Below are 55,390 nucleotides of genomic sequence, written 5' to 3'. Positions count from 1 at the left end.
ACCAAAATTGAAATTTTCTCAAAAATATTATATGTAATCCTATTTTCTACTCTCACATTTAAAATATTGATATTGATATAAACACTTTTATAGGGGTCCATATAAAGAAAATAGAGCTCGTCACATCAGGGAGTAAATTTGGGAGAGAAAGATTTGCGAGTATATATAGTATAACTCAACTTCAAAAATACTCTATCGATAATAATTACTCATTCTGTCTCATTTTATATGTCCTATTTACTATTTATTGGTCAAATCATCTCTTTATTCTTTGTTTATTTCTTTAATATTATTTACTTATTTTTAAATTTGAATTTGTTGTTTAATAGTACATTTAATGTAGTTTCTAAATATATAAATTTTGTATACTAATATTAAACTTAATATTGTGAAAAATTGGATTTAAAATAATTTCAGTCAAGTCTCGTTAATCGAACCAGACACATAAAATGATATGAAGGGAGTAATATTTAGAGCATCCACACTAGTTTAGTTTTTTTACTGTTTTTCATGATCCAATTAGGAGAGAGAGGAGAGAGGAAAAATGTAAGAAAAAAGAAAAGTCATATGACACGAAAACTATGGAAAAAAATTAAAATAAAACTACCCAGCTAACGCGCCTGGTTGAGCACCGTTATACGCGAGACACGCACGAATTGCCAACAATTCCTCTCTCTCCTTACAAAAAATCTTACATTGCAGGAGATCAAATTTGTTTCTATCTCATTCTTCTCTATCATCCATCTCACCCTGGGGCTCACAAAAAGTCACTAGTGTGGATACACATAGGAAAGAGAGAAGGGAGTAAGAAAAAGAAAAAAGCAAAAAAAAAAAAAAAAAACCTTAACGCGCTAGTAGGTGGTGCGTGCACTGCATATGCCCCGCTGGGCGGTTGCTGTGTGCAAACGCGCACAACAACTCCTTCCTCTATTTTTTTCTCTCCTTAGGACCCACAAAAAACAATTCATTTGCAGGAAAAAAACACACCCTCTCTCATTCTTCTCTCACCTCCACATCACACTGGATCCCACAAAAAAACCACAAAAAATCCATTGATATGGATGCTCTTACGCATACTCCCATTTTTTACTCAATATCTTACTCCCCACTTAGGTGTTATATTGCTTTCTTTCTCTTCTATAAATCAAATCATGACAAATGACGAAAATTTTATTCCATGAGAGTACATGTATCATTTTCCTCTCTCTCTCTCTCTCTCTCTCTCTCTCTCTCTCTCTCTCTCTCTCTCTCTCTCTCTCTCTCTCTCTCTCTCTCTCTCTCTCTCTCTCTCTCTCTCTCTCTCTCTCTATATATATATATATATATATATATATATATATATATATATATATATATATATATATAAAGTCCCAACTTTAATTTCGAATTTTTTTTTTTAGTTTAAAAAATGAAACTTTTTATTTCTTATGACATCATAAAGGGAAAAAAGCATATGTCTTTTTTTTGGCCATTTTCATTTTGATTATGTGTAATTTGGATAATAAGAAAAATTCACATTCATCAGTGGTGTAAACTAGATTAACCTATGTAATAGTCATTAAATAATTCATCAAAAAAAATATGTGTGACAAGTATTTACAAGTACTAGACAAACCTATGTGATATAGTTATTATATGGCTCACTAAAAAAACTCTCAACTTTAATTTCAATTTTTTTTTTAAGTTGAAAAATGAAACTTTGTATTTCTTATGACATCATAAAGGGAAAAAAGCATATGCCTTTTTTCTTTTTGCCATTTTCATTTTAATTATGTGTAATTTGGATAATAAAAAAAATGTACAATCATTAGCGGTGTACACTAGATAAACCTATGTAATAGTCATTATATAACTCACCTAAAACATTATGTGTGACGAGTTTGTAAACACAAAAAAGTAAACTTTGTATATATTCACAAAATTTCGTGTACAGCGTGTGTATAATTCAATGTGCAGGTACGCAATCTCTGTCTAGTCCTCTGATTCTTCACTAATATTATTTACTGAAGTGCCCCCGGGATTCAAGTAGCGTAGCCTCCGGGATTCAAATGGCGTAGCTTCCGGGGTTCAAGTGGCGTGATCTTCAACAACAAACGTCAAGAATTTAGAAACAATCAACCCTGCAAAGTTTCAAAACACATGCAATGGATTCAAGTTGCCTTAAGATCCTCAAATGCCTTTCAAAAGACTTCAAGACCTCCGAGACAGTCAATTCTGCCAAGCTCAAAATCTATTGAAGTGCCTCCAGGATTCAAGTAGCGTAGCTTCCGGGATTCAATTGGCGCGTGCCTCCGAGATTCAAACGGCGTAGCTTCCGGGGTTCAAGTGGCGTGATCTTCAACAACAAATGTCAAGCTTCGAAGCAATCAACTCTGCAAAACATCAAATTAAAGCGCCTGCAATGGCTTCAAGTTGCCTTCAAAAGGCTCAAAGATCTTCAAAGTATCTACAAAAAGGCTTCAAGTTGCTTCAAGATCTTTAAAACCTGCAAAAAATGCCTTCAATGCCTTTAATTCTTCAAGATTTTCAAATGCCTTCAAAAGAGCTCTCAAATCTTCAAGCCTTCAAGTCTTCAAGAGTTCTTCAATGCCTTAAAGCTCTCAAGCCTTCAAGTTGTTCTCAATGTATTTAAGGTGTGATTTAAAGAATGAAATTGAGGCTCTATTTATAGTGAAGTTTGTAACTAAAATCCCTCAACAAACTCCACTAATATTTATTTAATTAAATTAATTAATTATCTACTAAAAGAGAAAATTTCAATTTTGGTCACACGACTATAGGGGCCTTGTTAATTTCAGCACCTAACTTTTAAAAGTATCAATTTAGTACCTTGAGTATGTAATTTTTCTCAATTTTGGTCACTCCGGTCAATTTACCGGTCAAATTCGACCGGAAAAATTAAAAGGCACAAATCTGAGGGGCAAAAAAGTCTTTTCCTGATCTGCTCCTAATTGACCGGACTGCCTTCCAAAAACTGGCTTCTGAAGAAGACGATGGAATTGGAATCAGCAGGAGGCGGACAAAAATCGAGGCATTCTCGGCTTATATATGGAAGGTTATGGTGAATGCCGTCGACAAAAGCCATAACAAGTGCAAGATGGGATGGTTGGTTGACGGCCGGACAAGAATTCCAGGAATTATGTCAGATTACATAGGCATGGATGAACTGAAACACGGGACCATATCTGAAATCGCAAGCCATGTTCACGCGACAATCTCTACAGCAACAAACGCGGAGCATTTCTTGGATTTGATTGACTGGATAGAGTGCCATAGGCCAGGGCTGATGCTGTCGAAGATGGTGTTAGGGCGAGATGGCCCCGGCGCGGCGCTTGTAGTGTCATCAGGACGGCGGTTTCCGGTGGGCGAACTGGAGTTTTCCGGTCGAATTTGATGAACCGGCTCAAGAAGGCGGTCCGGTCAATTAGGAGCAGATCAGGAAAAGACTTTTCTGCCCCTCAGATTTGTGCCTTTTAATTTTTCCTGTCGAATTTGACCGGAGTGATCAAAATTGAGAAAAATTACATACTCAAGGTACTAAATTGATACTTTTGAAAGTTAGGTGCTGAAATTAACAAGGCCCCTATAGTCGTGTGACCAAAATTGAAATTTTCTCTTCTTAATTATATTCAGTTCGTAACCGCGTTTTGTGCCTAACTCAAACCGAAACTCTTAAGTCTTAATATTTGTGATAATAATTAAACCGCGTAGCTGAAAATTGCATCTATTGCACTTTCTATATTTAATTGGAGATATAGGAAATAACAACTTTAGATTATTCTTGAAAAATCTGGAATAGCCTAATACCAGGGCCCCCCAAGGAATAGCCTATTACTGGAAATGTTATTCCATTCGAAGCCTATTCCGCGAACTAAACGTGCCATTACAGGGCGTTTGGTTGGAGGGGGGAATTATGTGAGAAAGGAATTGTAATTCCATAGGAGTTGAATTACTAGGAATAAAGTGAGAATTTAAATTCCAGTGCTTGGTTGACAGGAATATAATTACTGAGAATTTCAATTACAATGTTTGGTATACATGGGAATTGAAAGGGAATAAGTAGTATAAAGTCCAAAATGCCAATTGTTGTTGTTAAAAGGAAAGACCAGACATTCATTTTAGGTTAAAAAAGAGAAAGGTAATTTTGTCTCATCAGTATTTTTTTTCTTCCTAAAATCCCAGGGGAGGCATGAAATTTCAATTCCTTGAAAATGGGAGAATTGCAATTCCCTCCAACCAAACTACGGAATTTAATGGCATTTGGAATTAGATGGAAATTAAGTGAGAAGGGAATTTAAAATCCCTCCAACCAAACGCCCTGTTAGAGTTTTACTACATGAATTCCTAAATTTTACTCCCACGAACCAAACGTGCCATTAGAGTTTTACTACATGGATTCCTAAATTTTACTTCCTAACAAATACTAATAAGCTACTTTTTTCACATGAGTCCCAATACAAGTGTCTACACCTAAATTTTGTATGTGAAAACAAAATTTGAAAGTAAAAAATGAGAGTATCCTTTAGTTTAATACCATCTTAGATTGGCATAAAGTAATATATTAGACTTGCTTCTTTATTCTTCTTTTTACACAATAAATATAAATCTCTTGAGCTCAAGAAAGAATAATAGGTATATTGAAATCAGAGACAAGAATGGTCTTTGAGAGAAACCAACTACATTTAACATGACAGAATATGAAATGAAGAGTTATAACATTAGGTGCACTGTATTGCATATTGGAGGACAGAACAATACTAAATTGAGTGCAACCATAGCACATTTGTAAAGAAATATGTTGCACAAAGCAAAAGACAGCAAAAACTTTGCTCCAAAATCATAGTGACCACTGGAAAACTAGCACATAAGGTCTAATACTCGGAATATTTCCCCGCCTTATCCACGACGATATCTTGCAGTTGGTTGATATGAACGTGCAGGATTGATTATACTGTGTAACGATTCTTGGCACCCCTGTCAAGTCTCTTTGCATCGTCCTACAAAAACGATACAATTACTTTACCAGCAACTAATACTAACAAGACCTTGGCATTTTGGCATGATTAAAGATAAGTAACTTACGTGAAATATGAAGCCAATTGCGTCTTTGTAATCCAGAAACTCCTTCCATTGCTTCCCAATACTAACCTGCAAATAGGAAAAGATAACAGTATGATATCTTGGCATTGTTGGATTGGCCAAAAAAGGAAGAAAATCAGAACCCCAATGGTAAAAACCCGTGAGGATAGAAGTAGCAACTTTACCATTAACAGCCAAAAGGACCTACCACAGAAATAGCAAGTTTGGAAGGAATAAAGATTTGGACATTAGTATGACAAGGATAACCACTTAAAAGCTTACGGGGATTCAAGTTGTTCAAAAGAAGGGGTCATAGTAGCAGGACAATTATAGAATAGCAGAGGAAGGGTGTACATAAAATGATAGAACCTTATTCTGGTCCAGATTCAGGATTTTATATATTTCAAAGGTATCAATTAACCCATAAGCATTTTATTTCCATTACTTATATTTGGTCACCGTAATATTTTGTTATTAAAGCTTTTAAAAAATCAACCATCCAACTTAATTTCTCAAAACAGGCATCTTAATTGCGAGTAGGATACTTCTCAAAAAAAAATAAAAAATAAAAAATTGCGAGTAGGATAATTTCATTCTAGCAAAATACCTGAGCTGCTTCATTTGCAGCATTTTTGGTCCATATAGCTATTTTTTCCTGTCTAGCACGGACATTGACCACAGCTCCACATATTTCATCTCCATGGTCAAATTGTTCTCCAATCATTGCCAACAGCTAATTGAAACGCATAATCAAAAAATTAGGGAATAAAGAAACTTAGAAATCATTCCAGAGATGTATTAACTAAATAAGCTTAACATACCGTATACAGCCAGCAGGTGTCAGATTTCCCCTTCGGAAAGGTCATTGTCCACTTTCCTCCATTAGCACAGACTGGATCTTCCCATTTTGGCTCGATTTTATTCTTGAAACAATGGAAGTCTGCCCCTACAGACAACTTGCTCGGATGGTGTATATTATTGTAAACACTGTAAGCAAAGTTATATAGGGAAACCAATTCTCAGTGGATATAGAAGCACGATTCAAAATAATCCAACCCAAAAAATCTGAAATCATCTATATTCAAATACATAAACCATCACATCTTACCTATAAGGCATTCAAATCGTTGTATCAATGTTGCGTGGCAAAGTGGTAAACACTACATATTAATCTCATGAAGGCTATTATCCGGACACCAAACAAAAACACAAAATTGAACATAAATAGTCAATTTCCTGTTTTTGCTTTTGTTTCCAATGTCCAGCCATTATAGCACCCACCCAGAGGGGGTTAAGTGACGACAAATTCCTCAAGAACTAACCAAAATTCTCCCATATGAATGCTATATTTTGAATTCTATAAATCACACCGAACAATTGATAGATCTACTCCATTTCTTTAGTTTTACAACACATAAAGTATGATCAAACCGAATAGAAATATAGGTATACAGCATACACAAACCCTAGATAATCAGTTTTCTCTGGCAATCCATATAACTATTATATTGAAAATCAAGGGCGAAAAATCGCGCATCAAAATTAAACAAAAATACAAACTAAAGAGTACCTCCAAAAATCTTCAACGGTGGAGAAAGTATAGATGGGTTGAATATTGCTGCCCCAAGTGGTCTGTTTGGACTTGGCAGAGGGGTTATCAAACCAGAAGGTCCAAGAGTTCTCTAATGGGTGCTTCAAAACCAAGCCCTTGTCGGGGTTGGGCATTTCGTTGGAATCGCCCACAATCTCCCCTTCCTCCGGCCCATCTCCCGCCTCTCCTCCGTCGCCGGGCCTGGCTGATGATGAGGACTTCTCCGGTTCCTCAGGTTTGGTTGATTTCTCGAGTTCTTCCACCATTTTCAGGGCTTGTGCCTTTTGATCCTCAGAGATTTTTGAAGTGAACGGAAAATCGCACACTGATTTCTTTCTTCGGCCTTCGAAAATGAAACTTCGCCGAGTAAAAATTATCGCCGCCTTCGTAGAGGTACTATATCAACCTAGTCTCTCAGGCTCTCAGCCCTCTATTCTTTGCCACTTTGGTCCTCATGACTGGGGGCAATTTTGTCAATTCAAACATAATTTCCATTTTCCACTTCTATCCTCAAATTTAAAAGTACCTATAATTTTTTTTAGTCAGCACCCAAAATGGTCATCGACTAAACGACGATCATCAAAACACCAAACCATCCAATGTAAAGACGATTTTCCGCGCTGATTATCCAGTTACAGAAACGACCCAATAGGCTTTAGCTTTCGCGTCTCTCTAAAATTGCAGTCATGGTAAATTCTTGGTTTATTTAATCATCATAGACTCTCAAGCACACGAATTTACTAAAAAAAATGGAAGGCTTTTTATTCAACAGTATAACATGACTTATATGCTCGTGTCAACCAATATCTATCTAGATCTATTCTAATTTTTTGAAAACGAATAAAGCGGATTGCAAAAATAAAAACAGAATTCTATCCACAAAATTCAAATATGACAGTGGATTGTCCGGGATTCGAACCCGAAACTAGTCGGATGGAGTAGATAATGTTTTTGTGAAAGTAAAAAATGGAATAAATTTACTTTCTTTAATTCAAAACCCCTCCCCAAACCGTGCTTGCATTTTGACAATTCAGTAATCCCAAAGATTGGACCTTTGACCTTTTGTTAAGGATAAATGAGTCTATTACACTCAACTACACCCCATATTAACTTACTTATAAGTTGAACAAAAGCAACTATAAACCAAAATTGAAATTAACTTGTTTTTTTTTTTTTTATTTATAAATAATAGCATAGTCCAAATGTTGTGACTCTACTTCAAAAATTCAATACTTTATATTTACAAATTTTAAAGTTTAAAACTTTACTATAAGTTCTAAAATCTGCATCATTCAAGTAAAAAAAGTTGTCTAATTAGCTGAGGTTGTCTGAAGTGCAACCAAAGATGCATACACCCCATCAGTCCTTGTCATGAGCATATCATGTGTCCCATTCTCAACAATACCTCCATTTTTCACTACTGCAATCAGATCAGCATCTCGGATCGTGGTTAGCCGATGAGCAACAACGATGGTCGTTCTGCAAACCATCACTCGGTCCAACGCGTCTTGCACTGTGCGCTCAGACTGCACGTCCAACGCGCTTGTCGCCTCGTCCAGAAGAAGGATTCTCGGGTCTTTTAGTATTGCCCTTGCAATGGCTATTCGTTGCTTCTGGCCACCCGATAACTGAACCCCTCGTTCTCCAACCGGGGTGTCATAGCCCTCGGGCAACGATGAAATGAAGCTGTGTGCATTAGCAGCCTTTGCCACTGTGATGATCTCGTCCTCGGATACTTCTTCTTGCCTGCCATAGGCGATGTTTGAACGAATCGTTTCGTTGAACAAAACGGGCTCTTGGCTAACCAGTCCCATTTGTTTCCTTAACCATCTTAGGTTGAGGTTTTGGATTTCAACCCCATCTAGGTATATGCAGCCACTGTTGGGATCATAAAACCTCTCTGTTAGGCTTATCACAGTGGACTTCCCACTGCCACTTTCTCCAACAAGGGCAACAGTCTGCAATGGGTCCAAAAGAGTAAAGGTAAAAAATTTAAGTGAGATTTGTACACTTAGGAGTAAATTGATGCATATATATGTACCTTTCCTGCAGGAATAGTCAAGCACAGATCTTTAAAGATTTCAATATCTGGCCTCGATGGATATCTAAAGCTGACGTGACGAAACTCAATGTCACCTTTGACAGTGCCCAACACAATACCTTCATTGCTTCTCGAATCTATGGCGGGTTTGTTTTCAAACATTTCAAATATAGAAGCAGCCGACTCCTTGGATTTCTTGAAGTCGGAAAAGAAAGTGCTGAACTGGGAAAATCCGGTGGATGAAAGAACTAGAGAGAAGACAACCTGCATGCAGCTTGCTCTTGTTAAGAGTCCACATTGATAAAATAAGAGAGAACATATGGATTTATAAGGCCATGGTTAGATAAGCTAATTGGTTGAATTCAATCTTTTAGTCGAGTTGAAATGAGAAACTATACACGCGAGCAACTACTCACCTTGAACACTTCATAGACCGTTGCGTTGCCATGGTTTACAAAAACCGCTCCAAGGTAGAAAGCTAAGGCATATGTGGAGTATATTATAAGATTACCAAAGCCTAAACCAGTCCCACTCAGAAGTCCAAGCTTGAAACCGTGTTTCCTTGGGGCTTTACATTTTCTTCTGTACATTTCCATTACCTCATCTTCAGCACAAAATGATGCAACAGTTCTAATACTCCCAATAGCATCGTTTGCAACCTGACTGGCATCTTCATACATCACCTGTAATGAGTTAGTTAGACATCAGATTTTGCCCAAACGTCCTTGTTGAAAAATAAAGAGTTAGGTTTATCTATAGGGTTGTGTCTGTTTATGAATAGGTGTCAGTTTATGGATAGTTACTTACAGTTATGTGTTTGTATATATATATATGTACTATGTTTCTTTGTTAGAAACAAACAGATAATATAGAATCATACTAATATATTCTATATCTTTCAGTCTTATATACATTTTCTATTCCTTGATTATCATCTTTGCTTCCGCCTAACTGGCGGGTGGTTGTTCTCCACCCGCTAGGCCATTCCATCTTCCAAATTCAACAATCCTTAATATGTAATGGATACAAAGGTAAAAACAAAATTACCTTGTCGTCAACAATGGATTTATTGAAGACCTTTGTTGTTATAAATTTATATATATGTACTATGTTTCTTTGTTAGAAACAAACAGATAATATAGAATCATACTAATATATTCTATATCTTTCAGTCTTATATACATTTTCTATTCCTTGATTATCATCTTTGCTTCCGCCTAACTGGCGGGTGGTTGTTCTCCACCCGCTAGGCCATTCCATCTTCCAAATTCAACAATCCTTAATATGCAATGGATACAAAGGTAAAAACAAAATTACCTTGTCGTCAACAATGGATTTATTGAAGACCTTTGTTGTTATAAATTCTTGAAAAGCTATTAGCGGTATAGTAGCCAAAATAATGAGAGTTAGCCTCCAATTCGCATAAAAGGCTATCGTCAAACCGGATACCAGAGTTGCTAAATTTTGAACAACCAAAGCTAATGCGTCTCCCACTATATTTCTCACGATTGAAGCATCAGTAGATAGCCTTGCACCGACTGCCCCACTGCAATAACGAAAGATTCAGAGAAGCTGGAACTTCAATTCGGAAGTATATAAATTATAACCATTATTATGCTTACCTTGTATTAGCAGGATCGTCGAACCAGCTGATATCTTGGTGAACCACCTTTGCAAAAGTCATGGAACGAATCCGCTGTATTAGTTTCGAGCCTGCAACTCCAAACAAGTAATGTTGTGCCGGTCCAGTTATCAGTGCAACGACTCCAAGAACTACGGACATAAGTGCCCAAAACCTGGAACCCTTCTTTAGCTCTTCTGGAGGTTCGAAAAAGATTTTAATAATTGTTGACATCAATAGTCCAAGCAGAGGGAAAAATACACCATGTATGGCTGCAGCAATCGACCCAACTAGCAATACTGGAATTTCGGGTTTATTTAGCGAGGCTAGAGATGTCAATGGACTAGTGTGTTCCTTGTTCTTGTCCCCTCCGATTTCTATACTTCCCTCCGATCCCAACCTGTCGTGGATGTCAACCACCCCCGTAACTCCAAAGCTAAGCGTAAGGGATGATAGATTACTTAATGACCTTATGCTCGTCGATCTCTTTAGAGACAATCTTCTGCTCGAGACAGACAGCCTCCTACTTGAACTATCCATATATTTATCGTTTCCTTTTTGTATTTCCTTCTGAGTAGTGCTGTCAACCTCTTTACTCCTTTCTTGCATCTGAACTAGCTGGGAATAAGCTCCATCGGGGTTTTTCATCAGTTCATCATGAGTTCCTGTTATTCAGTTTCAACGGGAGTATAAACAAATAAAAGAAACGATTAACATTGAAACTATTTACGAGGGTTCATGAGTAATAATGGTATTGGCTCTTTGTGATTCAATAGGTTGAGAAAGTAGTTATGAACAGATACTGCATTGTAACAGAGTCAGTATGTAGAAGCTACCTTGCTCTATGAGTTTACCGAGATGGACAACTGCGATGAGGTCAGCATTTCTAATAGTACTTAGGCGATGGGCTACAACCACGGTTGTCCTGCTTTTCATAACATTCGTAAGGGCACCTTGAACAATGCGTTCAGATTCGACATCCAAAGCACTCGTTGCTTCATCAAGAAGAAGGATTTTCGGGTTTTTCAAAATCGCCCTGGCAATGGCAATTCTTTGCTTTTGTCCTCCGGATATCTGAGTACCGTGTTGGCCTACCATTGTGTCAACCCCCTAACATAGAATCGAAGTTAGATACAGGTTAAAAGAGTTGTATAAGTGAAGATCAATTTTACCTTGGGAAGCATGTCGATAAATTTTGCAGCATTAGCAAGCTCAATCGCGTTTCTAATCTCTTCTTTAGACGCATACCCTTTTCCACATATTATGTTCTCTCGTATGCTAGTTGCAAACAAAGCAGGTTCTTGACTTACAAGCCCCATTTGTGCCCTAAACCACTTGATTTGAAATTTCCTTACATCAATGCCATCCAAATATACACCTCCACCTTGAGGGTCATAAAATCTTTCTAATAAACTAATAACCGTCGATTTCCCACTCCCGCTTGGTCCAACTAAAGCTACGGTTTTTCCACTCGGAACATATAGAGAGAATCCAGAAAAAATTTGAACGTCCGGTCTGGCTGGGTACTTGAAGAACACATCTTTCAGTTCGATTTCTCCCTTGATATCTTCCAACACAATCCCGTTAGGGTCATATGCATCGATTTGTGGTATACGCTTAATAGTTTCAAACACCTTATATGCTGCAGCTTGGCCTGCTGCAAATGCACTCAGGCAAGGAGATACCTGACCTAATGAACTGATTCACGAAAGAACTAATAGCAGTTAGGTCATAAAGAAATGAATTCGATCATTCGATTCAAATTAAAGTGATCCCCCGTGCTTACCCTCCACCCATCATAACAGCTACAAGGACACTCATGACGTCTCCACCTTCATATCCTTTCTTCAAGATCAATATAGCTCCATACCAAATGGCAAATCCATACGAAGAAAAGACAATGCACAATATAATACCAATTCCAAATCCCGAAGCCATCCCTTGCTTGACACTAGCAGCATAGGCTTCTTGAAGCTTTGTATTGTATCTTTGAATTGCTTGTTCCTCCCCGGTGTAAGACACAACCTATTGGCATCATAAAACACCACAAGGGGAGATTGATAAAACATCGGGAAAACATATGTTTTTTTTAGTACTGCTGACTCTATTACAATGCAATATATGTTCATAACTACTTTCTCAACCTACTGAAGCACAAAGAGTCAATACAACCCCCACTGAGGCTCGAATCCATGACCTCCCATATGGGAAAGCCACTTCGTGCCACTAAACCACAAGGTCATTGGTTGTATCATTGATCTTAATAGCTTACCGTTCTAATTCCCCCTACAGTTTGTTCCACCACATTTCCGGCTTCAGTATATGCAACTTGAACATTGCTAGACATTTTCGACATGGTATATATCGAAAATGCTATGCCAATTCCAAGTGCAGGCAGGCATGCAAGCATGACAAGAGTGAGAAGCCATCCTTTCACCATTGCTGCCACAAAGCTTCCAATGAATGTTGTTGCAAATTGAATAAACTTCCCAACCTGCAACATTCAACTTATTAGAAGTAATATCTAACTCAACCAACAACCACCTCCACTTCCCTTCCCGCCTTTTTTCCCCATAAGAAATTAAGATAAAAATTTAAAAAAATAAAAATAAAAAAAATCTCAGGTATACCCGAGGTATGCATAGAGTAAACCCCGCTGACCGGCTTAAACCATGAAGGCCAATGGCCCGCTCCAACCTAGGGGTATGGTTGAGTAGAAGGGACTCATCCATCCTTAACCAAAGATCAAGGGATCGATCACTGGCTTTGCGAATGGAGCACCTTTAAATCTCCAGGTCAGCTGTTCTACCCAAAAGAGGTGCCCACAATCCCCACTAGGAGTGAACTTGTAAGTTGTAACCTTATGATTGACTCAAAAAGGAAATCCCAACTTGTAATCTTGTGGTTACCAAATCAACAATCTGACTAACTTGGCTGGGTTGTCTCATTTCGTTTCTGTTTTAACAATAAAGAAAGCATCCACACAAGCATTGTTCACAAGTTCTAAAGATTGAAAAACAAATGGCATTGTTTTACCATGCAATCAGTAAATTATATTAGCAATTTCTCAAAATGAATGTAATTTCCTTTCCAAATTGGAATTATCAACTAAATTGAGGGAAAAAAAAAAAAAACAAGTACCCCATTCTACATTCAAAGTGCCACCAACTGCACCCATAAATAAAAATAAAAAACTGAAATTTCCAAATTAGTCTTTCGCTAAAGAAATGTCTGGAAGAGAAAAAGGAGTGATAAAATGAAGCTTCAGAACACAAAATGGAGAAAAGATCATTCATTTCAAGACAAAAGTCATAGCAAAAGGATATTAGTTCAGAGTTGGAACCTTATCACCAATGGCTTCTCGAATAAGTAGAATGTCATCAGACAATCTTCCAACAATCTCTCCAGTTTTAGCCTCAGTGTCAAAGAAGCCAATGTCTTGTCTTAATATGGTATGCAAATACAATTCTCGGATCCGGGCTGCCTGCCTTTCTGCTGTAGCCGTCCAGCATGCCATCTCTGTAATTCACGTCCATCTTAATTTCATAACATATTGTATAAATAATAAAAGATTAATGTTATATATATAATCCTCATGATGGGTTTTTTTTTTCATATTTAATTAATAAGTTTTTTTTTTAAGATAGATGGGATAAGCTAATTCAAGTTAGGTTTTTTATTGCCATAACAAGAAGAGAAATTGGGAGAGAGAAAATGAAATTAGTCATCATAACTAAATAGCAATTTTACATTTCATTATGAATTTACCTATGGGTTCTTTTTATATTTCATTCATAAGTAAATTCTTAAAAGAAAAAAAAAAATTGTTCATTATTTTAGTGCACTCTAACTTTTCCTATAAGAGCAACATTATTGAAAGTTTTTGTTTTTTTCATTATAAGGAAGGGAGATACCCTACATATACACACTATTGCCTCAACTAAGATTCGAACCTTACACCTCCCACTTAGGGGAGCAACCCGATACCAATGGACTACAAGCCACTTGGTTTATTGAAAGTTTTTGTTGATGTGGAAAAAAGAAGATTTGGATTCTTTTGCTAAATCAAAATTCTTGTCGTAGTAATAATAACAATAATAATAATAATTATTATTATTATTTTTATTATTATTATTATTACTCCGTATTATTATTGTTATTATATTACTCCGTATTATATAAGGCAAGTCACGCATGTACATGACTTGTGCAGCCAATGAGCGCGTCAATAGTGACCACCCTAAATTTTCCTCATCCCCTTCTCATAACAAAATCCAAAAAAATAATAATAATAATAATAAAAATAGTGTTGTAAAACTCGACCTATGTTCTCTTAGGCTAAAACAATTTAGACATTAGTTGTCATTTTAGTTTATAAATTTATTAGATAGCCTACTTGCCTAATTTTGTTTAGTGTTATTTCACTCAAAACGACATTGTTTTGAGCAAAACAACTCTAAAATTTGTTAGGTAATAGGCACACAGGGACCAAATCGTAAAATCAAACATAAACATAGAAAAACTTGAGATTTGGAGACGTCATCACCCAATACCATCATTGCCCAACTTGCGAGTTGCAATGACGATATTGATAACGACAACAACCCATTGCCGCAGTTTGAGAGACTGTCGAAGATGTCATCACCTATCGTAGTGTCGTAATTCTCGCAGTCTTGCCATCACCGCTCACTGAGTCCTCACCTCCACAGTTAGCTCGGTCAACTATCGTCTAGGATTTTGAGACTTTTAACTTGTACCTTTTTCACTTTGGAAGTTTTTACCTTTTTCATTTCCTACTTCGGAGTTTTCAATCTTCTAGCACTATTATTATTATTATTATTATTATTATTATTATTATTATTATTATTATTATTATTATTATTTGACTTTTTGGATTATTAATAATTATTACGGAGTATAATATTATTTAGGAATAAGGGTCAAATAGGCCATCGAACTGCACTCAATAATACAATTAGGGCACCGAACTTCAAAAAGTTACAATTGGGTCCCTGAACTAACGAATTCTATTCAATTAGTCTAATTTGTAGGTTTCCAAGTTGTTAGCAGGTTACCCCTTTTCAATTTTTTTTTAATTATTATTTAAAATAATTATTTAATATTAATAATTAAAAAAAAAAAAAAAAAACAGATTGACACGCCAGAGACGAAGAGTTTCTTCGTCTCCGGCCATGGAGACGGAGTTAACTTCTTCGTCTCTGGCCGGAGACGAAGGAACCTTCTTCGTCTCCGGCCAGAGACGAAGAAATTAACTCCGTCTCCATGGCCGGAGACGAAGAAGGTTTCTTCGTCTCCGGCAGAGACGGTATCTTTTTTTTTTTTTTTTAATTTTAATTTTAAATAATAATTTTTTAAAAATATTATAAATTAGGGGTGACCTCCTAACAACCTCCAAAACCTACAAATTGGACTAATTGAATAGAATTAGTTAGTTCAGGGAGTTAATTGTTGCTTTTTAAAGTTCGATGGCCTAATTGCATTATTAGGTGCAGTTTGATGGTCTATTTGAACTTTATTCCTATTATTTAATTGCTACCTATCTAACTGAAGGTATACAATAAAATACAAAAAATATTGTTGTTTTACTTTAACGCCTAAGTACTAGGCGCCCATCCACGGCGCTTAAAGCATCCTTATCAGTTGTGATTTTTTATGAGTTATTTGTGGGCCTCAACATCCACCTCATTCTCCACTATCTCACTCAATCATAAATAACTCTTCTTCACATTAATTTTAAGTTTTTTTATGAGTTATTTGTGGACTCACCGCTATCTCACTCAATCATTCAATCTGACATTATTTTTTCATTTGCAGGAAGATTCTTTTTGAATTATCTCATTCCCACATCAGCTTTGCTTTTCACTTGAGAGAATTAATTCTGACATTAACTCCCAGATTTTCTCTATAGTGGATGCTCTTAGTGACTCATACAATATTAAAGAAAAACTGATTACCATTAGCCTTGCTTTAATTGATCAAGATAAGGAACAAACTTATATAATTAATCAAGATAAGGACGTTACGGCACTTACGTGTACTCTCTCTCGTCTCTATCTAATTAATTACCCCTATTAACCAAGTTTAGTGTTTAAGAATATGGAAGCATTTGAAGTCAAACTTTAATTATGAAACCATTCTGTATTGCGGACACTTGTACTGCTAAGTGCATGTACAAATTTGACTTAAATTTTAGGTATTAATTACCTAATACTGTCTTAATTTAAACTTGTTTAACTTATCTTCTGTATTGTATTTAAAGCAAATCGGAATGGTATCAATTAATACCTTAAAATTTTTTATAATTGCTTTCAAAAAAGTTTTTTTTTTTAATTATAATTTTGTAATAAGATATTAATGTTTTATCGGAAACATGAGTACGCGACATGAAAAAATAATAATAAATAAATAAATAAATAAATATATATATATATATATATATATATATATATATATATGTGTGTGTGTGTGTGTGTGTGTGTGTGTGTGTGTGTGTGAGAGAAGAGCAAAAGCCAATGAACTTACGTGTAAAAGAACCAATACCACCACCAACAGCAACGTAAAAGAATTTAAGGGATACCTGCATTTCAATTTAACATATATATATGATTATTGAGTAAGTCTTATGTGAAATCGGCTCACATGATACATTTAATATTTTTAAATTAAAATATAATATTTATGTATAAACTTATGAAAATATTACATTTTAACTAAAAAAGAATTATTATACAGCTCACATAAAATAACCTACTAATAGTTATTTCATTTGCAGTTAAAAAAAAAGAGTATGTAGTAAATTATCAATTACTCAAATAAACAACCTAAAATTCATAAATAATAATAAGAGAAAATTTTATTTGTAGCCTCTTTTTTTTTTTTTTTTTTTGAAAGCAAACACAAAAACAACTGCAACTCAAGAAAGCATGAACAAAAGTCAGAGGTTAACCCTCCCACGAATAAGGACCAACATGAGGACCAGTTGTTTTAGCAAGAACGTGAGCAAGCTGGTTCACTAATCGACAAATATTTCAACACGACATGCACCTAAAGTGTTCATAATAACAGGACAATCATTAACAATAGAACCAACCTAAGAAAGACATGTCCAATTTTATTTGTAGTCTCTTAATTATTCTCTTATAGTACTCCATAGTTTTTAGTTTTAGTGATTTTTTTTTTTTTTTGGTCATTGTAATACACTCCTTAACTTATAAATAAGTTGTAGTTTTAGTTCAAAGAGCAACAAAATCAGTAAAAATACGTTACAATTTACTTAGTACATGTATATTTGAATAATTTCTTATTTTTCTTCTTTATGACATTCAATTTTGATATTTCATCTCAAAACTGAGAATTAACAACCAACATCCCTAAATTTTTCCTTTTCAATTGCAATATATCTTCCTTAAAACTTTTTTTCTTACACAAACCTATTAAATTTGAATTTACTATTTTGCATATAAAATACAAAAATTGAAGAATTATAACGGAAAAAAAATCATAATAAATTACAAAATAGCTATGTACTAAGTAAAACAATAATGTATTTTAAGGATTAAAATTGCAATTTATTTGAAAGGTTAGGGAGACATTGCAACGAAAAAAGGTAATGACTATAATGACAAGTAAATAATAATTGAAAGACTAAAATGTATTTATTTCCCTAATAGCAATAACACAATAAAATTCTTGTCGTCATCATTTAGATTTTGATCAAATAAACAGAGACTTTTTTTTTTTTAATTGTTCATAAAAAAATTATTAGATATGCAGGTTAAATGTAAGTATGCAAATTAATATCGATAAAAATACTTTCAATTTTTTTGAGAAAAATGGTCAAATGCCCATCTAAGTTAAAGGAATATTGCAATTGAACCCTTAGTGGAAAAAATTATATATATTCAAACTCACTAAATATGATTCAACTTGTTTAGCCATGTGTTTTTTTTTCCCTTTTAGTGTATGTTTTTTAATTTTTTTTTTGTTTAAATTTTAATTTTTAAAAAATATAGTCACTAACTATTTGAAAACAACCACGACTATTTAAAAATGGCAATCATGATCGAATGAGACAGCCATGATTATCTTCCCGATCTAAAACAAGGGATCGAAGACAATCATGATTGCTACCTTAGTTTTAGACTATTGAAATAGATGACAATTATGGCTATTAGAAGCATTCATCGGTATTCTCATTCGACAACTGGGGGCTGTATTTAGAAATTTTAAATAAAAACACAAATTCATTAAAAAAAAAAAACGATGTTAGTAAGTATTAGCAATTTAAACATACATATTTATTTCATATAACATCTAATCCTATATATATATATATATATATATATATATATATATATATATATATATATATATAAAGGGGTGGGGTGTGGGAGTGGGGGGAGCTGTCACACTGCCCCCACACTAGCTAGGTCTCTGGTTACATTAGAACTCAATTAAACATTTTTGTCGATTTAAAAAATTTAAATGATTATTTTTTCATTTGGGAGCTCAATTACACTATTCATTTGAATTAGAAGACGAATTTGACATTTTATGTAATGTATAGTTTTGATCAATTTAGTTTCAATAGTAAGGAGAAAATCTCCCATACATGCGTCTATGAACAGTACAGTTTTGCATACTGAACTTTAATTTGATATACCTTGGAAACGTTAGCAAGAACGTCATCGCTACCAATCGATTTGGCGAAAGCGTTAATGACATCGCCGAAGAGAAACGAGACGAGAGGTTGCGCCGCCCCAATGGCGACGGCGCCTAATGCTCCGACGATCATCAACGCTACATCAACCCTATCCGCAAACCCAAACACCTTGTAGAAAGCCACTTTCTCATCTTCCGATGGTTTCCTCCTCGCCGGCATCTCTCCACTCTCCGCCATTTTCACCTAATAGTTAGTACAGTCTTTCTCCAAGCTAAAGCTAGTTTCGAACTAATCTTTTGGTCTGAAGCACAAACGAAAATATACTGCGTATATATATACACACACATGCATGCACGGCTATTGCACGCCAACTGTTTGATATTTGCTTTCTTTAAGTAAATAGGTTTTAGTACTCCTAGTTGGGTGCCAAACTTGTAGATGGTACGAATTACGATCGAGTGAGGTTACACCGGCGAGCTATGGTATAGTAGACACTAGGATAGATGGTCCATTTTTCATTCATTCCATCGCCTAACTTCTATCAAACATTCAAACAGCCAGTTGTTTAGTATTGACCACACGGACAGTTCAATTAATACACGAAATAAAATATCGACTACACAGACAGTTTAATTAATACAGGTGTCAAATTGTGTAAAGACTGAAAAACCTAACAGTCACAGAGTAAAGATTACATTGAATGTGGTGGGCTCTGTAATTTATTTCTACACATTGTAAGTCACAAGATAGAGATTATGTTGAATATAATGACGTCTGTAATTTATCTCTGTACTATCTTATCAGGTCAGCAAGAATGGGTAATTGACCTTTTTTGGTGCTTATAATTAGGGGAATTGAGTCCACTATAGTGAATAATTTCATGAAATGCAATTCTAATTTAAGAATGTACTTTTTTCCCCAAAAGATTGTAATAAGACAATTAATAATAATCCTCCAACACAAATACAATCAAATGCTAGGATTCCCAAAATAGTAACTGGTGTTTCTATGGATGTTATTCCAAGAATATAGTTGTTCAAAGGTGTTTGAAGAGATCTTAGAAAGCAAGAGAGACATATTTTGCTTAAGTTGCACCTATATGATGGGAGACCAAGGAAGCATAAACTCCATTCTCAATATTCATTAGCACCTCATGACTTCCCTCTTCAGCAATCACTCCGTTCTTGATAACCGCAATTGAATGGGCCCGCCTGACCGTGGCTAAGCGATGCGCGACCATAACAGTGGTTCGGTTCATTATCACCCGGTCCAACGCCTCTTGCACCATTTGTTCACACACGGTTTCCAGTCCGCTTGTAACATCATCCAGTAAAAGGATTTCTGGGTTTTTCAAGATTGCCCTTGCAATGGCAATTCTTTGCCTTTGGCTGTCCGAGAGTTGTGTTCCTCTTTCTCCTACACGAGTGTCATAGCTTCGAGGCAACGAGCAAATGAATCTGTGGGCATTTGCCATTTTCGCTGCCTTAACAATCTCGTCTTCGGTTACAGTCCCCTGTTTGCCATACGCAATATTGTCACGAACTGTCTCGTTGAAGAGTATTGATTCTCGGCTCACTAGCCCCATCTGTTGCCTTAGCCAACTTAGCTTTAGTTCCCCGAGAGGAACCCCGTCCAATAATACTGCTCCAGACTCGGGATCATAGAACCTTTCAATTAAGCTAATCACCGTTGATTTACCACTTCCACTCTCTCCAACGAGAGCACATACCTTTAATAAAATCACGTAATTAAACCCTTACTTAGTACGTCGGGCATAATGTAGACGAAGAATATGCAGTAAATTGAAATTTATTGAAAGTACCTTTCCAGCAGGAATTTTCAGGTTTAAGTCCTTGAAGATTTGGATATCTGGGCGAGTTGGATACTTGAAGCTCACATGATCAAACTCGATCTCTCCCCAAACAATAGGTAAAATCTTGCCTTGTTTGCTACTAGAGTCAATCTTGGGTCTTCTATCAATCATGGCAAATATAGAAGCAGCAGATTCCTTAGCTTTGTTTACATCTGGAGCCATTGCATATGCTTGAGAAATTCCGACACTTAACATTGTCATTGCATAGAAAACCTGAACACAGTACTATCTTTAGTTTTTGGATCAAAGAAGATACATGGAAATAGACCATAATTGCAACCACTTTTTTCGAACAAAAATCTCATATTTGGGTTAGATTTTGCTTCTTCCACCCCCCCCCCCCCCCCCTGGTAGTTTTGATACCTTTAAGACTTCGGAGAATGTTGCTTTGTCATGTTGAACCAGAACAGCTCCAATGTAGAAAAAGAAAGCATTTGCAAGATATAATGCCAGAGAACCAAAAGCAAAGCATACACCATTGATAATGCCAACATGAACTCCCTGTGTCACCGGGACTTCACATTTCTTCAGATACATTGCCACCACTTTCTCTTCCGCACAAAAAGATGCCACAGTTCTTATACCACCAATCGCTTCACTTGCAATTTGACTTGCTTCTTCATACATAACCTATAAAGTACTTATGAATATCAATAACCTACTAAACATTTTATATATGTGCATATGGTTTATAATCAAGATGTAATTATGCACAATCATGGCTCTTGTTTACCCCATGCCTCCAGAATCTATCTAATCAAATATTTACCAAAAGTACAATTGTATTGGCCATTAATGAAAATAATAAGTAGGATTTTGAAGGAAACCTTAGGATCCACACGGAATCCATTGGATAACCATATTTGCACTAGCAAATCTGCAGACATTAATGGCAAAACACAAACAATTATGAGTGCTAAAGCCCAATTGGCATGAAAGGCTATAATCAGGCCTGATAGCACAGTAGCAATGTTTTGGACAAGTAGTGCTAAGGCGTCGCCTACAAGGCACCGAACAGTGGAAGCATCAGCAGATAATCTAGCCCAAACTGCATCGCTGCATTAAAAACAATATAATATATTTGAGATTGAGTTGACAAAAGTAGTTAGTTTTGTTTAATATATATATATATATATATATATATATATATATATATATATATATATATATATATATATATATAATTAAATGGGTTATAAAGATCAGGAGTTATTACCACATGGGGTCCTCCGAGTATATTGGTTTTGCCACGTTTAGTCCTAAACTTTCAAATTGACCATAAGTGGTCTCCAACTTTCAAATTTAACCATTTGTGGTCAAAGTTAACCACCCATGTTCCTTTAACTTTGAAAATTTAACCAGCCATAGTCCTTTTGAAAGGACCATGGTTGGTTAAAATTTAATAGTTGAAGGACCATGGGTGGTTAAATTGGACCACGAATGGTTAAATTTGAAAGTCGAAGGACCACAGATGGTCAATTTGAAAGTTTAGGACTAAACGTGGCAAAACCACTATACTCGGAGGACCTCAGATGGTATTTACTCTAAAGATCAGGGTACCTTGAGTTTGTAGGATCGTCAAACCAGCTGATGTCTTGGTAGATTACCTTCTTGAATGCCAAGGACCGAATTCTTTGAATTAATTTCCCTCCCACAATTCCAAAAAAGAAATTCTGGATAGGTAAAACTAGGAAAGTAACTAGACCTAGGGAAAGACACATGAGTGCCCAAAATCTGGAATCTTTAATCATCTTTGATGGTGGTTCAAACAAAGCTTTAATAGCCATGGAGATAATGAATCCAAATACAGGTAAAATTGCCCCTTGAATACATGCAACTATTACTCCCAGCACCAAACATGGAAGTTCTGGTCTGTTTAGAGCAACAAGCCGCTTAATAGAAGTAATTTTCTGTTTCTCCATATTTTTTTCATATGCTTCTTCTTCTTCATTTTCATAATCATTTCTGGTTTCAGGTTCCCAAATGTTAATTAGACCAGGTATCACATAGCCAAATGTGATAGAATGTCTTGACGACGAAAAGCTCACTGATCTTCTCATTGCTGCAGATATTCTCTGGCTCGATGACCAAGTAAACTCATCTGAATCCATCATAGTCCTTCGCCTCTCGAGTGAAACCACTTGTTGTGTATTGTGTTTTTGCTTACTTTCTTGTTGCATTTGGACTAGTTTGGTATATGCCCCATTAGGATCTTGCATCAATTCATCATGAGTTCCTAGGTTCCATTTAGAAATATATATGTAAACCATTATGACATATGCTTTCCATATTAAACATACTTACAACGAGATATTGCTATTATATATATGCACTTTGTTAATTCCATACCTTGCTCCACAAGTTTTCCAGATTGCAGGACAGCTATGAGGTCAGCATTACGTATAGTTGTCAAACGATGAGCGATAACCACAGTTGTTCTGTTTGATATAAGATTGTTGAGTGCATCTTGCACCATTCGTTCTGATTCTGCATCCAAAGCACTTGTGGCTTCATCAAGGAGGAGAATCTTTGGATTCTTTAGAATTGCCCTCGCAATTGCTACTCTTTGTTTTTGTTCATCTGATAACTGCATTCCATGCTCGCCAACCATGGTATCAAGCCCCTAGATAAAACGGAATTTCCAATATTATTTTTGCAGCACTGATTAAAAATATCACTCCATAAAAGAAACAACAATGTCTGTACCTCGGGAAGTTCATCAATGAAGTTGGCAGCATTAGCAATTTCTAACGCTGTTCTTATCTCCAAATCGGTAGCATTTTCCTTGCCATAGGCTATATTCTCTTTAAGGGTAGTTGCAAATAGGATAGGTTCCTGACTCACTAATCCCATTTTTTCTCTTAACCATTTGAGCTTGAATTTCTTTATATCGATGCCATCTATCAGTACTTCTCCTGCATCAGGATCGTAAAACCTTTCCAGTAAACTTATGACACTCGACTTGCCACTTCCACTTTGACCTACCAGAGCTACAGTTTGGCAATTTGGGATGTGCATTGATAATCCAGAAAAGATTTGCACATCTGGCCTTGCCGGATACCTAAAATACACATCTCTTAGTTCAATTTCACCTATCATGTCATCCAACTCAATACCTCCCATATCAGATGCATCAATTTGCGGTGTGCGATTTATTGTCTCAAATATTTTATAAGCCGCAACTTGCCCTGCTGCAAATGCACTTAGATACGAGGATATTTGGCGTAGTGCCCTGAGAACATTAAAATCCAAATATTTATGTTCTGGGGTTATATATAAGTGATGAGAAAGTTATAAATAACAGATTATGGCACTTACATTCCTCCAATCATAATGGCTGCAAGGGCACTGACTACATCTCCCCCATTGTATCCTTTATCTATTATCAGCCTGCTCCCGTACAGAAAGGCAATTCCATAAGTACTGAACACTACAAGTAAAAGAGCACCAGCTCCTCCACCAGAAGCCAGACCTTGTAGAATTTTATATCTGTAAGCAATTCTAATGTTGTTGTTGTACTTATCTATTGCTTGTTTTTCTCCAGTGAAGGAAGCAACCTATTAAAAGCATATAACCCAAATCGAGAAACTTTTCAGAATCTTATAAATATATTATTATAACAAGTTTTAACATCTATATCACAGCAATGCTTTTACCATTCTAATTGCTCCTATCGTCTGTCCTACCACGTTTGCAGCTTGTGAATAAACAACTCGCATGTGACTTGACACCTTAGAGTTGATCAACGCCATGATTCCTCCAGGAATGGCATACGCAGAAAGACAAGAAGACAGAACTAATGAAAGAAGCCGTCCTTTTATGAAAGCAATTGTGAAGCTTCCAAGGAAAGTTGAGATATATTGGATGAATTTCCCAACCTATTATAACCAGTAATTAAGGGGTAAAATTTTCTTTAGCCTTTTTATTTCTTCCATTCTTGTGTAGAAATAGGTAAGAAATTTACCTTTACACCCATTACTTGTTGAATGATATCGCCAGACATTCTACCAATCACCTCTGCAGTTGACATTTCAGTGTCAAAGAAGGCAATATCCTGTCTTAGAATTGCTCTCAAATACAATCCCCTCATACGGGCAGCTTGCCTTTCTCCAGTAATTGTCCAACACAACATTTCTGTAATGTATAAAAGATGTGAATTATTCAAGAACCATATCTGAAAGCATAAAAGTATGAAAATAGGTATTTTCAGAAATCTAGTTTACGGAATTTCTTTTCCTCTCTAGTTTTTGTTTCTCTCTATCTGTTAGTTCAAATATATCATTCCTTTTAGTTCTGCAAGAGCATCTCCCATTACTTTTCTAAGCTCCAAAACCTATAACATTGTTGTTTCAACTTTGAGCTCGAGAAGCTTCTCCAACTTACAGTTGCAGCCCTTTTAAGTAAATTATCTAAATTTAGAACGCCAGGAATTAGCATTAACAGTGCACCATAAATCAGCATTAATAGAAAAAATGCACTTACGTAAAACTGAAGCAATGCCCGCATAAATAGCAAGGCACACAAAATCAAAGCAGACCTGAAAATGTAATGACATTGCAAGATGTTATGCTTCTGGTTCACATACAACAACAGATTTTCATGCTTTGAAAAAAAAAAATCCATGAATTCCATGAAAAAAAAAAATCCATGAATTCCAACCAATCCTCAAATAACAAGGGAACATCAAAAGTCATCGCTGACAAGTGACACTGCACATTAATATTCATCTTCATTTCAAAACTTACACTATTGTTTACCAGATATATTAGCTACCTCATCGTATAAAGAAAATAATTAGTTGTGGTTGACAATAACAATATTCTCAAAAGTATGGATGGAAAAGTTGTTTAAATCACTATGCAACAAGTCAACAACAAAAGGAAAATTCATTTTACCAGGAATTGTGGAGATTAAATAAACACAGAAGCATGCTGTTGGGAGTGGGATGGTTAGAAGTTGAGCTCCAACCACCACCCAGCATACTTTAATATCCGTTACACACTTTACACACTTTAATATCCATTACATATCCTAACCAATCAAGGGTGTGATTTTTAAAATCCATATCCAACCAGCAAGAAATACATACATTTGTTTAACGAACAATAAAGGTGAAGAATCACTAATATAATAATAAAAATTAATAGAACTATATACCAACTAATATGAAAACAATATTAAAAACCACAACTACTAAAATATTAATATAAATTTATGCACAATCAAATATTTACTCTATCTCAAACTCTTAATTAGAGATACTTTTACTCTATCTCAAACTCCTAATTTTTCTCATCCACCACCAACCAATCATTATACTATTATAGTAACCCTAATGTCGTGCAAGTCGAGTGTGAGAAGTCAAGCAGATGTGTCTGATGGAAATTGCCAATCCCATATAGCATGATTATATAAGATCAAGAAAAAGAATGGATTTCTAAAACATGAAGTAAATAAAATCAAAGAAACTTGATATACGCATATAATACCTTTGAGACTGTATGAACAAGATGTGATTGATCCACCTTGGCAAAAGAATTTATTAGCTCACCAAAGATGATGGACATGAATGGTTGTGTCAACCCATTGGCCATGGCAGCTCCTGCTCCAATGATCATCAAAGCAAGATCAAACCTATCTGCAAATGAGAAAAGTTTGAACAACGGGACACTTTGATCTTCAGCTCCTTTCTGATCAAAGGTTTTCCTTGATTTTTCTCCATCCTCAGTGCTCATCTTGTTTGTAAGACTACTTGTTTTCCTACAATCCTTTCGTTCTTGAACTTAATAGCAATAGAAAATAACTACACTAATATTTATAGGCAAAACCGCAAAAGGAGTATTGGGTGGGAATGGGGGGGTGGGGGGGGATACCGATTGGACACTAATCACCGCTATCAGCAGCAGTCTGCAACACATCGTCTTCCTTCAAGAAGACACAAATTCCCTCCGGTGGATAATGGTACTGGATCCATTCGCAATAGTTTCTCGGGTGCTTCTCTTGCAAGCCAATTGGCAGCGCCGTTACACTAATATTTAAGCACAATATTAAAGTAGGGAAACATTAACAATGCATTTAATTCACCGTCATTGTGCAATGTGCATTACTTTCAATTGAATACTCCCGTAATTCACAAGATTATCAATCATAAATATTGTTGAAAATTAATGTATAGAAACCATTCAATTGATCATATATAGAAAATTTTTAAAACACATCCAAAAACGGAAATTTAGAGGAAAAATATAGTACTAAACCTGACAGTTGCAACTCAGATTTAATGCCAGGAAAGGAAAATCAATTTATATAGCAATTTAATTACGAGTAGTAACTTGAATAAAATTTGAACCAATTGTAGCTTGCTTATATTTAAGTACAAAAATTACACACAAATCATAATCAAGAAAGGTAAATAGGTAATTCTAACTACGGTACATGAAGTCTAATATTATGACTCACTTCTTTTCGATTAAGAGAAGAGTAAGAAAGGGATATAGATACAAATTTGATATCTATCTACTGTATTAGAATAATTATTAGTTTGATTGCCTGTTTTGGTATTTAAGGCAAATATTATTCTACTTACTATAATACTGTAATTACTATATATGCAGATACTGAGTACTTGAGAAAATAATTTACTTACTATAATGCTTTCCTATATAGAAAAATGCCACCATCCGTACAATACTTATTATTATACTTGTGGGGCATGATAGAATTTCCCTCCTTTCATATTGTGCTTAAATTTTTTTTACCTTTCCAGTAAACATTCATTGGAGGCTTAAATTTCTTAAAATTGATACCATTTATCAGTACGCCTCCCACATCATGGCAATTAAACATTTCCACATTCCAGTGAACCATAATAGGGATGGCAACGGGGCGGGGGCGAGGAATGGGGTCCCCGTCCCCGTCCCCGAAATAGGTCCCCGTTCCCTGTCCCCGCGGGGATTTTTTGGGGACGGGGAATCCCCGCCCCGTTTTTTGAATGATGCCAATGAAAAAAAAAAAAAAAAACTATATTATCATACTATCAAAATCATACTATCATATTTTAAATTGTTAAGTCTTGAATCATTAAACAAAATTATAAATACTAATCAAAATTAATTACTAATTATTGAACATATAAATTACAAAATAAACTACTCTACGTTAGCTACTGCCTACTGCTATGCTTAATAGAAAGGTTTTAAATGTTTTGTTTTCAAGTTTATATATATATATATATATATATATATAATATTATACGGGGATTTGGGGATTTGGGGATTCGGGGCGGGGCGGGGAATGCCCTCCCCGTCCCCATCCCCGTCCCGTTCCCCGGGGGCGGGTTGAATTGCCATCCCTGAACTATAACATTTGGCCTTCTACTTCCAATCTATCCAAACAGGGCTATAGTTGGTACTTGGAAAATATGTGAGAACCTGGAAAAAGATTTGCATATCTTTTCATTCACATCATTTAGTTCAATTTAATCCTTGATGTCTTCCAACTTAATACCACTAGAATTGGATGCATCAATGAATGGTTTTCGATTTATAGTCTCAAACATTTTGAAGTCTGCGGCTTGCCCTGCTGCAAATGCACCTGCAGATGGAATTGCTTGACAAGGAGACCTGAGAATGTTAGTATAGAGAGAAAGGAAAAGGCAAAGAGTTATATTTGTGGTTAAAGAACGTAATTGACAGATTCAGAATGATTCTTAGTGGAATGTTATTGTTCTTGCCGGCCATTCAGACATTGATCACATCTCCTTTGTATCCATTGTTTATTATCAGAAAGGTAACATACCAGTAAGCCCATAACTACTGAAAAGAACTATAACCATGTCCAAACCTTCACCAGAAGCCAGCCCTTGCAGGATTATGGACTTATAAGCAATTTTCATTAGCAGTCATACTTTTCAATTGCTAATTTTCCTCTGGTGAATAAATCAACTAATAAAAGCATAGCCAAGAGTTCAATAACTTATAGCCAATGTATAAAGCATAACAATTCTAAATTTCTAATATGCGGTATTCAATGCTTTATAGTAATAACTCCTCCTATTGTCTATCTGATCCTCTGCAACATTCCAGCTACTGCATAAGCAACTTGTCCATGATTTAATATCTTCAACATGATCTGCTATATAAGCAATAAGACATTTCTGTAAAGCACTGCAAGTGTGAATTATTCAAAAGCCTTATTACACCCCTTAAGATCATGTAAGTTCCGCACTTTTATGTTCCACTCCTTACTGCAAATTACCCAGATTTAAAAGATCTTTTCTGTTGAGCATGGCTAAAAGGACAGAAATTTGCATAAATTATGTGACAAAAATCTAAGGCAGTGAACTTCCAATGCTGTGACAACAAATATTGACAAATTGTATCAACTCTTGGTCAAATTTTCTCCTATATTTATATCCTTGGGCAAATAGCAATGTCATGATATTTGTGATGCAGCAGGCAGTACCAAAGGGGAGACATTGTCCCCAATAGTATACCATACTTGATGGGTATCTGAAAATGACATGGCAAGATGTTATTGCATATTCTCCACAATCAAAAACACATACTTTTGTACCCCAAGAAGTTCTGCTGCACACAATCCAATCATTGGTTATATAGAGTGCCCATCTTTTTTCTTTTTTTGAGTGACAAGGGAAACTCTCAGTCATTACCCAAGAGTGTACATTGGATAGACTACGCATTGTAACCCTAGCCGGCAAAGTACCAAGAAAGTAAACTAGACTAAATTGCCCATAGTTAAACGGCTCAAACTAAGTCCGATGGTGTGTACTGGATAAATCCCATGTGATTCTAGTTGGCAAAGGACCATAAGGAGGTAAAACTACTTAGATTGGCCATAACTGACCCGTTCAAACTAAGGAGAACAATAGGTCACTCCCACTAAAAGTGAACCCGTAAACTTGTGGTTACTAGCAACAATGTTACCAATTTGGCTGGGGTTGCCCTGCCCAGCATTTTTATCTTCTAATACACTATGGGAGTACAAGTAGCATTTCACATACCCCAAATCCAACACAGTGCTAGAATTTATCAGATATATAGAAAAATAGTGAAATATCCCCTTTTTGCTTCTTCTGGAAAATAAATAATCAACGACTTTGTTCACACCTAAAATGGGAAAAAAATTGAGTACTGATAAAAGGATAGAGAGTAATTGTAAGTTAGGGATAAGATTATCACTTGTCAGTTTTCAGACTAGCACGAGGATAAAAATAAATAAATAAATTATAGACGGAGATAAGAACTGAGCTTAGCGAACTAGAGCTTTGTCGTCATCCATTATCCGCCGGAAAGAAGGGCGACGGACCACGACAACCAACCATACGGCCATACCTCCGCCGGCCCCGCCCCTGGACGATGACGAGGTGATCCGAAGGCTTCAAGCCATGGCCCATGACCAGAAAAGGACAGGCCCAAGTATAAAAATGGGCTCTTTTTTTAAAAAAAAATTATACAAAAGGAAAGAGCATTTTTTTTTAAGTGTGCTTACTAATTGAATAAAGAAACAAATAATGGCCTTACATCCGATCCAACTCGTGTTATTGACTCTTTGTGTTTCATTAACTTGAGAAAGTATATTGTGTTGTTGACTCTTTGTGCTTTTGAACAAACACAACATAATAGAGTCAGTAGCATTAAAAAAAAAATTGTTCTCTATTTTTATTTTTTTATTTTTATTTTTATATTTTATATTTTTCTGTTTAGAAAACTTGTTTACTAATACTCATTTTTTTTTACTAATGTTTTAAAATTTATACAAGTTCAATTTTTGAGTGATTTTTAGACCCCCTTATATTTAAAATATTTTTGGATATATTTGTTTTAAATGGAATAAATATAAATTTTACTTTGAAATTTAGTATATGTAAAATTTCAATATTCAATATCCGGACCAAACTTATATTATGATATAATAATATAATTAAAAATATCTGAACAAATAATCTATTTAGTCTAGTTAAAATCCAAAACTTGGTTTAAAATTCACGTTTTAATTGTAATAATGTGAATAATGTCTAACTTTAAATCTGTCTATCTAGCCGGGGCTACCGACCGGATAGTCTACTCGGACTGCCTGACTGGGTACCCTATCCGGGGTATCGAACAACAACAATAATAAGCCAATTGGGGATTTGGCAAATTAATCATGTTGCAAAAGTGATGTTATTGCTGGGGCATACAAAACATGGACTTGATGAATGTGGAGCTACCAACAACCAACAACTAATTGGAAGTGGCAGTTGGTCTCATCAGCTTTAATTTTAGCCATAAAGAATATATATAGATGCACGAGGGAGAGTAGCAAGATGCATGCCCCCCCTGCACTCTGCAGATCGATCGGATGTATATAGTGGGGAAGTGTCTCTTCAATTCATTAAATTGACTGCCATGTTACGTTATTTATGAGCTGAGCATCCTATTGGTTCATTTTTGCATGTTTTTTTCCTAGGTAGTTGAATGACTAGAGAGAGGGCGAGTTATATACGGAGTACTTATTTATATTGCAGGAAAAAGAAAAACAAATCTGAATTTTCAAAGAAGTAGTTTATTTATTTATTTATTTATTTTTGACTACAATCTAATCTATCTATAGCTCAAATATGTGAGTCCGAGACCTTCTGTTTAGAATGATAAGAGTGATGTCATCACATCGCAATGTACTTGGCCTATTTGGTGGTCACTATTGTTTTTTTTTTCCTATAGTTGTTGGTCTGACCAATAAAACTTGAGTGGTCAAGTGAAAACTATACTATGGAACATGGTCCACATTGTATTGTGAACCACATATAGAATGTTTTTTTTTTTTTATATTGAATACACATTTTTTAAAAAAAAACCGAATATGCATATTTAATATATTGAAAGTTCATTTTTTAAAAAATAAGATTCCTAAAAAATAAACACACAATACACAAAAAAATAAACTTTCATAAAATGAATATTCAATGCACTAAAAATTAACATTCAGTATACAAAAAATAAACTTTATGTCAATGGTACATCTTGTAATGTAGAACATTGTCCATTGTATAATGATTAGGTAGTTCAAATGATAAAGCATGATTCTTGTACCTAAAGGCTAAAGATCACGAGTTTGATTATTATTAACACTTTATTTGTCAAACCGATCGTACAAGGTCTTCCTAATGTAACTTACATCTTTTATATAGTTTGTAAACTATTACACAAGAATAAAGTTTGTTTAATAAATACTATCAAATAATGACAGCAAATTTTATTCGTCACTGCCTACAAAAATTCAATCAATAATCTTGTTGTTATGAGTTATGGCTAATTTGGCATTGCCCTGACATCTACGATAGGGACTAGGATGTCCAATTGAATAGGGCATTGTAACTCCACAATAAATTAAACAAACTTTCGATTCCTGTGAAAAGTGTTGAATTACTAGCAACAAAATTAGGTTGGAATTTATAATAGATTTAACTGTTAAAAATAAATAAAATAAGAAAAAAAAAATGGTGGGATCGATTTTATATAAATATATAAACCTTGAAAGTTTGTATATTTATGAAATTGATCCATTTTTTAAAAAAAATTATAGTCATTGATCATCTTATATGAACAGTTCATATTAGTCCAAATTTTTAGGTGTGGTGTTAAATTTGATTTTCATATATATATATATATATATATATATATATATATATATATATATATATATATATATATATATACACACACACAATGTAGAAATAAAGAGGATAAAACGAGAAAAAGAGCTGTAAAAATGCATAAGGATAATAAGAAGATGATGAAGAAGAAGAAAAAAAAGTTGTGAACAATATACAGAAAGTTAGAATCTTAGTTTTTATGAGTTTCTTGGAGAAACCTGCATAAATAACTATAGTAATGAGAGGTCATGAGTTTGATCCCCAGTGATGACGGTATTGATTATTTATGCTTCAGTATATTGAGAAAGTAGTTATGAACAGAAAAAAAAAAAAAAAAAAAAAAAAAAAACAAACAAACAAACAAACTATAGCAATGCTATATATCCCTCCTCCTATATTTTCACTAATAATTTCCCCTCCTAATGTGGTTGGAGGGTGGGGAAAAGAATATTTTCTTATTGTATATATGATTGTTGTTAGTTTTTATTTTGCTTTTTAATAAATTTCTTGTAATAAGAAATTGTTGACAATTATCTGTTGTTTTGATCGATCCAGCCGTTCAAAAAAAAAAAGCAACTATATTTCTTAGTGGTCAATAATAGTAAGGAACTTGTTTAATTTATTTTTTTTTTAAAGAAAAAACTTTTACTGTGTGCTACTGAATTATTATTATTATTATTATTATTATTTTTTAAGGTTTGCCTTTTTTACGAAAATAAGAAGTTGATTTATGTTTCATAAATCTTAATCATGTCATAACCCACGTGGTACGTAGTTAGTGGTTAGTGAATTATGTGGAAGCATCTTCACATGGAAAACTTGGATCCAACTGCTCTTCCCAACTAAACCATTTTCGTGGAAAACAACTTGCAGTTTTAAAAAATATTTTTTCTAAATCATTATATATAACAAAGTGTTCTGTGATAGGCTTGGACAAATATTAGCCATCAATATAATAGTTATAACAGTTAAAAATTATGAAAAATAAGGAAATGAATAGGTCAATGTTTAATTTAATAAATATTACAAACTTTCACAAATTGTAATATTTTAATTTGTAATATTTATAAAATCCCAATATTATTATATTTTACCATATTGCTCACGTATGGTTTAAATTCAAATAACTTACATAACCGTTATAGGAGATTTTGTCATTTTGACTAAAAATGAACATAATATTTATCAAATTAACTAAATTTGAAAAAAAAATACAAAAATTTATAATTATGCACCGGATGTCCAAGTGTCAAAATGTTGATAAAAGGATCGTTAAAGTCAATGACAATTATTTACGAATTTGACTTTACTTTCCCTAAAAACCGTGTACTAATTGCTATATGTAGCTTAGCATTAATGTATGGTATGAAATGTAAGTTTACCCAGAATGAGTTTATTTTGTATTTTTTTGGGTACCAAATTTAACATGGCACGAAAAAAGCTTTATATATATATATATATATATATATATATATATATATATATATATATATATATATATATATATATATATATATATATATATATATATATACATTTAATGATAAAAATGACAAAAATACTTACCTTGAAGGCTTGAACTATGGATGTGTATTCGGTTAACCGAACTGTTTTAACTAAAATGTTCAAAATTTCAACCGTTAACCGAATCAAACTTTATATTACTGAATTAACGGAATCGAATTTTTTTTTTATTAACCGATTAACCAAAATTATTTTAGCTACATTTTTAAATCCTTAAAATAAAACCTATAATAATAAATATAATTATTTCAATACCTATAATAATAAATACATAACTTCAATCCAAAATCCAAAGTCCAAACATCCATAGTCCATAGAGATTTCATTTTAGTTTTAAGGATTTTACATTATATATTTATTTATTTATTAAAAATTCCAGTTAATTGTTCAGTTAATTTGATTAATCGATAATTTCAAACTGAATTAACCGTTAACTGAAATTTTACAAAACCTCCAACCATTAACCGAACCGAAGTATTTCGGTTACAAAAATAATTAATCGAAAATTTTCGATTCGATCGGTTAACCGAACTTTCACCAAAGTTTGCTTATCCTACCTTGAACCAATATATATCTGCATATAATTGCAAAAAATAGGATATTGTTTAATTTCCTTTTTTAGCTAGCATTCATAATAATGATATAAAAATTATTTTCCTTCAATCGCGGGAAACTATCACATATTTTCATCTAATTTTTTGAATAAATATTATCCTACTATTTACATTTTGTAAGATGAAATTAGTTTAATCAAGTTTTGTTCATATTGTATTCAAAGACATTTTCTCAATATTGAAACAATATTGATGAGGATATACATCGCGTATATAACAATTAACAATTACTGGTCATTTTTTATGTCAATATATAGTGTGCTTTATGACCAACTAGAAAGGGAAATGGACCTTACCAGGACAAACAAGTATCATGTCAAGCATCATCTCAACCATCACACCAGTCCGCGACTCTTTAGCATCCACACGTAGCGCGACTGGCATATAGGAGAACACCACATGCCCCTCATTAGTAAAAATTTCAACATGTGTTCTATGTCCCAACGCTATAAAAGCCAATTTACTTCGCAAAATAATAAACTTTGTCTCAAAGATAACCTTATTATTTCTTAACCTGTTGATATTATTTTGATATTATGAATAAAATATTATGTATTGAGGATTATATATATAACATTATATTGTATTCATAATCATACAATGCAAGTGTAATTATAGAACTACAAGATTTAGGTGATGATATTGATCGATCACCTTAAATTAAAGAGACACCTCTAATCTTACATTTTTACTTTAAACTGCGGTTGATACCGTTACAGAGTTACAAAGAGTAATTTCATATCGTTAGTATCTTGGTAAATCGTGGGATGTGCCTCAATGATGTAGGGTTTGAGTATTTGCTTTTTGTTCCAATGTTGAAATCGTTTCTCATTGGGGATTTGAATCCAAGTATTTGTTGGGTCACTAGTCATTACATCCACACTCAATCTTTTGACCACTGCGCTATTCTCTATAGGCTACTAGACTACTATATAGTACTATAATAGCTCGTCTGGTTCGCAAGAAAATAAGTTTATAAGAGAATGTATACCGCAAATAGCGTTTCAAATCAGCTCATGACTTTTAATTTTTTTTTGTTTTAATATTTATTAATTTACAAAAACGACACCATCTACCCTTCATTAATCAAAATCATATCTTAGTTTATCATTTTATGTCTTTGTACACTTATCACCTTATTCAACAATTAGTTTTACCAAATACTTTATTTTTAATTAATTAGCTCATTAGCTAATAATTTTTTTTGTTTTTTTTTTTTAGCTTTCAGCCCGCTTTTCAACTAAACGTCCTAATGTATAATTGAAAATTTGAATCCACTATACTTAGTAGCTAAAAAAATAAAAATATCATTTCTTTTTAATTATTTATCTGATAAAGTGACAAATACAGTTACATCACACAAATATTTTTCCATATTTAGGACTAGACTAGATACATACACACACAAAAGAAAAGAAGAAAAAAAAAAAAGAAAAAAAAAAGAAGAGATTTATACAAAAGTTGGAACATAAATTATCAAAACATTAGCCTGATTGCCTGAAGGAGAGGAGTGGGAGAGATTATTGGGCCAAGAATTACGCAAATATACGAGTACCACTGGATTCCCTGGCCCCTCCAGCAACGCTGCTCGATCTCTACTGTGTAGTTGTCCGGATGCGAAAGCCCCCACACAGTCCAAGGCAAGCAAAGAGAAACAACAAAGATTCTTGAAAATTGCGAGAGACACACCATTACCCCTTTGCTGCTTTCAATTATCAATCAAAGCACCCAACTTTCAATCCGGGAGCTACCTAATCATCATGCCATCAGGTGCTAAGAAGCGGAAAGCTGCCAAGAAAAAGAAGGAATCGGAAGTCAAGGGGGCCTCCCAACTTCCCAACTCTACATCTCTCCCTGCTCCTCTCAGTCATGGTACTCTCTAGTCTCTATACTCCTGTATAAGACATAAAAATGTGTGTGTGTTTGAATACAAGTACAAAGATTTGCTTTTTATGATTCTTCTGGCCAGTTTCAGTAGAGGCATATACGGGGGTTCAATCATTTTCTTATCTTGAAAACCTTTACAGTTGTTCTGCTTCCCAATTTGGGTTTGTGGTACCCCTTATTTTCTCTTGAAAAGTTGCATTCTTTTCTTTTGTTCTCTATTTTAATATTTATTACATCTCTGTAGGGTTTTGAGGGTTTGATTGGTTATGGGTTTGCTGGAAAGTGGTTAACTTTTCCTTTTCTGTCAATTGATTTAGTATGGGATTAATTTTGCTTGTGGAGTGGCTATATATATATTTATGGATTATGTTTGAGGTCTATGTGCTTGATTGGCAAGTGTTTATTTGTTTTTCTTTTTGCAAGATCCTGTGTTGATTGGTCTTGATGAATCAAACTATGGCAGGGGAAGAGGATTTGAAGCATCATGATGACAAAGACAGTGATGGAGGGGAGCTTTGTTCCCCTGCATCTCAGGATAACCGAAGCCAAGACCAGTTCGTGGAGGGAGACGAGGAAGAGGGGGATAAGAAAGTGGTTGTGGAAGAGGAAAGTGTTATTCATGTTGAAAGGGAATTGAAGGGTTTGGATGAACCCCGGGACCAGGATATAAATGTTGAGTGCATCGAATCCTCGAGGGGATCTCATGAAGGAGGCTCGTTAAAGAGCTCAACTAGCAGCAGCAGCAGCAGCAGTTCAGATGATGAATCTGATGCTGCCGTCAAGAACAAAATCACGGTTGATAATTCTCCTACTGGTGTGGAGAACGAACTTGATTCTCTATTGGCTGCTAAAGTTACAGATAGCATTCTTGAAACTGAAACTTGTAAATCAGATGTGGGAGCAGTGACATCTATTGAGTTGGACAAGACTGCAATATCTGAGGAGATGATACAAGTTGAAGATAATGCTATGACCTCATATGCAATTCAATCAGATCTGATGAAAAACGAGGAGAAAAAGTTGGGTGTAGATGATGAGAGTGCTTCTATCTCAGAAGTTCGAGTGGGTGCAACTCAAGAAAATGGAGTTAAACAACCAACACCCGCATATGATACTCCCGAAGTTGATGTTAGTACTGGTGCTGATCCTATCAAATATTCTGAAATTCCCGAGTGCTCTGATAGCCAGGTCCTTCAATTTTCATATTCAGTTACGATTGAATTAGTTTATGGTCAAAATTCATGCTTTGATTTATGTATTGGGGCTAAAGGTTATCCGTTTTTGTCAACTATTTGCAGCCTCCAGTGGGTTCAGTTTTACAACCGGTTCAAACAACATCTTGGAAGGGTTGCTGTGGACTGTTTGAGCTGTTCACGGGATCCAGTAGATAAGTTCAGGTTAGAGTAATCTAATATTCATTAAACATCTTTCCCGATGTTGCTGTGGACTGTTGTGCTAATATTGTACTAAATTGCGGTAAAATTGGTAAAAATATTTCTGATGCAGGAGAGTGTTAAACATGCTTACATTATCAGCGATGCTTGCTGGGCTTGGGTAAATCGAAGAACTCCGCAATAGTACTTTTCCTTCTCAAAGAATAACTAGCTAGCGAAAGAGGTGATTACACAAACTCAAACCTTAAAGCGGTCTAAGAGCCTTATATTTTGAAAAAAGCAGCTTGGAACTACTTGCTTCTGTGTTGCTTTCTCGTCATCTTGTAGCAGTTAGCCCTAGTTTTCCTGCCCGTTTTCTACATTTCATTAGCGTGATAGTCGTTTGTCTGTGCCAGGAAGCTTGAACTGCATATTCGTTTTTAGTTCTTTGTTTCATAATCAGTTTTCACTTTTACTAGCGAGCATTATATTATATATATTCTGTCTCGTAACATGCTTTTATTTCACAAATACAATCAAGGTAGTAATACATAACTTCAGTGAACAACAAAAGAATGAAAAACGGAAAATATAATAATAATAATAACAAAAAGAAAGAGTATAAATCACACTGCACACTCCTTCACGCATATATCTATATAATCTATGATTAATTTCTCGAGCCATGGATGGCGGCTATGTATACCAGTTGAGTGACAGTAAGTATGATCATGAATGCTTCCATTGTTCTCTGCATATTTGGAATTCAAAAGAAAAACTTATAATGTGTTATATTGTGGATTTCTTGGAAATATGATTGAAACACTAACCAGGTTGGCATTCCTGAGGTTTAGCTGAATCTCTTTCCAAGCAAACCTGCAAAACATTTACTCTTTGTTGTCAAATGGGAAAAAGCCTCCCAATTCCAATGTTTCAATTCAATTCTTATGCTAAAAGCTTTAATTTTGCATTCTAGTTTATGTTTCAATATGGTTACTATCGAGCCAAGCTTGAGCTTGAGTAATGAATCATATGCAAGAAAGTTATGTTAGGATTGGGAACGGTTACCCCATGGCAAGAGCAGTAAGACTCCAGGAAATAGCTGCAGCAGAAGCAGCAGCAGGCATGCTCTGAATGGTCCAATGGCGGATATGGTTGATTCCGGCGAGGACAGACGCCACTCCAACGACACCGGCGATCAGGGAAAACGTGACAAAGAATCCGGTGGCTGCGTTTCCCATCGGGAAGTATATAGGTGAGAAATGCGCCGGGAGTTCAAGTTCTCGACCTGTTGATTAAAACCCCACAACATTAAAATGCCATCCCAAAAATGTGGAAACAAGGAGGTCGTCAGCTAGGGACAACCTAAGCTGGTTTACCTCCTTGAGTTTCTTTGCTGGTTAGGATCAGAAGGCGGGATTTACCCAGTACACATCATTAGACAGTGACTGCAGGTTTCCTTCGTTACCCAAAAAAAAGATAAAAATGCATAAGAGAGTAAGCCTAATTACCGATGATGAAGCCATGATCGATGGCTATGTTCATCGCCCAGCCGCCAATGGCCAAGACCACAACATACATGCAGAAATGCAGCAGCAACAGCAGTGATGCAACCGATCTAAGGCTCGACCCATTAGCCATTCTTGAACCCTATGTTCAGAAACAAGAGACTTGTGTCTTCTTAAAGTATGAGAACCAGGAAATTAAATGAAATGGCTTAGAGAATTTGAACACAAACATACATGTGTTTTGTGCAGGCATGAGGGGTTTTTATAAGTACCCATTTTCACCATTCGAGAAGGCTGATGTTCTTTTCTTGTAAGGCTGTTTGTTCTAAAGGGCTTTGTGGCGTTGTAAAGACAATTATATTGCTTCATGGTCAAGGCAAAGCTAGGAAGCTAGGTCCTATATTCTTTCTTTGCAGCCGGCTAACATTCTAAACCTTACTTTTGGATAGTACATTCTTTGATTGCAGAAAGAACATCCTTTTTTATTGACGAAAAACCAGCAATTGCTACCTGAATGTGCGTTCTAGGTTAAGTTAACAATGAGGTAAACCAGCCTAGGTTAGCCATAATTGACTGGTTTGAACCAAAAAGGCCAATACACAATTCTCACATGAACTTTGTGGTTACCAAATCAATTGTTTGATCGACTGGGTTGAGGTTATCTTTGCAGAAAGAACATCCTTTGCTTAGCTAGCTAGGTTGATCTTTTGTTTTGGTTCTTTAATGTACTAGGTTTCTAGGAAGAAAAGTGTAACTGTTTGCCGCAAATAGCTAAGAGCTTGAATCTCAAGTTTGATCACTCTCTCCATCATGCACAGTTCTGTAGTTAATATTTAAATTAATGTGAACAGAGTTTCCTCTATAATCTCTAATCAGAAACGCAAAGTATATAACAATACCCCACAACTAATTTTGCAACCAGATCTATATAATAAACTTTATAGGTGTGAATGCATATTATGTTAATAATTTTTGTTTGTTTTTTTTTATGCACTAAAAGACTTGTACATTGTGCATAAAATTTCATACATGGCATACTATTCTCGCACTTACCCATCATTATTATAAGTGTTATTAACAATTTTAGGCACATGTCCATCCAGAAAATCGTGAAAGACGAAAAAAAAAGAGAAAATATCATTTTTAGTCCCCCGACTATAATATATGTATCAATTTTAGTCATTGACTATTAATATTTTCAAATTAGATGTATGACTATTCAATCTGTATCAAATTTGGTCCTTGACTATTAACATTTTCAAATTACGTGCATGACTATTCAATTTGTATCACATTTAGTCCTGTCGTAAAATTTTTCGACAAAGTCACTGGTGACCGGCTAATTTATTTAATTTTTATTTTTAATTTTATTTTAATAATTGTTACATTAAAAAAAAAAACTTTAAAAAAATGACCATCACCCCACCCTCTTCCTTTGTCTCCGTCGGAGAAGAAGGAGGAAGGGATGGTCGGCGTTCTCTCTCTCTCTCTCTCTCCCCCCCCCCCCCCCCCCCCCCCTTCCTTCGTCTTCGCTGGAGACGAAGGAGGAAGGGAGCCGGAGACGAAGAAGGAAGGGAGAAAGAGAACGCCGGCCACCCTACCCCCTCTTCCTTCATCTCCGCTCCGGATGAGGGGTGGGGTGGCCGTCGTTATTTATTTATTTTTTATTTTTTTCATTTTAAGATTTGTAATTTAAAAATTATTAAAATAATTTTTAAAATATAAATTAAATAAATTAGTTGGTCACTGATGAATTGGCTAGAAATTTGACCGGAAAATTTAACAGCAGGACCAAATGTGATACAAGTTGAATAGTCATGCATCTAATTTGAAAATTTTAATAGTCAAGAATTAAAATTGATACATGTATTATAGTTGAGGGACTAAAAATAATATTTTCTCGCAAAAAAAAATAAAAAATAACTAAATAAAGTTACCCAAAAATGAAAACAATGTAAGTGACAAATAAATAACATCTTCAAAGAAATCATAATCTTCTTTGTCATAAATATGTATAGGGAAAATTGCATCATGGTCGCACAATTGTATTAGAATAGAACTACAACATGTACCTATGAGTGGTAGTTTTGTTTTTGTACAAATTAGTAACCACAAAAAAAAAAAAAATTAATTCGATAAACTCGCCCTTATTTAAATTGCTTCATCCACTTTTGAACAAAAAATTTAGGAATATGACAATGTAGAAAAGTTCATTTAAATTGAAGTGTAAAAAAAAATGTAGTAAAAAATCACATGCATAAACAAAATCTTTTAAATTAAAAAGTATTCACACGATAGTACAAAAATAATACTTCTACATCATAAACTACACGCTCTATAGAGTTGATTGTTTAAGCACCTCTTGTCTCTGGAATATGATACGTACGCACCACTCTAAACGTGATTGCATTCCATTTGTGTCTAGGATGAAGTTCACGTCCAACAATATAGATTTGAGTTGAAGTCATGCTTATTTAGTGTAAATAGGTGAAAGTTTACAGTTATACGTTTAACATAATGAAATATTTATATAGAAAAAATAATTCATATTTACGCAAAATTACTATTCGAATAAATATGAAACAGATTTTGCGTGTATAGATTTACTGATGTATTATTGGTGTAAATAATGTAATTTTATATTAATATTATATTGGAATAGTGACGGAATAATATTGTTGAATAGGAATATGAATATGAGTTTTAATACTGTTGAATAGGAATAAGAATAGGAGTTTTAATACTCTTGAATAAGAATAAGAATAGGAGTTTTAATATTCTTGAATAAGAATATGAATAGAAGTTTTAATATTGTTGAATAGGAATATGAATAATGAATATGAGTTTTAATCTATACTATTTTGGGCGGAAATTAAAATAGAGAATTTTATTTTTATTAATAGTACGGAACTATTTTAAATGGTTTATTCGATAATTGCATAATTTCCTTCATATTTATTTATTTATTGAATTAGTTGCCATCGTTTCATTGTCGCTGCCTTTCGTTCGTTCATCCTCAACATCGCCTTAACAACAATCGACTCGCATTTCTCTCGGAAAATATGGCTGCCATAAGTCTACGGAAGGGAAACACGCGTCTGCCGCCGGAGGTGAACCGTGTGCTCTACGTCCGAAACTTGCCTTTCAACATCACCAGCGAGGAGATGTACGACATCTTCGGCAAGTACGGAGCCATCAGGCAGATCCGAATCGGCACCAACAAGGACACCCGCGGCACCGCCTTTGTCGTCTACGAGGATATCTACGACGCCAAGACCGCCGTTGACCATCTCTCCGGCTTCAACGTCGCCAATAGGTACCCAATCTGAAACCCTAACCGAGCTATCTACTTTTGTAATTTCGTCCGTTATCGATTTTTTGATTTACAATTGACTTTGATTTTTCGGAAATTGAATTGTATAGGTACTTGATAGTGTTGTACTATCAGCAAGCCAAGATGAGCAAGAAGTTCGACCAGAAGAAAAAGGAGGAAGAGATTCAGAAGCTTCAGGAGAAGTATGGGATTCCCAGCAAAGATAAGTAGTTATATTGTAAACCCTAATTTTTCTCAATGTCCAGTGCTTTTCACTATTATGTGTAGAATTGTAGCTAAACTGTAACTGGCAGTAAAACAGAAGTGAGGAAAGCCAAAGATTGGCTTTGATATTGGTACTTTGTGATGCTGAATTAGCAGGGTGAATGAACATTTTCAATTTTGCCAGTTGTGTTATGCCTCCTTATATATTAATCTATTATCTTGTGCTTTATACTTGTGTACTTGTTTGTGTATGATGGTTCTTAACTTTTAATCTAGGCATGGGTATTTGTGAGTATTTGCTGAGTACTGATTGTTCTCTAAAAGAGTAAGACTTAGAGAGGGTCTTAGTCACAATTGTGTACTGGGAAGGTTGAATAACAATCTTTATTCTTTAATTTTATATGTTCTGTGACTTCTGTCTAAACTTCCCAGGAAGAGTATGCATTGTTTTGTTAGACTTCCTAGGGGATTTCGGTGACAACTGTAGCATGGGTGAATTGAAGCTTATGAAACTTGTTTTAACTTATGAATTCTTAAATAAACCCCAGAAGGTGAATTTGCCTGCGCTCGCATCTTTTTTTTTTTTTTTTTTTTTTTTTTCCTTTCACTAGAAAAAATGGAGAATTTCTTTGGTTAGTAAATGCATCTTTATGTTTATCAGTGCACCTTGTGTCTCAATGTGGAGGAAACAACTAATCATAACCTAATCGATTGCAACTGCACAAGATAGTGCTCTTTATTTCTTATTTCCCTATGTTGTATCCTGTGGGTTATGCCAAGTTCTGTTAAGGATCTGCTTGGTGAATCTCTAGAAATTTGGTTATTGTTATTTTGAGGGCTTTCAAAATGTGAAAGGCTTGCAATCAGTGCTGTTAACAATTTAACATTGAGTAGGTTGCTGTATATATGCAGGCTGTGAATATAAAAGCACACCAATTTGTTGAGTAATTGTTTTTTTTTTTTTTTAAATAAAAGTTTTGATGATGAATTCATGTAAAAACTCACTGCATTTTTCATATTTAGTCTCGTACTATCGTTTTTATCATTTAAAACACTAGACTATCATATTTTGAACAATTTTGGTGGTGAATTTTTCAACCAAACTCCGTTTTAATTTGTTGGCAAATTCACCGGATAGCAAGACCAAAGTGTCTAAAATATGATAGTCTGGGTATAAAATGACAAAAATGATAGTCTGAAACAAAATACATAATTGTTATAATAGACAATGGACCTCCGTTAGGATTAACTCTATCTTAAAACTATACAATAGTCATGATTACATATCAAACATTAATTTAAAACTATGAGAAATTACCATTTTGGTCTCTCAATTGTTTCCCAACTATCAATGTAGTTCATAGTTTTCAATTTCAACTGATTTGATTCTCGAATTGTTTAAAATTTCGTCAATTAAACCCTTCGATGATCAAATTGACGAAATTTTAAAAATACGAAAATCACCATTTTGGTCCATCAGAAGGGTTTAATTGACGAAATTTTAAACAATTCGATAGTCAAATTAGTTAAAATTGAAAATTATACGCTATATAGACAATTGAGAAATAATTAAGGGATCAGAAATGTGATTTTTCCTTTAAAACTACATTTAAATGCAAAGATGAATACAACATAAGTGTACGGATAAACAATGAATAAGACTACTACGGCAATACAATAAGCTCAAAAGTCAAAGTCATATAAATGAAATAGTACAAGTTCATAAACTCAATACATTCTTCTCCCATAAACTCAATACATTAACTTTATAGAATATTGACATAAGACTATGTACTTACATATTTAAATTTATGTACATCTAGTTAACAGATTATGTATCTACTTGTATTAACCAACTGAAAAGAGAGAGAGAGAGAAAAAAAAGACACACTAGTTTAAACAAGATTAGAGTTCACAATATAAGGTGAATCATAGTCCATGATATAATTTGTTGTAAAATTTTGGATTCATTTTTATGTGTCATTTACTCATTTTAATGTATCCAAAGAGGTTTCACAACTATATTTTAAATTGGATTGAAAAATATTTAAAGAATAAAATAAAATTGCGTGTTCTTCCACTTGTTGCTTGTCATTTTCTTATCAATTATAAGGAGCATATATAAATAACATCAAATACTTATCCTCCCTCGTACTAACAATCAATCTAGTCCCTGTGGAAGAAAGCAAGCAGTTCAAATTCAATAGGAAAAGAAAGAAAGAAAGAATTACTCAAGATATTCTGATTGATCTAATTTAAAAAAAAAAAAAATGAGTTACAATTTTTATTTATATCATTTCAATAAAATTATGTGAAAACTGTTACTACATATTTTTTATTATTCTTTAAATAAAATATTTTATAATTATAAATTCATATAATAAAATTATAAAATTTTATCGCATTTCGTAAGTCTATAAATATATTTGTCACTTTTCACCAAATTCAACACGATGTTAGAAAATAATTATTCGTTTAGAAAGGAAAAAAAAAAAAAAAAGAAGAAGCTAACTCGGTATTTATACGTCATTCTGTTGTCATTTCGCTTGCCAATAAAATAATAATAATGTTTTCAAAATAATATTAATAATAATAATTCCCACTGAACTTGTCTCATTCGCAGCTCGTCATTATCCAAACATCAGCAAATTTAAAATTAATAAATCAAAATGATGATTGAGAGGCTAGAGTTGAGCATGAATTTTGTACAAGAAAGTTATGGTTGGATTGTGAATATCATATCAATCGAGTATGTAACACATGATCTTTCTCGTATAATTTATATTTGGGAAAATGACATTTTTTTCTCCTTTGTTATATACTTATAACACTTTTTCTCCTTAAATTATTTAAGTGACAGTTTTTCCCCCTGATATAATAAATGGACATATTTACCCTTAAAATAAATATTTCATTTATTTTTCTTCTCCAACAAATTATAACCACGATTTGAAAAAAAAATACATTAAGTGTTAAATTTAGAATATTTTAAAAATAAAAAAATAAAATTTTAAAAGAAAGTTTGAACCAACCGTTCAAATTGGATCCAAAATCGTGAACCGACGGTTCAAAATAAAACTCAAATACAAATGCGGAAAAAAACATACACTATTTGCAAATATTATAATTCTAATTTAAGCTATTGCTAGTAGTTGTTCCAATTTGAACCTCCGGTTCACGGTTCAAGATCCATTTTTTCCAGTTCACGATTTTAATAAACGGAAACCCAAATATTGGGTTATGTTATGAATCATAACCGAAAATTTTTAATTTGATTGCTATAGTGTTTGGTTCAGTTCGAACCGAACCGTGGTCATCCCTACGTATAAGCAATAATTTGGTGAAGAAGAGAAATAAATAAAATATTTGTTTTAAGGGTAGAAATGTCCATTTAATATTATCAAGGGGAAAAACCGCCACTTTTATAATAATTGAGGGGGCAAATGTGAATGCATGAATAACTCAGGGGGAAAAAGTGCTATAAGCATATAACACAGGGGCAAAAAGTGTCATTTTCCCTTTATGTTTTCTGTATAATTTGTAAACTATTACACACAGCAAAGTTTACAATTTGCATGCTTTGGATAATAAATGTGTGTTTCATTCGTTACCCAAAGAAATAGAGTAAACAACCAATTAAGAATAGTACTGCAATAATCTGTAAATAAAAAAAATCATTAATAATATTTAAAAACAGACAAGTCATTGTATTTCTTTTTAAAGACTTATATTATTGGAGTACGAATATTTGAATTTCGCTATTTTATACGAAAGTTTGAACAGTTATGCAATTTTATCAAACTGTACTATTTGACTCATAAAAACCTTAATTTATTCAACTCATATATGAAAACTTTTAAAAATAATTCGTATGTTAACTAATAAATCAATAACATGATGCGACCAACACTTTGTCCCTTAATTGAGTCGGCTCGGTGTGAACGAGAATTAGTTTTAGGAGATGTTTGGTAAATAGCTGTTAACTGATTGGGTTAGTGGGTACTGAGTTTGACTAGTTTATAGTATTAGTTGATAGTAAAAAGATGTTGAGAAAATTGTCAAATAGACACTTGAACTTTACTCAAAAAGTACAATTAGACTCTTAAACTTTAAAAAAGTGCAATTAAACACTCAAACTTATCAAAATGAGTCAAATAAGTCTAATTTATCGTAACCAACAAGTTATCAATAAAATTATTAGTCACTTGATGTTTGAGAGTGTACAAATGTTTTGCGAAACTAAGGTTAAAGAGGAAATTTTTAAACATTTCCTCATTGATATTGTCTTTTTGTTCTCTCAGTTTCTCTCTGCTCTATATATGTTTAACACTCTAAAAAAAACTAAGCAAAATAATAAAAGGAAGAAGTTGCACCCAATAGACAATATTATTATTCTAGTTTTGTCCTTAATTTTCACTATCTAAGTATTTAAAAAAAAAAAACTAAAATAAGTACAATTTTAATAGTCAATAATCAAAATAGTAAAATTATTGTAATATTTTGATATTTTTCCTTTAAAATTTTTATTATAACTATCACATATTCACATGACACAATTTTTAAAAATATATATATTTTCACTCAAGTCAAAAAATATAATTTTATTAATAATAAGTCAAAAATATAATAACAATATTTTTGAATACTACTGACTCTATTACAATAAATAATATTTTTTTCAAAAAGTTGAACTCCAACCCTAAGTGCCCATACATTTTGGCTTAACAGAGTATCTAGAAGATGTAAATCATGGTAACTACTCAACTGAACATGAACCACAAATACTAGACCTTTGCTTACCGCAATTACAATAATAATATTGTTTCCACTGAAGCTCAAATACATAACTTTTCATATATAAGGGAGTAATTCGGTGCTATTGGACCAAAAGGTTTTTAGCTAATAATTAGTACAAAAAAATTAGTATGCATTAAACCACCACATCATGTCATCATCATCAACCACAAGTCCACAATAATCTTAAACACAGCTAAATCCAATTGAATTAACCCTCCTCCTCTCTCTCTCTCTCTCTCTCTCCCTTTCTCTCTCTTCCATTTCTTCCTTCCTCAACAATCCTCCGTCTCTTTCTATACATATATCTGCATATCTCAATTAATGTATGTGCGAGCGTATACGTAAGGATACAAGTCATAGAACACAGGTGCGGTTTATTTTCTGCGTCTTCATTGTGATTGAGGGGAAATATATAAAAGAGGAAGAGCCGGGAAGAACGTATATGGTACTCTGAAGGCGCATTGTCTCTTTCCCTGGGTTTCTCCCCTGATCAGAGGTGGAAACCTTGCAGTTCTCGTGTGGATTCATGCCCTGCTTTCAACTCTCTTAGCTTCTAAATTCCTGCTGTTAACTGATTTCAAGGTATTGAGGTCGAGCTTAGCCGAGTAATGCATTATATACATACACGCCTCACGTTTATGCATTACGCCGTGTTTACATGTATTATGCATATATCATTGTTTATGGACGAGAGAAAGTAACATGTAGTCTACTCCGCATGGCTCTGCTCCTTTTTGATTCTCGAGTTTTTTTTTTTATGAAATTTTGGTACTGGCGATTTTTCTTCTTCAATTGGACACATAATGATTAAATCTGATTGTCATTCAGTGCTTATAAACTTTGGATTTCTTATCATCATGGTTATAATAATTTTCCTTTTTAAGTATACTTTTGAATTTTGATTGCTTATCATGGCTATAATAATTTACCTTTTTTAGTATGAAGGTAGGTTATAGCTTGTTCCTTTTATCAGTTAAATATATCTTCAGAATTCCTATAAGAGCTCTGGTGTGTGATTGTTGTTTTGGCTAGAAAGTAGTTTGATGGTGAAGTTTTATTCGTCTCCATTATGAAATACATGTGTTCGCACTTGGTTGTTCTATGTTTTAGTTTGTTGGTTTATTCTGCAGATATAAGTATTATCTATTATTATAGCATAGACTGCATTGAAGTCCATTGTGGTGGTAATGACAATCATTTCGTATAGAATGGGCTTGAGTCTTTAACCATGGAGATAAGTGTCATCTCGTATAGACTATGTTGAAGTACCTTGCGGTGGTTGGTGGATTGTTATCAATTCTTTGGAGACAAGTAATGCACATCTTGGAACAATGTTATCTATGGTCACGGAGATATGGAGTTACATTGTGTTCTTGTTTTAACAAGTTGTCTTATTTCTGGGAACAGGTTGACTAGTTCTGGGTATATGGCTAGTAGACATCATTGGCTAATTTATGATGCATATAGAGATAAAATATGCATGTTCATTTAAAGGAATCAATATTTGCTTGGAGCAATAAAAACGTATATATTTTTAACTTGTCATTTTCCATACATTATACATCATAGGCTAAACCTATTTTTGTCTCGACATATATTTTGTTGAAAATTTCTCGTCTATTTGATTGCTTACTGATTTGGTGCAACTTGTGAAGAGTAATTATCTTTGTCTTTTTGCGTTGGTCTAAAGAGCTTGCAGCTGGAGCCTGGAGGATCCACTAAGCTGCATGGTTAATGATGGGCAGTAGAACTGCTATGTGGTCCATTGTCAGCCAGCTTGTTTGAGAAATAAATACATTGGTTTTTCTGTCGACGATTAATACTCTATACACTTGTGCACTGGAAAATATCCTTGTATTCTTTTGCTTAACATGTTTGTGAAGTATCATTTATTTCTTGAGACTGTATGCTTCCCCTTAGCCAGATAATGTTTTTCATTTTTTGCTTGATAGTAGTGCTTTTTAAGATCAAACCTTTTGACAGAAAATGATAATGGTGTAGAGAGTATATTTAATTGCCAAATTCTCAGAAATGATAGTTTCTTGGTGATTGATAGTTCAACTAAATAATGATGTAGGACCTTGGAGATTTTAACTATGAATACATCCAAGGAAAAGGGAAGCACTGCGTGGAGAACCTGTTCTGGATCAGATTGTTTTGATACTTCAACTGATGCTTCACTTTTCTCGAGCTCACTGCCTGTTCTTTCTCATGAGAGATGTATGCACCCTTTTTTTTTGTTTTTTTTAATACATAATTTGTATGTACCTTTTTCCTTTAGTAATGTACTCATCAACTTTAACTTTCTTGGATTTATAGTGAACTTGAGTGAGGTGGAACATGGATGTGAATCCAGTCATGATGCCTACAGCTTGAAGAAAATTCACCAAGTAGTGGAGAGTAATGACTTGCTTGGAGATGATATAAGTGATCCCATCAGGTGCTTGCTTCCTGATGATGAGGATGCACTTTTAGCTGGCGTAATGGATGGTTTTGACACTGGGGAGCTTCCAAACTGCACTGATGACTTGGAAGAATATGATATTTTTGGCAATGGAGGAGGACTAGAACTGGAATCCGATTTTCCTCGGGAAAATCTAATCATGGGTGCATCAAGGATAAGTCTTTCAGATACAACTGGAGTGGCTCATTGTGGACTTTCCAGTGGAGGGGGAGCAATTACTGGAGAACATCCTCTTGGGGAGCATCCTTCGAGAACATTATTTGTTCGTAACATCAACAGCAATGTTGAGGATTCCGAACTTAGAACCCTCTTTGAGGTAATTTTAATTACTCCAAACTTTAAGTATTACTTCTTTTATTTTTTTAATAATGATTTTATGGTCTCTTTTTATGAGTTTATCCACGCTGTCTTGTGCTTTGGCATCATGTAGTTTCATATAGGTCTTGATTTTTCTTGCAACGTATGTTGTTCTGTTTATATTTCTTTCTTTGGATAGACAAGTTTGAGCCCCTAATATGAAATGCACAATTGTTAATGGGCAGACTTGTGATGAAGTCGTCAAGAGAGGGGGGAGAGGGGGGGGGGGGGGGGGTGCAGTCAATTTCTTTCTTTTCCTGTGGTGAGTTGTAAAATCTGGTGCATTTTCTTGTTCAGCAAGCTACTTATTGGAGTAAATTGGTCACCTGATTTAGAGTAAATTGGTCACCTGATTTATAGTCATGTTAACTCTCCCCCCACTCGGTCATATTGCCAATGGGCTAAGTCTCTAACAGCTTTAAATTGTTTTGGCCTTTTTGGACATTTTTTTTCTTGTAGCAATATGGCGATATCAGAACTATGTATACTGCTTGTAAGCATAGGGGATTTGTAATGATATCCTACTATGATATTCGTGCTGCTCGAACTGCAATGCGGGCGTTACAGAATAAACCACTGCGGAGAAGAAAACTGGACATTCATTTCTCAATACCCAAGGTTAATGAGTTATTTGCTGCTAAAGATTACACTGAGGCCTGAGCACTTAAGCAGTTTGTGTTTTCTCATCTCTTCTCACTCTATCTCTGTTATCAGGATAACCCATCGGAAAAAGATATGAATCAAGGAACCCTAGTCATTTTTAATTTGGATCCATCAGTTTCAAATGATGATCTCCTGCAAATATTTGGATCTTATGGTGAGATCAAAGAGGTAAGAGACTATTCCATTTTCATTTATGCTTTACTTTTGTGTTTCTCTTGTCCAGTCAACTACTTTATGAAGTGGATTGGTGTATATGAAAACATGCTATCTGCTTTTTAAAACAGATTAGGGAAACACCGCACAAGAGGCACCACAAGTTCATTGAGTACTATGATGTCAGAGCTGCAGAAGCTGCTCTCAGATCCTTAAATAGGAGTGATATAGCTGGGAAACGTATAAAGCTTGAACCTAGTCGCCCGGGTGGAACTCGTCGAAAGTAATGTAGTTTGCTTTTTAGATATTTTGTTTTTCTTATTTATAAATTCTCTGTTTTAATGCATGTCTAAAATCATGAGCAGTTCTTTTACATACGAGGGTGTAACAAAAGAGAAAGATTGGAAGTAGATGGTTGAAAAACGTTAAACCAATAGAAAATGATTTCAGTGTCAAGAACAAATACCTGAGCAAGGTTTCTGTGCATATTTCCAGTTATGTTGTGAAACCATCTGTAGGTCGTGCCTTTCATAGGCCTTTTAGAATGATAATGAATAATACAAAAGGGAGAAAAGTAGTTAAATAAGACAAAAACGTACAAAATATTCATTTTGAGAATAAGATGTTGGTGCTTCAATGGAATTTGATTTGTTTTTATTTTGATGTTACAAGTGTCAAAGATGAAAATGGAGTAAATCCATGTTATGCTTTTTGCTTACCAGTTATTGTTTAACTATTCTTTGATTAATTTATGTAGTTTTAAATCTTTAATTGCTTTTGCATTCCAATTCTAGTCTTATGTTGCAACTAAATCAAGATCTTGAACAAGATGAATGTCGCAGTTTCACACACCAAATGGGTTCTTTAATTGGCATTTCTCCACCAGGTAAACTTTTAATAAGTTCCATCACTATAAATGCTCCATAAATATTTTCTTATTTATTACGGAGTATCATTACTTCTAACTGCTGTTTGCCTGAGAAGATGGTTTACCATTTCTGTGCCAGGTAACTGGCCAAAGTTTGGCAGCCCTATAGGACATGGCTTTGTGCATAATCCCAGCAATTCCCCTGGTATTAGATCCTTGAGTCCTACAACTAACAGTAACTTAAATGGATTAGCTTCACTTTTACATTCTCAAGGATTGAACTCTACAAGGGTTGCACCTATTGGTAAGGATCAAGCGAGGGGTGGTCTTGTAGAACACCTATCAAATAATGGAAATTCAAACTTCGGAGCTTCAATCCAACAACCTCATTCTTTTCCTGAACCAAAGTTGAATTGGCATTCAGGTCCAAGGTCGTCTTATGGTGCTTCTAGTTCAAATGGTTCGGGTATTGAAACACTATCTGGACAAGAATTTCTTTGGGGAAGTCCGAAGCTGCATTCTGACTATAGTAATTCTTCCTGGCAAGCACAACCTATGGGGCATGCTTTTATATCTAATGGACAGGAACACTGGTTTCCATCCCCCAATCACCATGGATCTTTCCTTAATTCATCTCAACACCACAACCATCCTCATGCTGGTTCTGCTCCATCCAGTCTTCCTGTGGAAAGGCACTTAGCTTTCTTCCCTGATTCATTAGAGGCCTCACATTTGAGCGCCTTCAGTGGCATAGGTATAGGCCACAATGACAGGAGTTATACAATGAATGCTGGTCCTCGTGGTGCATCAAATTCCGGTGTTTCCTTTTCTGGAAGTATGTCAGAATATGGTTCTCCTCGATTAAATATAATGTCTTCTCAAAGGCCAAGTCCTGTATTCCCTGCCAATGCTTATTTCCCAGGATCTACAGCCACTGACTTCAAGGTTTTGACTGAACGTGGCCATTCTCAGCATGAAGATGTTAATGACAACCAAATTGATAACAAAAAGTTTCAGCTTGACTTGGATAAGATTAGAAGTGGCAAAGATACTCGGACTACTTTAATGATAAAGAATATCCCAAACAAGTAAAACAAATGTCCTAAAACTATTTCTTTGCTCATTCTTTCCAATTTAAGTAGTAGTGACATGATTTATAAGTGCCTTCCTCCAGATACACCTCCAAGATGTTGCTGGCTGCTATTGATGAACATCACAAGGGCAGTTTTGACTTCCTGTATTTGCCCATTGATTTTAAGGTCATTGGGTTACAGTTACTTGTGAAGATGTTTATATGTAATTCCTGTTATAAAAGATCTGATAAGAAATCTTGCTTGTGATACAGAACAAGTGCAACGTGGGCTATGCATTCATAAACATGTTGTCTCCATTACTCATTATACCACTTTTTGAGGTCCGTTTCTATGAACCATTTGGCATGTTTATATATTCTTCTAGTATCCATTTTTCTCAATGGGTGATTAATTCTGAAGTTATTTAGTTTAGGTAACTTTTATGGTTTTAACAAATCAGCTCTAACACACATCATTATCTTTTATTCCTTCTCCGAGTACATATTTATCATTTTAAGTTTGATGCTTTGATAGTTTATCAATTAAATTTGTAATTGGGCAGGCATTTAATGGAAAGAAGTGGGAGAAGTTCAATAGCGAGAAAGTGGTTTTGTTGGCATATGCTCGAATTCAGGGTAAGGAAGCCCTTGTAGCCCACTTCCAGAACTCAAGCTTGATGAATGAAGATAAGCGCTGTAGGCCACTCCTTTTCCATCCAGAAAGCTCAGACTCTAGTAATCAGGCAAGAACAGCTAACCTCCTTTCTCTTATGACTATCAATGTATAAATTTATTGGTTTCTTCACAATGATCACGAGGATGAAATATCACGCCGTAACTTTTGGAGAGTAAGGAATCACATTTGCTTATGTGCGTGCAGATTGTCCAGGAGCATCGTTCTTCTAGTAGTTTGAGTGTTCAAATCCATCGATCAAATGAATCAAAGTTATCTGGTTCTACTGGCATCTCGCTAGAGGATAGTTCAATTGAAAAAAGCGGAGAAGAGCTAACAGAGGGCAGGAGGTACCTTAACATAAGCTAAAACAGGTGGTTGCTGTAGGAATGTGTGTAGAAAAATATAGGATTAGATAAGCTAAAAGGGACTAGGACTGCAGTGTTTTTTTTGGAAACCAACCTGTTGTTGTACTGATAGAATGCTTTCTGGGGAAGAAGTGATTTTGACTGGTGCAGCATCAATGCCTGATTCCTAGGGAAGTTGATATTTATGACATTTTGAGATCATTTTGCAAATTAGGATTGGTCAATTCCATCCCTGCTGTGTTGTGAGGTGAATGAAGGGTATAGTTTTTGCCACTTTTTGGAATTTTTGCTTTTCTGAACCAAAACATGGACATTCTGAATTGTATAGTTTATATAAACTAACTTTTGATTAAGTGTTTTAAATCTTGAATCAAAGGTGTGTTTGGATTATTGTATCGAGTATTGATGTAATAGCTTTTTAACAAACTTGTGGAAGGTTTAATCTTGCTTAAATCTTTAATTTTTACATTTTTAATTTATTTTAATATATTACATTAAAAAAATCTTTTATATATTAAAAATAAATTCAATACTAAAAATGAATATATTTAGGAATATATGGTACTGATTTCCGAGTTGAAGCCCAGTAAAAGAGGGTACCATTTTTTTTTTTTTTGAAAATAAGAGGGTACCATTTAATCCAAATCTAATCTGAAACAAAAATGCGTCCTTTTTCTGGTCTGAGTTGGTCATCCGCTTTATTGAAGGCTGCGTGCCAAAGCCTTTCAAAATTGTTGGACACCACCAATAATTACACCTGCATCAATTAATATTAATTTATAATTGTTTTTTTTTAAAAAAATATTAATTTTTAATTTCTTTCCGGATAAGCACATTTTAGCCCTTCCCATTTCCCAACTCCTACATGCGGCGCGTGGACCACAAGATTAACTTTACCCAAAAAATTTAAAATTAAAATTTATATATATTATTTTAAGAGGATATTTGGTATTTTTTTCATTAATTATATTATTAGGAAAATACTTT

At 34.4% G+C, this 55,390-nt stretch overlaps 7 protein-coding genes across 7 annotated transcripts; 3 read left to right on the top strand and 4 right to left on the bottom strand.

Annotated features, from left to right (window-relative positions):
• Positions 1-4,661: 4,661 nt before the first annotated feature.
• On the bottom strand, positions 4,662-7,081 carry LOC109165080 (eukaryotic translation initiation factor 4E-1-like). Its single transcript, XM_019313698.1, has 5 exons — positions 6,650-7,081; positions 5,901-6,066; positions 5,687-5,812; positions 5,083-5,148; positions 4,662-4,997 (listed from the first exon to the last, which is right to left on the bottom strand). The coding sequence occupies exons 1-5, from the start codon at positions 6,934-6,936 to the stop codon at positions 4,947-4,949; spliced, it is 696 nt and encodes a 231-aa protein (XP_019169243.1). The 5' UTR covers positions 6,937-7,081; the 3' UTR covers positions 4,662-4,946.
• A 738-nt stretch (positions 7,082-7,819) lies between these two features.
• On the bottom strand, positions 7,820-19,252 carry LOC109165073 (ABC transporter B family member 9-like). The gene is made up of 12 exons (XM_019313685.1): positions 19,016-19,252; positions 16,876-16,930; positions 13,676-13,851; positions 12,605-12,826; positions 12,119-12,357; positions 11,505-12,030; positions 11,169-11,442; positions 10,334-10,997; positions 10,029-10,257; positions 9,128-9,394; positions 8,712-8,975; positions 7,820-8,628 (listed from the first exon to the last, which is right to left on the bottom strand). Exons 1-12 carry the CDS (start codon positions 19,250-19,252, stop codon positions 7,981-7,983), a joined length of 3,801 nt encoding a protein of 1,266 aa, XP_019169230.1. The 3' UTR covers positions 7,820-7,980.
• Positions 19,253-19,978: 726 nt separating this feature from the next.
• Positions 19,979-26,718, bottom strand: LOC109165072 (ABC transporter B family member 9-like). The gene is made up of 12 exons (XM_019313684.1): positions 26,378-26,718; positions 25,371-25,425; positions 24,853-25,022; positions 24,545-24,766; positions 24,207-24,445; positions 23,595-24,120; positions 23,238-23,511; positions 22,449-23,124; positions 21,716-21,944; positions 21,252-21,518; positions 20,838-21,101; positions 19,979-20,744 (listed from the first exon to the last, which is right to left on the bottom strand). The coding sequence occupies exons 1-12, from the start codon at positions 26,621-26,623 to the stop codon at positions 20,100-20,102; spliced, it is 3,813 nt and encodes a 1,270-aa protein (XP_019169229.1). The 5' UTR covers positions 26,624-26,718; the 3' UTR covers positions 19,979-20,099.
• A 9,457-nt stretch (positions 26,719-36,175) lies between these two features.
• LOC109165077 (suppressor protein SRP40) lies at positions 36,176-38,420 on the top strand. Its single transcript, XM_019313690.1, has 4 exons — positions 36,176-36,554; positions 37,033-37,757; positions 37,868-37,966; positions 38,076-38,420. Exons 1-3 carry the CDS (start codon positions 36,443-36,445, stop codon positions 37,958-37,960), a joined length of 930 nt encoding a protein of 309 aa, XP_019169235.1. The 5' UTR covers positions 36,176-36,442; the 3' UTR covers positions 37,961-37,966; positions 38,076-38,420.
• Positions 38,421-38,444: 24 nt separating this feature from the next.
• Positions 38,445-39,904, bottom strand: LOC109165082. The gene is made up of 4 exons (XM_019313701.1): positions 39,454-39,904; positions 39,011-39,230; positions 38,773-38,818; positions 38,445-38,693 (listed from the first exon to the last, which is right to left on the bottom strand). The coding sequence occupies exons 1-4, from the start codon at positions 39,581-39,583 to the stop codon at positions 38,613-38,615; spliced, it is 477 nt and encodes a 158-aa protein (XP_019169246.1). The 5' UTR covers positions 39,584-39,904; the 3' UTR covers positions 38,445-38,612.
• A 2,471-nt stretch (positions 39,905-42,375) lies between these two features.
• Positions 42,376-43,217, top strand: LOC109164593 (splicing factor 3B subunit 6-like protein). Its single transcript, XM_019313108.1, has 2 exons — positions 42,376-42,766; positions 42,874-43,217. The coding sequence occupies exons 1-2, from the start codon at positions 42,513-42,515 to the stop codon at positions 42,992-42,994; spliced, it is 375 nt and encodes a 124-aa protein (XP_019168653.1). The 5' UTR covers positions 42,376-42,512; the 3' UTR covers positions 42,995-43,217.
• Positions 43,218-48,002: 4,785 nt separating this feature from the next.
• On the top strand, positions 48,003-54,829 carry LOC109165844 (protein MEI2-like 5). The gene is made up of 12 exons (XM_019314797.1): positions 48,003-48,367; positions 49,863-50,005; positions 50,105-50,565; positions 51,066-51,224; positions 51,321-51,437; positions 51,554-51,705; positions 52,217-52,308; positions 52,430-53,378; positions 53,465-53,549; positions 53,636-53,704; positions 53,926-54,105; positions 54,243-54,829. Exons 2-12 carry the CDS (start codon positions 49,882-49,884, stop codon positions 54,402-54,404), a joined length of 2,550 nt encoding a protein of 849 aa, XP_019170342.1. The 5' UTR covers positions 48,003-48,367; positions 49,863-49,881; the 3' UTR covers positions 54,405-54,829.
• The last annotated feature ends 561 nt before the right edge of the window (positions 54,830-55,390 follow it).

This window comes from Ipomoea nil, unplaced genomic scaffold (genome assembly GCF_001879475.1).
Source record: "Ipomoea nil cultivar Tokyo-kokei standard unplaced genomic scaffold, Asagao_1.1 scaffold3069, whole genome shotgun sequence".
Taxonomy (NCBI): Eukaryota; Viridiplantae; Streptophyta; class Magnoliopsida; order Solanales; family Convolvulaceae; genus Ipomoea; species Ipomoea nil.
Note: the sequence above shows the minus strand (reverse complement) of the source record. Positions and strands in the feature narration are given on the sequence as shown.

What these genes read in the sequence shown, in the direction of transcription:
- LOC109164593 (XM_019313108.1), top strand. Translation starts at nt 42,513, where the DNA reads ATGGCTGCCATAAGTCTACGGAAGGGAAACACGCGTCTGCCGCCGGAG. An exon ending in GGCTTCAACGTCGCCAATAG is followed by an intron (nt 42,767 to 42,873) that starts GTACCCAATCTG and finishes TGAATTGTATAG; the next exon opens with GTACTTGATAGTGTTGTACT.
- LOC109165082 (XM_019313701.1), bottom strand. Translation starts at nt 39,583, where the DNA reads ATGGCTAATGGGTCGAGCCTTAGATCGGTTGCATCACTGCTGTTGCTG. An exon ending in CGATCATGGCTTCATCATCG is followed by an intron (nt 39,231 to 39,453) that starts GTAATTAGGCTT and finishes TTTAATCAACAG; the next exon opens with GTCGAGAACTTGAACTCCCG. An exon ending in ACCTCAGGAATGCCAACCTG is followed by an intron (nt 38,694 to 38,772) that starts GTTAGTGTTTCA and finishes CCAAATATGCAG; the next exon opens with AGAACAATGGAAGCATTCAT.
- LOC109165073 (XM_019313685.1), bottom strand. Translation starts at nt 19,252, where the DNA reads ATGGCGGAGAGTGGAGAGATGCCGGCGAGGAGGAAACCATCGGAAGAT. An exon ending in GAGAAGCCATTGGTGATAAG is followed by an intron (nt 12,827 to 13,675) that starts GTTCCAACTCTG and finishes TGAATGTTGCAG; the next exon opens with GTTGGGAAGTTTATTCAATT. An exon ending in GCTGTTATGATGGGTGGAGG is followed by an intron (nt 12,031 to 12,118) that starts GTAAGCACGGGG and finishes TTCGTGAATCAG; the next exon opens with TTCATTAGGTCAGGTATCTC.
- LOC109165844 (XM_019314797.1), top strand. Translation starts at nt 49,882, where the DNA reads ATGAATACATCCAAGGAAAAGGGAAGCACTGCGTGGAGAACCTGTTCT. An exon ending in AATTGGCATTTCTCCACCAG is followed by an intron (nt 52,309 to 52,429) that starts GTAAACTTTTAA and finishes TTTCTGTGCCAG; the next exon opens with GTAACTGGCCAAAGTTTGGC. An exon ending in TCATTATACCACTTTTTGAG is followed by an intron (nt 53,705 to 53,925) that starts GTCCGTTTCTAT and finishes GTAATTGGGCAG; the next exon opens with GCATTTAATGGAAAGAAGTG.
- LOC109165080 (XM_019313698.1), bottom strand. Translation starts at nt 6,936, where the DNA reads ATGGTGGAAGAACTCGAGAAATCAACCAAACCTGAGGAACCGGAGAAG. An exon ending in ACCGTTGAAGATTTTTGGAG is followed by an intron (nt 6,067 to 6,649) that starts GTACTCTTTAGT and finishes CTTTGCTTACAG; the next exon opens with TGTTTACAATAATATACACC. An exon ending in CTGCAAATGAAGCAGCTCAG is followed by an intron (nt 5,149 to 5,686) that starts GTATTTTGCTAG and finishes TCCTATTTGCAG; the next exon opens with GTTAGTATTGGGAAGCAATG.
- LOC109165072 (XM_019313684.1), bottom strand. Translation starts at nt 26,623, where the DNA reads ATGAGCACTGAGGATGGAGAAAAATCAAGGAAAACCTTTGATCAGAAA. An exon ending in GGGCATTGCTTCAGTTTTAC is followed by an intron (nt 25,023 to 25,370) that starts GTAAGTGCATTT and finishes TATACATTACAG; the next exon opens with AAATGTTGTGTTGGACAATT. An exon ending in CATTCTCCGAAGTCTTAAAG is followed by an intron (nt 21,102 to 21,251) that starts GTATCAAAACTA and finishes TACTGTGTTCAG; the next exon opens with GTTTTCTATGCAATGACAAT.
- LOC109165077 (XM_019313690.1), top strand. Translation starts at nt 36,443, where the DNA reads ATGCCATCAGGTGCTAAGAAGCGGAAAGCTGCCAAGAAAAAGAAGGAA. An exon ending in CCCTGCTCCTCTCAGTCATG is followed by an intron (nt 36,555 to 37,032) that starts GTACTCTCTAGT and finishes AAACTATGGCAG; the next exon opens with GGGAAGAGGATTTGAAGCAT. An exon ending in CCGAGTGCTCTGATAGCCAG is followed by an intron (nt 37,758 to 37,867) that starts GTCCTTCAATTT and finishes AACTATTTGCAG; the next exon opens with CCTCCAGTGGGTTCAGTTTT.